This window comes from Corapipo altera, unplaced genomic scaffold (assembly GCF_003945725.1).
Source record: "Corapipo altera isolate COAL_440 unplaced genomic scaffold, ASM394572v1 57, whole genome shotgun sequence".
In the NCBI taxonomy this organism is placed as follows: Eukaryota; Metazoa; Chordata; class Aves; order Passeriformes; family Pipridae; genus Corapipo; species Corapipo altera.
Genome location: NW_020884905.1, coordinates 2,258,154 through 2,330,242, shown reverse-complemented (window position 1 = coordinate 2,330,242; position 72,089 = coordinate 2,258,154). Strand labels below are relative to the sequence as shown.

At 36.4% G+C, this 72,089-nt stretch overlaps 1 protein-coding gene and 1 long non-coding RNA gene across 10 annotated transcripts; one reads left to right on the top strand and one right to left on the bottom strand.

The window, feature by feature from the left end:
- Positions 1 to 17,166: 17,166 nt before the first annotated feature.
- Positions 17,167 to 18,946, bottom strand: LOC113950984. The gene is made up of 3 exons (XR_003528959.1): positions 18,899 to 18,946; positions 17,846 to 17,970; positions 17,167 to 17,234 (listed from the first exon to the last, which is right to left on the bottom strand). It is a non-coding gene; the product is annotated as an uncharacterized LOC113950984 (long non-coding RNA).
- A 33-nt stretch (positions 18,947 to 18,979) lies between these two features.
- PTBP2 (polypyrimidine tract binding protein 2) lies at positions 18,980 to 68,125 on the top strand. 9 transcript variants are annotated; one of them, XM_027651588.1, is made up of 15 exons: positions 18,980 to 19,132; positions 20,699 to 20,729; positions 32,981 to 33,056; positions 44,098 to 44,270; positions 44,702 to 44,845; positions 47,416 to 47,430; positions 48,400 to 48,564; positions 48,641 to 48,751; positions 57,483 to 57,678; positions 63,471 to 63,610; positions 65,063 to 65,096; positions 65,540 to 65,632; positions 66,006 to 66,222; positions 66,325 to 66,402; positions 66,539 to 68,125. In XM_027651588.1, the coding sequence occupies exons 1-15, from the start codon at positions 19,125 to 19,127 to the stop codon at positions 66,669 to 66,671; spliced, it is 1,614 nt and encodes a 537-aa protein (XP_027507389.1). In that variant the 5' UTR covers positions 18,980 to 19,124; the 3' UTR covers positions 66,672 to 68,125. The 9 variants fall into 9 exon arrangements, with proteins under 9 accessions (XP_027507389.1, XP_027507386.1, XP_027507385.1 ...); XM_027651585.1 differs by having other exon boundaries at positions 63,456 to 63,610; positions 66,542 to 68,125; XM_027651584.1 differs by having other exon boundaries at positions 63,456 to 63,610.
- The last annotated feature ends 3,964 nt before the right edge of the window (positions 68,126 to 72,089 follow it).

Below are 72,089 nucleotides of genomic sequence, written 5' to 3'. Positions count from 1 at the left end.
CCTAGCACAGAATTTTGTCCAAATACATGGAATACACTACGTGGACTGGATGGTAGGACTCTATGCTAAGATTTCTCTGTTTCAAAAAATATGATGTTCATGTATGCTACTCTGTGGAAATATGCTTGAAAATATTTTGAGATGTAACATCTGATTTTTCTGTTGACAGTGATCTGCTTGTGGTCACATAAAATACCTCCTAGCTTAGATCTGACAGCGAACACTGAGGATTTGTTTGCAAATGGTTTAGAAAAGAAGGTTTACTTTGCTTTGAGGGCAGCTGGGAAGACTCATTTTATTGGATTACAGAAAGTGAGAGTAGTAAATAAAACCTGATCCCCAATATTTAATAGATGAGCGTCATAAAAGAAGTAAAGATTAACTATCATATCAAGATGCAGTAACTGTAAGTCCACTGGTTGGCTATTTAACTGATAGAATTAAAGGAGGAGCAAACAGAACCCATCTGCTCACCCTTTGTTTTTCAGAAAACCCAGAAACGGAAGCTTTGAATTTTGACAGGCAAAATATTTTCTGATTATTTGTCAGTTCTTTCTCATTTCACTGATTTGAGAGATCCTGCCAAGTTACATGAAAACAGTACCCTTAAATTGTCTCCAGGTACTGCTCTAGATCATTGTAGCTCCATTATTTCAAGAGAGGTATGTAATTTTGCATCATCAGAGCACTCTTCCTCTTTATTTATGCTCACCATCAAACAAGGAAATCCTTATCTAACTTATTTGCTTGCATAGCACTCATGACATTATTAGAAGCAGGTGAAGCATCTCCAGCCTAACTCTCATCCCCTAAATTGAATCTGAGTTTTCTGGTTTGTACTTTGTACAGACTTTAATGCTAATGCTCTTTTTTCTAACTTCATTTGAGTCTCTGTCTATCAGTTGTGGAGTCCCTGTAGCAATGAATGAGGTAAATTAGGTACATGAACTCAAAATAACAGGGTGATACACTATGACCTGCCCCAGATTCTTTACACATTTATATGAACCAAAATACATTAGCAGTGAATAACATTCTGTTATGGAACTCTAAGAAGTGATATAAAACCAGTTTTTTTGGCACATCACAATAAGAACTGCAATCATGACAGCCTATTTAATAGCACAGCAGATACAGTGAAAAAGTTCAGCATTCTGCCTCAGAACCTGCTGTTGTTTTCCTGAGATAACCTAACATCTGTGGCTTGAAAAAAACCCCAACATTTCAATCTGCCTTTGGCTTATATTAGTAAGTCCTGGTAATGAATAAATATTTGTTATTTTGCTTAAATATCAGGCATTTACAAAAAGTATGGGAGCATGGTGATAGTTACATCATAACTACATTTTTTTGTCATCTTTTCTTGGACTCTGTGTCAAGAGTCTTAATAAAAAAAGAACTGTTAAAGGTGCTTTGGCTGTAGGCCTAGTGCTGCCACTTCAGATCTCTGGCTTTTGAGCTAAGATTTAACCACAAAGCCTTGGCTGAACTTTGTGGCTATGTACTTAAAAGATGATCTGGCACCTTTAAATCAGTTCAGCCCATGGGCCCAGAGGAGAGAAAAGTCAGCTCCGGAGTGCACACAGATGCATTGATGCTTTTTCATCCACATGTGGGCAAACTTTTATGCTGAAGCTATATTAAATTGCTAAAGGCAAACAAACCTACTTTGCTAGGTAGTCTTAAAGTTTATTTTTACCTGATGATGACATTTGCATTGGGAGTGAGGTACAGCAGCAGAAAGCCCACAAGGGCAGCATCAATGGAACGGATATTGAAAAGAACAAAAAAACCCCTGTTTCTTTTTAAGTCCTCCATATTTGTAAATGTGAGACCTATTGCTGTGATAAATGAACAATGCACTAGAGGATGATGAAATAGCACAGGTGTATGAAATACAATACTGAATTTCCAAAGTTTGTTTAAAATCAGGGCAGTCTGTCCGGCCCAGTCTGCCTTTGCCCAGGGTTTACCAAGGGAAAGGGTGCACATCTCACTGCCCTGGGCAGCTTTGCAGGTCTTGATGTCTGGGAGTGTATTTTCACAATCAGCTTTATACCCTACAGCCTGTCCTACCCTGAGGCCTGAAGCCCTGGGTCCCTACCTCTCCCCATCCTTTCCCACCCCATCCTGCTACCATGGAAGATGGAGCAGGTATTCCTGCCCTCTCTCAGGCCACATGGCCTGTTCACAATTCAGTGTAAAACACCAAGGTGATTCCTGCTCTCACAGGGGCACTGCTGGAGAGGAGTGCTTGAAAAAACAGGGAGCAGCAATGGAGGATTAGCTGCACCTACAGGTCTGCTGCCAAAGTATTTGAAAAGCTTGTTCTAAAAAACAGTCTGATTGCATGTAGGAGTAATTTCAGTGGCCTGCACTTCTTAGCTCTTATTTTGTGTATTGCAGTATGTGTCAGTGAGCAGAACTTAATAATACTTCACCCATATGAACCTTGGTGATTGCATGCAGCTTCAGCAGAATAACAAAATTAATTCTCTGATGACTTCACAGCAGATTTTGAGGATAATAAGCTGACCTTTTGCATTTATTTTGTACATAGAAAACACTAGAAATTCATTAAAACAGGAATCTGCAGATTAATGTTTTAAGTGTTATTGAACGCAACAAATTTAGTTATTTATAAAGATTTAAAATTCTACCTACTTGAACCTGTTAGTGCACATAATTTAAAACACAAGTATAAAAATGTCATATAAGATTCAAATATTATAGGCTTCTAAAATGTACATGCTATGAATAGCAACTACAAATAATGTTAGTGAATAATACAGGTGATGTAAACCTTTATTAGTTTCTATTCTGATGATAAATCATATATTAATCACTGTTACTCTATTGCCTCATTTAAAAATCAGTTATGTAGTTGAAACATGCTCACTTTTAGGTCATTCTTTTAATGAGTAATTTCACTGGTATATCACCACACAATGTCACAGTATGGTAATCAATTAAAATAATAAACCTCTAGATTATCTAGTAGCTAAACATAACAAATACTGTTCTACGTAGATGAAACCATCATTTTCACCAGAACTATAGTAGAGCCTTGTTTTAAGAGTCAATAGTTTCTCATTTTCAGTATTAAAAATTTTTATAGCTTGAGAGAGAAATTTATACAGATGTGAGTTCCCTCACTTGCTATAATCAACTACACGTGCTTGTGATTGCCTGCTCTGGGATGTTTTGGTCCTCGGAGGGGGCATTATGGCCAATGCTTGCACTATTATCTCAAGTGCTTGAATTCTCTGGCCCACTCTTTCTATTAGAAAAAGATCCAAGTACACAAAAACATAGTCAATTTATAATTCAGACAAATAAACTATTCGGGAGGTTTGCTGACAGCAAATTTCATTTAGCTAGTTTTACTACAAGCAATTTACTCTACAGGTGCATTTTGCATTCAAATTGTTCTTTACCAAGATCTTTTCCTAATAATATGAAAATATGTTTATAAAGCCTGTAAGTGGTTTCTATAATAAGATTTTTAATGAGTTGGAATATTAAATTAAGTTTTGTAGAAGTGCTTGAGGTGTTGATATAACTAACTTACACACCATACACCATTAACTTTATCATAAAGAGAAATTTTAGCTTCTCTTCATGCAACAATATACAGCTCTGCAGCACTAACTATCAGCTACTTTGCTCTGCAAATTGTGTTTTGTTGACTGTTTAGCAGTATTGTCTGTGGCTGTAATACCTGAGCCCTGGTGCCAGTCATCCAGCTGTCCAGTCAGCCCGGTGTGGTCACATTTTGCTTTACTTCATACACTCTTCATTTGCCTTCTCACATTTTCTTCTTCTGTCTGAGGTTTGTCATACCTCAAAGTGGCAGGCCACTGAAAAATCTCCCAGTGAATTGGAAGTATAACATGTTTTGTCTTGATTTTGATTTTGGCTCCAAGAAGCTTGAGATGGTATGAGAAAAGCTCTATTTCTTCAGATCCCTTTGCTGGGCCAGTCACAGTAGCTTACCCTGTCTTAACTCCTTGAGCTATCAAATGATGTTAATGATATGTACCTCTCACAAGTACTAGGAGAACAATAGCATTACAAATAAAAACAAAGCTTTGCAATGATCTGTAATGCACCTGGCATTAGTTGAAGGGAAGTTAGGAGCTGTTGGCTATGCAGGTTTGGAAGAGTAACACTATATCTACATTCTAACCAGAGAATACAATAGCTAGAAAGGATGCTTTGGGCCATAGGGATGGTAATGGCATTCTCACTCCAAATAAAAAAAGAAAATAAAAGAGTATTTTATTTACAACATTTGGTTAAGGTATATGGTTATCTCCACTAACTCTTAATTAGAAGATATTAAATGCTGTCAGTGAATTGATAGTGCTGAGAAACACAGAGCCGCTGCTCAATATTCAGCAAGGTTAACTGCTGCTATTGAGCCATGCACCATTGTAGCAAATGGGCTGCAATATCACATTTTAATATATAGGGGCAATGCTCTCAAACTGTGGTTTAGCTCAGCTGTACTGCTTCCCTTTGTGAGATTGATGGGGATTCTGCTGTGCTTGCCACACTCCACTGCAGAGCACTGGAGGGCATTCAGCATGTTGAGAAAGGTCAAAACAAGACTACATCATCTTCTGAACCTAAAAACTCTGAACTCTTTGCTACCTATTAGGATGAACGAACAAAAGCTGTGTTTTGATGTGTGACATCCCAAAGAATTGCTTGAGGCAGATGAGAAAGTTACTGCTACTTAAAGGAGGGAGCAGTTGTCTGCAAGCTCCATCTCCAAAAGCAAGCACCACAGCACAGCTCCAGCAAGGTGCTGTTTCAAACAAAACTATGTCCTCAATGTAGGCTGTAGGCTTGAAGTGCTCATCTCAACATTCATTAAAATTTTGCCATCCTTTAATTTGGTTAATGGGAAAAACCTCATTGTTTTTTATGTACTTAGGAAACTAGAATAAACAATGCTTAAAGAAATACACCATGGCCTGGCATATGCTATTAATAAAGCACACTTTCTGCACTTTCAAAGCTTGTAATATACACTGTTCCAGCCTGATGAGAGATATGAGAGTCTCTCTTGCCAGAACATCAAAATAAACCTAAAATAAAGATGGCTCAGTATACAAAACCTCGCTCGCACAGCAGGGGCAGCAGCCATAGGGAAGGCAGTGTCTCCCAGGCCTGGGTTGGGTCACACACCTGCTGCCTGGAGGTTCTCCACTGTTTGGGAGCATTCATTCAGATACTAATTAAGTAGCGTGTTTACCCCTAGCCAGGGAACCTCTCTTCTCCTCAGAGCTGAGTGTCACCACAGCTGGCTTCCAGTCTCATCTGTGTTACCACTTGCTGGATGAGTCACTTTAACTCTCCAACCCTGACTGGTTCTTTCACATGCCAAGGACTCTGGAAGGGACCCCTCCTTGACCAAGAGCCTGGACTGGCCAGTACTGACACTGCAGTTTCAATTTCTATCTCTATGCAAAGATGAGTAATATACACTCTTGACCTACACTTACTTGTAAATATTTTAATTTTTTTGCACGTCACTAAATGCCCTGTTTGACTTGGAAATAATATTTTTCTTTTATTTCTTCCTCGCATAAAAATGATATTCTAGACTTTGGTTTCTGATACTCTGGCTATTAGGTTATCAGCACTAGTCGGTTTAAAAAGACATTAAAAAACCAAAAAAAATGTCTATCTATTTGGTTATATCCTCATTCATGCACACTCATTCTCATAACTCTGATACAGTGTTTATACAAGCTATTTTCTTCTGTTTCTATCACATTAAATGAACGGTGCTCAGAAAAAAAGAAAGTCCTGTGCTGGTCTGGGAGGAATGTGATGCACAATGAGCAAGGGACTGACCCTCTTAATGTCATGCTGCTATTGATGATGTGCTTAAGTACTGCTTCTTTCTTTATAAGGATGTAGGCTGAGGCATGGCAGCCAGACTGCCATGGAGTGTGACTCAGGAAACAAGTATGTAACTAAAAGCTTGCTGCCTCACAGCTATGGTCAGCATTACACCCGCCAGGAATTTCTTCTGGCAGCTCTAGCAAGTTGTGAAAGAAATATTGTGGAAAGTTTCTGTTCCTCAGCTTTCGCTCTCATTGGATCAGAAATTCCATTGCATAAATAAATTCCATGCATAAATATAACAGAGGGGCTTATGTAGTCACTTTATTTCTTGGTCTTTTCAGGAGTGCAGTTTTCTAGTTTTTGTTAGAATTTTAGTGAAGGGTAAATTAATACAGTGTATAATGTTTTTCAGTTACAAGGCACGTTAGAGTTTCTCTTAATTCAATTACATTGACATTAAGTAAAAACTTGGATGCAGGAGCAGCTCTCCCCACCTTCAAACTACATTCACTCTTGTGACATTTAATAATGAATATATATCCAGAATTAAGAACAACTTAAATTCCGCAGCCAGATCTGTGGAGTCAGTGCTGCTTTACTGGAACTTCTACACCACTTTCATTTTAATTAAAATCTGCCTGCTTTTATTAATTGACAATTGCAAATGTAGAGACTAGACCAGAATGTAGTTATTTTCTGGCACTCTTCTCTCTTCTTTCTGCATGTTCTGCTGCCTGCATGGCTCGTGCAGGTCATCCAAGGAACTTCTCGCCTCACCATTGCCTAAATTGTGCATTAATACAATACCAGATGCTTAATGCTTTCAATACCTAGAGAAATGGAGACTGGGTGCTCCAAAAGGGTTCCAGTAAGCTCGATTTATGGATCATTACAGCTACAGAGATGGAATGGTGTGAATTTATCCATTAACCTTGAAATCTTATTCTTAATGGGAACTATGTTAAAGTGAAGTATCTCTTTTCAAAATCCAAAATAGACTAAGTTACGACAGCAAATACAGAAAGAGAAGTACACCTATCTGAAAATAAAATTTAATAGCTTGTCCTTCTTACCCTCTCTTCTCTGTATGCAGCTGACAGGCTGTGGGTGGCTAACAATTCCATGCGGAATTCATGCACATGCCTTCCCTCAGATCCTGAGCTGCAGAAAGCCACCAGCTGATGCCTGCCAGCCAGCTTCCTTTTCTTCCCTCTCCCCTGTCTTGTGGACTGCACAGTGGATCTTTCAAAATAACATCTTCTCTCCCTCTGCTTTGCTCCATGTGTTATTGATTCTTAGCTAATTTAGGAGGCAATTTCAAAGTTGTTCTGGGTGATTAAGGGCCCCCACTTTTCCGCAGATGCTTATTTCCCTTTGGAAGACTGGGCACCAAAATCTCCTGTACTTAATGAGACCACTTAAAAATCATTGGCCATTGAGAAGTGATATACCTTCTTGGTAAGACAATGTCCAGATCTGCACTGAATCTGTAGATGTGTCATACTTTATAAAAACCTATGGAGATTAATGCTCTTGGCTTATTACCGGATCTTTATAGACTCCATGCATGATATGTTCATTTTAGGATCATTTTAGGATGATATTAGATTTGAGGTGTTTGACTTAATGTCCTATGTTTTAGACATACTCTGATAGTCTCAAAACCAGTTAAAAATCTTGATACTCGTATTGCAAAGTTGAAGTTTCAGCTTAGTTTAGAAAGGCAGCTCACACACCTCAGATAGCTTAATATGTCAGGCTGGCTATACCTCCAGGAGTGAAATGGTTTTAAAATTATCTTTATAACTATGACCATTGGAATAATTCTATTTTTCACTGAAAGCTGAGCATATAGAGTGTAATACCACCACAGAGGGAGCCAGTAGCCGCTCAGAATCTTCTTGAATCCTTGGGCATTCTTGAATACTTGGGGAGTTCAAAATACAATTTTTGTATGTCACATAAAATGTACATTTTAATTTGTTTCTTGAATGAAGTATTTTATTGTTGCAGATATGAAATTCAAAGGCGTGACTGTCCTGTTACCAAAGAATCCGTCTGTATGTATTACAGTTTTGAAGGTACCACTACAATGAGAGTCTTGGACTAAACCCTAAAGCTCCTTTTCTTCTTCTACTACTATGCTGCTGCTCTTGTGACTTGAAATGAATCAGTTTGTCCAACAATGAAAATATATAATAATAATAATTATTATTATATGTCTTACAGAGGACTTGTGAGACTTAATTTATACTGGTATAGCATTTGTGATCTTTGGATGAAAGATGCTTATGTGTTATTAAAATTTAACATCTCATTGTAAACCTCTCCAGAACAGTGCTTCAGTCAAGTCTGCTTTGTTTTGCTTTTGTTGTTAAGGAAAAAAATAAAGCAAAGCCAACTGAAAATGAAGACAGAAGACTGTGAAAATTAGTCATGAAGTTTTGTTGGCTTTGCATTTTTGTTACTCTCAACCTACACAATGAATGCTTTGTCCAGATGAGTATGGTTTCAACAGGGCACTGGATAGGCCATCACATCTAATTCCAAAAGTGACAGACTGAGGAAGCATGCTGCAGGTAAGAAGCAAGCTGAGGAGCAGACATATCTTGGATACTATAATGATAGCCTGGTGTTTTACTATACTCTTTACTGCTAATAAAAATATGTGGTGTCTGAATAAGAACATATTCTTTACTAAAACTTTCTTTTTCAACGGAGCATGTAGGCCTGCTGTTTCTATACCATTAAGAACATACCTTTAGCACTGTTAGACAATCAAAATCCAGAGTTTTGAAGGTTTAGGCCCTTAAGCTTAAGGTGATCCTTAAGATGGTCCCTAAGCTTTAAGTGTGGGATGATCTCAGCAACATTTTGAAGGTAATGAAGAATGAAAATCAGTGCAGGGCAATTTCTGTCTGAACTAAAATAATAAGACTGAGCTGAAAAAAGGAGTCTAGAGATATGTAAACAGTCTCTACAGTTTTTAGGACAGTGTTTGTGCAGAGCCATATTTTGTTCAGCAGTGCATGCCTTTAATCGGAGCAAGTTGCCTCAGGTTTGGTTGGAGTCCTGAGATCTTTTGTGCCTCCAAATACCCCATTCACCCTGACAAGCACTTGTATGTGTCAGTGGCCTTGATCCCTTCTCACTTAGCCAGTGAGCTCCTGTGCCCCGAGGCCAAGGCTTAACTCTGCCTGCCCTTGTGCAGAAAACAGGAGGGATGTGACTACCCTGACTCCAATTTCTTTGAAAACCTGCACTAGGACTGCAGCAATACAGTATTTTGATTACTTATTACGGGATGATGACTTCTACTTTACATGCTCTGTGACTACAATGGTTGTGAATTCTCAATTTTGCCCTTTTAAAATCATATTTTTCTTCTGCTAAGTACCACATTAGACAACAAGCACAATATTGGACTCATAGCTGAACTAAGAAATTAGTAAAGAAATACAGATATGTAAATTTGACATAAAGATGATTGCTATGGTCTAAGCCTTGAGGAGTCAACATAGCACTGGACTGCATCTGATACTGCTGATGGTATTTCTTAAAAGTCGCTGCTGTTCATAGGAGGAGTTGAGATGATAGCTGCTACTTATTCTGAAAATGCAGATATCTTTGTTGGATTCAGATATTGCAAAAGGTTAATAAGATATTATATCACACATGGCCAGAAATTCTCTGAAGTTTGCAAACAGACAGTTAGTAATGCAGTGTGACAAGCTGCTCTTGTTCTCCAGCTACATCAGCACTGCTAAAGGACAGCAGACTACACAGAAGATTACTCTCAAAATTATAAAGTTAATTAATTTGGGGGATGGTAAACTGAAATTTAAAAAAGAATAACATCCATTCTAGATACATAATGAATTTAAGAACAGGATTATTTCTGACTTCCATATCTAATCTTTAACTCTTCTACTCGGCACCCATTTTCAGATTTCCAGTGAGTTGATGTACCTTTTACCACTTAATCCTTGTGAAACTGTTTATGCTACATAAGAATGGAAACTGTAACTGCTTTGTATGGTCGATAGAGCAAATTACATTTTTCAAATGGAAAATATCATTTAGTCTAGAGAGGAATATTTGCGACCTCAGAAACATTTGAATTGTATTCTATCATTTCCAAATTAAAAAGACAAGAAGAGTTAGGTTTGACAAGGAAGATTACTGAGGTGGCTCGATCTGTTGCCTGTACTTCGCCATAAGTGAGATTTTTGTTTGCTGCAGCAGGTCATCTTTAAATTACAGCTAACATACCACAAAATTCCTATGGAGCATGAAAAATAGAAAAAACCCACAAAACTTTAGTTTATGGATTGCTTTCTGATGCTTTTTTAGCCTTGTAACCTAAGGCACAGCAGAAGTCACTAATTCTACTTGTGACAGTGAAGTCTCATTTTATTCAGGCATTCATGCTGTGACACCACAGCTCCATGCTCACCAGAGCAACTGTGCCATACCACAGCTGCAGGGGTACACACCCCTCCAAAAATATTGTTTGGAGGGTGGGAGTAAATTTACCAGTCTGGGCTTGAGCAAGAGCCTGGGAAGGGGCTTTTTTATTTTCTCATGGATTGATATGAGGCACTGGCTACAATACTGAGAGAGTTTTAGATGCAGAAAAGCTCAATAGTGCCTGCAGTTAAGGTCCCAGCCTAAGGCAGCTCTGGGAGCTGCGTGTTAGCTGCAGAGAGGTGGAGAATGTGTCCAGTGTCCACAGCGTGGGCTGCTCTCTGCTTCAGTGGCCAGGAGGGCAGGGAAGGGAAGTCTGCAGCCAAGTTCGGGAGTTTTGGTGCTTTGAGAGGTAGCACTACAGAAAGGTTTTTATGTGCAGTTATTTGGGCAGATTGTCTTCGAACAGTCTCACAAGGTATTTGTAGCTTTTACTTTAATTCTCCAAGCACTGCCAGCTGCACTGACTGCCTGCATTCAGTAACTAAAAAGACTGTACTAGCAACTGAGCACTGAAATTGGTCCTTGCAGTCTGGATTATTTTTCTGCTATTAGCAAAACCAGTATTCACACTACCTTTTAGCATGCAAACAACTTCTACTTTTTGTAGTTGTCTTTTTTTTTTCTAAAACTCAAACCCACATCCCAGTTATAAGCTGTTATTAAAGAACTCTGTCATATAGGCTATGCCGATTGAGTCAAATTTGCCTCGTATGTGTACGTATTGAACCTCCCAGTACTGCACACTACAGAAATCACAGTTCTGTGAAATTGATATGCTAAAAAGTATTTCAGCTGAGTAGATCTGAAAGAATAATTTTATCTGGAATATTTAATATAGAAAGATGCCTAAGTGATCCCAGTTAAATTTGCTGCTACACAAAAAGACCAGTGGGAAAAGTATGTACAGTAAAGCAATTAAAAACCAGAATGCCACAATGTATCACCTTAGCTACATTTTCCTAAGGGTCTTTATGATACCCAAATCCTGAAGTGAGGAGTGTGTGAGGACAGCATGAAAAGATAACAAGGGAGAGTGGAGGAGACACTGTGTTGTTGAATATTTTTGAGTGTAGGAACTGTGAGAGGGTGGTTGGTACCATTGTAGGTCCACACAGCCAGGAGTAGAAGATAAATGGAATGTTGCTTCCACGAGTCTTGTCAGTAAGAGAGAAAGTGGCCGCTCAGGCAAGCAAAGATGTATTTTATTTGTTAATTTCTGAATTTCTTAATTCAAAAAAGATTGTGTCTCTCTGGGATGCTTTAAACTCCAGTATCTTATCCTGCAAATAATTCTGGCTTGCCCTTGGCTTTGGGTCAGATGCAGTTCACTCACAGTCCAATAGCTTGTCTAGTGCCACAGCAGTCAGCCTCTTTAAATGATACTATAGATCCATCTCCTTGCATTGCTCAAAGTAGTGCTTCAACTGCAGTCATTTTAAAGGCCATGATGTTTCAATATGGCAAAATGAACAAACTGCCTTTTCATTGTTTTCTTTCTAAGTTATATATATAGGATATTTGCTTCGTTGTCACATCCGTGCTCCTATATCACTTCCCTGTAAAGCTTTTGACCAGAAAGCACTCTGTGGACTGTGCCAGCTGGAAAACATTGGGAAATGGATTTCAATCCTGGAAAAATAGTCCAGATTTCAAAAATTATACTATTCTGGACTAGAAAATTATACTGCAAAGCTGCCATTTTCTGTCTTACTTGAAAAAAAAAAAAAAAGGTATTACTCCATGGCAATATAATTCACAGAAATATTTCCAACAAGCTCCACTCCATGGACTTTCTTACTTATACCTTTAAAAATGAAGAAGCTATTTTTAAGTCAGCAACTGCCTGCCCAGTGATGAGAGTATGCTGCCACCAATACTTTTTATTGTTAAAAATATTGTAAAAATTTATTTTAATAACTTTGTGATAATGTTAAGGATTTTAAATAATACTTATTCCTTCTTGTAAGAGAAGTAGACATTGATTACTTCTATAGTTAATGATGGTGCTGTTCTCTTTAAGAACACTCTGCCAAAGAAATATTGCTTTTGGTTTTAGGAATGGTTTATTGCTTTCAAAGTTTTCAGATCAGTTAAGAGATTTCATTTTCAAAGGTTCTCACTTTGGAGGAATGCCCCTTTGAGGATTTCCTCACAGAAAGAGGTGTCTGCTTTGAAGATTTTCATTTCCTAAAAAACAGTCACATTTCTGGGGTGTCCTCTTTGAAGACATTTTTCTGTAACACTTAAAAGGTTTCCATTTTAAATATCTTTTGCCACCATGGATAGCATCTGCTTGGAAATATTTTTTCCTCTATGATATTCTTTTTGATAATTTACACAGTCTTGTAGGAGCCCATAAAATAATCCCTATCAAAAAAGCCCAGGAACATAATGTGTTCTTACACAAGGTACAAAAGCATTTGGAAGAACTTCTGTAGGATGGGATGTTGCAAGAGTCCAGTTTTGGAAAATCTGTAGAAAAAAAATTCCATTTTATAACATCAAAGAGTAAAGTGGAAAGGTGAGCTCATCTGTCACTTATATGGCCTTTTAAAAATTACTGTGAGACACTTTTTACTCCTTTTAAATCATTTGAGTTCAGAGTTCAAGTTCTGGTATTCCTGAAATCAATAGCAAAAGTCCCATTTCAGTCCAGCTGTGCAAAGAACATTCTTTGAAATTGCTATAAGTTTTCTTTATTTGTTTGAGAATGTATTGCTTTAATTTACTACTATGTTATTGGGGATTTGGAATCTTTTCCTTGCTGGTGTTGAGTTTTTTCAAAAGAGTTGTGTTGTCCATTACTTTTTTTTGTCACCTTTTTAGTAATCATAATTATGTTTGTAAAACTAGACAACCTCAGATTTTGTTCAAGACTGGGCTCACTGTGTATGTTAAAAAGTATTCTGTCTGATGCTGGTCTGTGAGTTAGATAGAGGGCGAGTCAAAATACACCTTAGTACACCCTTCAGTTTGCATGTAAGCCCACTTTTGGGACATTGACTTGGGCTGTGGCTGAAACCTCTGGCCTGTGCTTGCTCCTGTCTGCAGGGCATAGAGCAGGAAAGGCTCTCAGACTCCAAATGAGCAGCCGGAGGCAGGAGGGCTGGGGACTTGGGATCTTTTGTCTGATAAAAATGACTGTCTAGATTGCTTCAGTGCAAAGTCAAACCAAAGGAGTTCAGATCACCTGTGGCAGTGGGTCTACATTGATTTTGCACTGGAACAGAAGAAAAGTACCCCCTGCAAAAGCAGGCGTATTAGATGAGGGGTTAATGTTTGCCACCTCTCAGCTACTAGTCACCACCTACTTGCTGAGACATCATACTGGGCACCAATTTGCTCAAACAGCTTGCCAGAGCATTGCTGGACTAAATGCTTGGCTCGGTTAAGTTAGCCATACCCTTATATCGGTATCATTAGCCAAAATTTAGGTAGCATCACTTCAGCTTAAAAATAAAAACCATCTTGAAGTCCCTGAATCTATGTCTTGTCTGATCCTCAAGTGGAGAACCTTTGTTACCTGCAATACTGGTTGGCAAAAGCTACTGTAGCAAGGAAGGAGTCTCTAAGAATTAAATCTTTTCTGATTGTGGGTCTTTCATGTAACCCGCACATGATTTTAAAAGTACAGTGCTTGGGTTTTTTTTTAGTGGGTTTTGTGACAGCCTGGTAGGCAGGAAAGCTATGCCGTCTGCAATGTAAAGATCCAGGGTGGTAAAAGCACCATCATTAGGGAGCAGCCCTCATCAGTACTGGTCAACCATACTGTGCCCAGAGGACAACTAGGTTCTCACTACCCATTAAATTACTTTACTAGGTACTTGGAGAGCAGTCATGGCTTTGGTGTTGGAATATTTCACCTGTGTCTTGTAGAGCGCCAGGCTAGCACTTAGACATCTGTTTGTGACAACAGAAAGATCTTTATATTTTTTTAGGTCAAGAAGAAGGGAACTTCCACCTTTTGTTTTATAACCTCAACAAACACCTTTACATTCAGAAAAAAACCCCAACAATTCATTTCACTTCTTTTCCCTAACAGAAAACAGCACTCTTCCCAGAGCTGCAGCCATGGCTGTGCACGACCCACAACATGATCTTCAATCCACCACCAATCAGCTAAGACAAAAAACAAGAAACCCCTATGGAATGAAAGATGTTTGCAATCACCAGTGGCATATAATGTTTGTAATAAAAAGTAAAACTGTTCTCCAGTCCTGAAGAAAGTAAATGTACATGTATTTAATCACAGTGATAGAAAAAGGTGAATTTGCTATGGAAAATAAATTTCCAGGTGGATATGGTACAAGCAAGAGAGGGAAAGTAGGCAGACAGATGATAATCTCAGAGTCAAATATAGGCCTCTGAACCCATACAAACATTCACTGATGTACAGTTTGAGCTATGTCACATGTTTCAGTGTTTGATACAGTAGAGAGCAGTTACACTCCCAGCCCGCCCAAGATAAGCTGTCTTTCTAGCAAGGACGCTAGAAATAAAATGCTGTAGAGCAGCCTGTGGGATTCAGACCAGCAAGATGAGTTCTGACTTGAACTTGAAAAAGAGACGTTTATTTAGGGCACTGTGCTTGTAAGAACTACACAATAGCTTCAAAACTTTGATAAAGAAAACAAAGTAAATCAATGTAGACTGCTGGGAAGAAATGTTGATTAAGGACATTGTTTACAGGACCACAAAAAGATGAATAGCTGCTAATAAATGTTGGGACTTTGCTCAAAGGCATCTGTGGAATTTATGAAGATGATAAGAACTGGCTTAAGATAGATTAACATGGTTTAATATAACAAAGACTGGTACACCGAATGATCAACCCTTCCCATAATATCCAGAGGATCTGTTGTTCTAAGCAACACCATTTAATGGCACTACTGTTAACAATATGGAGAAACTAAATAGACAGGGTTATTTAGTTTGGAGATAGGGAAAAATGGTTACTGTGTAAGTGCATCTAATAGTAAGAAGTATCATGTTCATTGATGGAGTCACTAAGTTCGAGTTTTCGCATAGTCTGATTGAAACAGTATGATATAATTAAAAAAAAAGAGTTTGTTGAAATTCTCTGTCCAAGGCTCTCGAGAGAAACTAAGATGATACAGTATTAACAGGTATATTATTTGATATATTAATAAATTTTTAATTATTAGTTATTAATACTACATTATTAAAAGATATTAAATGAAGGACAAGAAAATGGTCTGGTTTTTTCACAGTAGAGGAAGGTCAGTGGTAAAGTACCACAGGGACCTGTGCTGTTCAGCATATTCTTAAATGATCTGGAAAAAAGAGTGATTATTGAGGTGACCAAGTTTGCTGATGATGCTGAATTATTCATGGTAATAAAAACAAAAGCTGACCGTGAAGAATTGTGGAAAGCTCTCATGATACTGTGTGACTGAATGATGAAATGGCAAGTTGAATTCTGTGCTGAAAAATGGAAGTAATATTCAAGGGAGAAAAAAAGCCAAAATATATATGCAAAGTCCTGGAATCTAAATGAATGGCTTCCACACAGCAAAGAGTGTTTGAGTTGTGGGGGGTGTGAAAACAGCAGCTCATGGCTGTGTAGCATTCAAACATGCAAATGAGATTGGTATTATCAGAAAAGAAAAAGAATATAAACCCAGAAAGCACTCATTATGCACCTATATAAAGCCATTGTATTTGTAACTTGAATAATGATGACCATTATGGTCTTATAGAACAGAATTAGGAAAGGTGTATAAAAAGGCAAAACAAATTATTGAAAACATGGAATGACTTCTAATAGGGAAGACATTAAATTTACTAGGACTCTGGAAATAGAACTGAAGAAAATATGACGAAGCTAAATGCATTTGTGAATGGCATGTTTAGGTGAATGGGGAAACTTATCGACTTTTTAAAAGAAAAGAACTAGTGGACATCAAAGGAAATTATTAGGCAGTGGGCCTGACACAAAAGAAAATATTTTTCACACAGAGATTTCCAAAGTTGCATCATTTGTTGCCCTAGAATGCTGCAGGTGTCAAAAAGTACTCAGGCAAGTTCTTGGACAAGATATTCTCTGAGAATGTGGATACTGGGTTTTTTCCCCAGTATCTCCACAGATTGAATTTGAGACAACATACAGCAGAAAATATCCTTGTGTGCTTTCTAGTTTCTAAAATCTTTCACTAAGCATTAACTACTCATAATGCTACTGAACTACACAGCTATTAGCTGTTCTTGAAATAAAAGGGCAACAGCCAATCAAAGTGAAACATCTAAGTGTATCAGTCAAAGGAAACTATTTTAGAAAACAAAATATTATTACAGCAGTAAGATTTCAAATCCTACAGCAGTAGGATTTCAAAAGAAAACTCTTGGAACTTTTGTACAGCCTATAGAAGTATCTACACTTAAATTTTTGTTAGAATAAAATGGATTGAGGATTTAAGCCCTCATGTTTTGTAATGTAACGACTGAATGTGGAGTGTTTTGCTTGAGGTGTTTTACTGAATGATTGTCTCATTGGACATTTCAGCTGCCTTCTGAAATATCTGATGCAGGACTTCAGCAGAAAGTTGACAGGTCGTAAGGACAAGGGGGTGGTTTTTTGCAGCAATTTTTTTCTGACCTTCTAAAACATTAGAAAAACAAAGCAAAGACATACTCTAGCAACAGAGAAAACAGATGACCAAGTCATTATTTGTGCTATCACAATGTCCCAAATATGGCAGACATTTCATTAGGCACCCAAAAGCATACTAAAAATGATCTAATAGTATAAAAAAGCAAAGCTACTTGAAGAGGAAAGTGGAATACCACATTGCACAAACACCTGAGCAAAAGAGTGTCATGGTATTTTATTAGTAACACACTGAATGTTGGTATCTTTTTTTTCCCTTCTAAAATTAAATGCTCTAGATTAGGGTTATGGTTAAGGTAAAATTCTGATTGATTAATTATCACTTTATTGATGGTTGGTGGGGGGAAGGGGCAGAGGTTTTCCTCTAAAAAGTCACATCCATTATTTCAAACTCAAATTTGCAAACTCAGTTCCGGTGCCTTTTCTGCTATAAACACTCAACAGGAGCTCCTCAGTCTCCCTTATAGGGAAGAGCATCTAACTCAGAGGATAAACTGAATGAGAATTAGCTCACTTAATTAGATAGATTCTGCTAGGTGTCATGAAAGAAAAAGAAAACAGGAATGTTACAGAAGAGAATATAAGGTTTGAAGATGGCATTACTATAAAGGTAAGGGAGGTAAGCAAGTCAGGCAGTGAGACAGAGAAGTCAAATGGAAAGACACCTTTTCTATTAATTACTAAGAAGTAGAAGGATTAGTACTTTTACAAATATAAAACTGAGCTATTTTCCATCTAGTAAACTGGTTGCTGCAGAGAACCAGAGTGACTTTTCCAGAACAGAACAAGTCACAGAGTAGAATGAGAATTTGTATGTACTCCTACGTACAAATGTTAAGTCAGTTATTAAGCTATTCATGAGGTTGCTGTAGAGAAGAAGGATACAGGGGTACTAAAGCATACTGAAAATTTTCTAGTTATGGAGGTATGCATAGTTTTTCGGTTCCTAAATTCTTTATCAGTTTCATTGTAATAGTTTCAGTGACAGACTCTACGGCACTTACAGTAACCTGAAAAAAATAAAGTGCAATCAAGTAAGGGACTACTTTCTCAAAACATATTTTTGAAAATATAAAAATGACAGAAGACGTTTTGAATACTTTTTAGTAGTCTTCTGTGTTTGGGATCTTATAGGAACATTTGGATCACATTTTCAAATTTTCTTTCATAGGTATAAAACCTTTAGTTTGACTTTTTGTTTGAATGCAATCCAGGACTGTCTCACACACAGCTCTTTCTAGAAACCCTGCATCAAACATTTTGAGATTTGTGATGAAACATTGAGACCTGCCAAAAAATAAGGGGGAGAAATAGTGTATTTCCTAATGGCCAGGCAGAGCAAATAGTTTGTACCCTGACGTGATAGTTTATAGAAAACCACAGCGACACGGATTTCTGTGAGGAAACAACCCAGCTCACTGCAGTGGTTGATTTGTACGTTCATCTTAATTATTTTTAAATAGTATTAGTGATCAGCCATATAGTCAACGTTGTTTCCCTGTCAGTGACTGCGCAGCCGAGGGCACCGAGCGATGGGGACAGGACTCCCTGTAGGGGGACGGGGTGCACGGGGCTGTCCAGGCCATCTGAACAGTTTCCCTGAGGACACGGGACCAGCTCCCGGCGCTGGGAAACGCTGGCAACAAACGCGGGAACTCTCTCCACGCAACAAGTGGGGTCCGGCGGCTCAGCCGCGGCCCCGGGCGGGGCGGCCGGGAACGGCCACGGCCTGAGGAACGACCGGGGCGGGTCCGCCCCCGCCGCCCCCAGCGGCCTGGGCGCTGCCGTGTGTCCCCCCACCCCGCAGTCCCGAAGCGGGGCGCCGGGGCGGAAGGAGCGGGAGCCGTCCCTCGGCACGTGCCTGACGGACACGGGATGCGAGTACCACACCCGCCGTGTGTGAGGGACTCCCCCGCCCCGGGCGGGGCAGGCTCGCACCGCCTCACGAGCCGGCTCGGGCCGGGCAGCTGAGGGCAAAAGTTTCACCGGCGCGCAAGGCGCATGCGCGAGCGGCCGGCGCGTGCGCGGTAGCGGCGGCGGACGCGGAGCGGAGCCCGGCACTCGGCAACGCTCGGCGGTTCCCGTGCAGGCCAGGCCGCCATTTTCTCGCAGCCTTCCCGTGCGCGGCTCCTGTCCCGCTGCCCGCGCTCTGTCCTGCTCGGCAATGGACGGGTGAGTGGGGGCCGGGGCGTTGGGGGCGAGGGGCTGCCGCGCTGCTGCTGCCGGTCGGTGCTGGGACCTGTCCCGGTGCCTCGCTGGCTGACGGCGGGCGTCTCCGAGGGTGTGGGGAGCGGCGGGCTGCCCGCCGCGGGACGGCTGGAGCCTGAGATCTCCGTGCAGGCTGGGAGCGGGGCAAGACGGGGCTCAGCGTCTCCGTAACTCCCCGGTAGGATCCCCCGCTCGAGTCGCCGACGGATTTGGGCCGCCCTCTGCTCGGTGCGGTGCCCGATACGGCGCGTCTCGACGTGAAGAGGCAGCGCGATCTACCCCCATCGGCCCCCCCAGAGCCTCTCGCTCCCTCTTGCTCTCCCGCCTATGCCGTGTCTCCCCCCGGGCGGGGGGTGACGAGGGGCACGCTGCGGGGCTCGGGTTTGTTTTGGAGCTGGCTGGAGGGGAGGAGCGATACCAGCGGGAGCCAGATGTCGAACTCTTTTGTTTTCAGAAACTGCCTAATAAGCCCTTTGGCTTCCCCCCTCCCCAGGTAGAAAGATGTCTTTGTATATGCTGTGGACTGGCTGTAAGAGCCAAAGAAGGGAAGGTTGGAAAGGAGTCGACCATGCGGGACAGCGAGGGCTGGGGTGGGCAGGCACCACACACAAGGCCTGCTTTTTGTTGGATTTGGAAAATGGGGCTGCTGGTTGTAGCCCTCGTCAGTGTAAATACAACAGCTTCGAGCTCCTGCATTTCCTATTAAGTTGTTTACTCTACTTCAAACAGAGAAGCCATCTCTTTGGTATGCTTAAAGCATATAACCTTTCAACTGTGAGAGTTCTAAAGGCTTTTTATGGTTAGTTGTGGTCATAATGTTAGGTTTTACAAATCCTGTCTGAGCAGTCTTGTCACTAATGAGTACTACATGGTGGAATGCTCTCATATATTCGTCTTTTCTTTTTTTTTTCTTCGTGTGGACTTAACATTTCTGTTGAGATTGTGTTACACAGAGTGATGATGTCACAACCTCGAAGAAAAAGGTGGACCTTGACATACCCGTTGCAGAGATTTGTATAGGTGTACCTCATTAAATTTCATATAAGTGTAACTACCAATGCATTCCTTTTTTTTCCAACCTAATTTTAAAAAAAATGTTTTTGTTGCTTTCTGATTTAAGAAGATCTCTAGGGCAGGCTGTGTTGCTGAATTAGCTGTCTAGTTAGCAGAGATGTTTGAGAAAAGTTCTGTGCTTGCTTCTAAATTATTTTATTTCCACCCTGTGGTCCACGTGTAGTCCGGAGACCCAAGTTTCCTAAAGAAATTTCCTGACAGTGCTGCACTGGAGTGACGTTACTTGAAACTTTGTACTCTTTTGGAGAAGCCTGTAATCTGGGGGAGCGCAGTGGCTTTTGTAGGTTTCTTTTGTACTTCCCCTCAGTCCTGCTGTGTTCTTGGAACACAGTTTCTTGATCAGGAAAGTTGTTGGCTATTTGTTTCCTCATTATTTTGTCATTGCGATACATTGAAAAGTTGAATTTGAAGATAAATTGGTTAACTTGTGTTCTTGTTTGTTTTTTTTTTTTACAGCATTGTCACTGATGTTGCAGTTGGTGTGAAGGTAGGATGTACACTTAAATAAGGGGGCAAACATTTGATACAAAATTAACTACTTTGAGTATCAGTATTGCAAATTGGAAGATTTTAGCTAGTCATTGTGAGCTGATATCCAGTCAGCAGTATATGCTTTATTAACCAGAAATCCCCAGAGGTAAATCGGGGGCTCTACATAAAAGACCTTTCTAGGCACTGAACTGTAAACAGTGGTTCTAGATTAATGTAGTGGTGTCAGCTTCTTATTTTAAAGTTTAGTTTTGCGTATTTTTTCAAACAACACTTTCACATTGTTGCATGGTGCCTGTAAAAGTCTTATTTTCTTCTCTCCCTCCCCCTCCTTGTTTAAAAACAGTTACCGCTGAAGTTAAAAAAGAAGTGACTGCCTGTAATAGGACTCAGAAATATGGGAGGTAGAATTTGTTATGTAGACACAGAAGTGGGTGTTTGCTTTGCTTTACTTTTTATTTCTCAAGTTTTGTTATGAACTTATCTCTTTTTTAATAGCAAGGAAAAGGGTTGTTAATTTACTATTCAGTTTTTTGTTCAAATCTGTCTCAGGAATTAGATCTTTACTTCATAGTAGCAGACTAAGAAATAACAAGAAAGCAAAGATATATGGGACAAGGGAGCTTTAATGAATGCTTGTGAGCAATTCTTTCAGTGATAGGAACATAAAAGTTTACTAGTGCATACAGTTAACTCTTCACATGTGGTCAGGGACTTTTTAGCTTGTGTTACTTACCTACCTTTTCACCTGAAGCTGATCTGTGTTAACTGCTTGCTGAAGCAGGCTTTGTCTAGTAAGGCTCAGGTGCACAGATTCAGTATCAGTCCTGCTGGATTTGGACTAGTTCCTACATAATACAGCCAGCCTATGGATACAACAGCTGTTCTGTCAGATGTACCTGTATTATGTTCCTGAGCAGGCTTGCTTCTAGGAAGAGCTATAAGAAGTCAGTTATATGGATTCTGGACCCATCTGGCTCCATATGTTCATGCAGTGTTGGAGACAGGCTTAAAATCACTCTCTGAGTCGTGAGTCAAGTGTAGTTATTAAAGCACTTCTGTGGGAGCTAATCACAATAGAAATATGAACTGGCATGATTGTTTCTTTCTTGCCTGGGAGGACTGATTAAAGTTTAAGAATGTATTTAGTAGTTTGGAGGAATACCTAAGGAAGTTCCAAGAGTTCCAAGTTTTTCTGAAGTAAACTGATCGTTTGCTTTGAGGAAAAAAAAAAAAAAAAAAAATCCATAAATTGCCCTCAGTCCTATCTAGTGAAGAAGCAGTTTCAGGTAAACCATGTATTACTTGAACCTTGGATTCTGACGTTCTCACTTCAGGAGAAGTAAATGGATTCAGTATCCCTTTCATTCTTTACTATGAGCAACTTGAGTGTTTATGAGAATGAGTGTTATGCAATATGTTGCAATTTTGGAACCATACTTTCAGATACTAGCCAGACAGTGAAATGAAGACACTCCACAGGACGTAACTGCTTCTTTCTGTTGATTATAGAAATTATATTATGAGATTATGGAAGTTATATTATGAATATAAGAAAGAAAGCAAGCCAGGTGTATTGAAGGCAGTAATTAAAATAAATACAAGGAAAGGCACAGAAGTGTCAAAAAGTTGTGTTCTTTGCCTTGTAAAAATAGACTTGTTCAGATTTTAAAAGAAAACAGTCTGTGCATGGAAGTAGTGGGAATAAATAAAGGTGATGATTTTCTGAAAAAGCTGTTAAATATGGGAGGAGTAAACTGGATTGTATTCTGGAGCTTCTGTAATTATCTCAAGATACTAATAATGGAAAATGGAATTTCTTTTTAATTGATATATACAGTGTGGGTAGCAGTCTTAATGCCAACTTCATTCATATTTTGTGGAAGGCCATGTGAAACATTTTTCCTTTTTGTTCTCTTCACTGCCCTTGATGCACTGAAGTTTTAAAGTTGAGGAATGCTTTACTGTAGGTGTATATAAACAACTAGGATCATTCATCCAGCCTTTCCTTGGCTGTTATCTTTTCTTTGGGGTGCTATGGAAATGTGTAGACATTAAGTTTTGAATCTGAGGAATTGCATCAGCAGTTTTAATGCTATTCCAATGCTGCTTTTATTGTGACTGGATAGGCATTGGAGGTGAGCAGGGATTACCTGTGTGAAATCAACTTATCCAGGATATTAGTTTCAACCAATGTTTTCTTGAGATTTTTCACCTACAGTATATATGCTGGTCAGTTATACAGCATGTTGTGATATATTCAGTTACACTTAAAGAAATGAATTGTGATACAAGACTCTTCTGTTTTGAAAATTTACTTTATTTTATCATCAGTCATGTCAATACAAATTTGAAAATTTTATTAACTGTTGTCTGGCTGGTTTCTCTCTTAAACAGAAAAATGAGCATGTTACTTATATTTTTAAACCCATTCATAAAAGAGTTAACTATTGTAGTGTAGGTGTTGTTTTTCAATTAAAAGAGGGCTTTTGAGTTTTGAGGACTTCATATGGGCAGGGCAAGTATATAGTAGAAGGAATGCTTGCTTATAATGTTTTATTAAGAAATATATAGTCTGAGTTACCTGCAAGTGAAGCTGATAAATTTGAAGCTATTGCCATTTATTTGTGCTGTACACTTGATTTAAGACATTTTTCTTCATCTGATGTTCAGTCTTCATTTTATTTACATGTTGAGTCACCAGAAAATAACACCAAAAGTGGATGAAAACATAAAACTTGGAATGGAGGTGGAAAAAATGACAAATACTATTTGAAAACTTGGTTTGCATACAGTAAATATGGGGATTTGTGCAACTCAAAATATGTAATGGCAGCACACTTCCTAGCTAAAATCTGTCAGAGGAGCAGTGTGCTTTAATTTCTGAAAGCATTAGAACATGTTAAAACCCAGTCATCTTGTAAATACATATGAAATAACTCTGATTTGGTCTGTAATGTCTTGTTTTGCTTACCCAGAATTCATGGAGGCAAAGAAATGTCACTCTGCACACAGTTCACCCCTTACATTACTATTTACAAAGTAATGCAGAAAGAATGAACTTTAGTTCTGTGTGTTAGTTTGTGAACTCACATTGTATATAAGCAGTTTGTGTAAAGTGTACTTGAATAGAAGAGAGCTAAGAATTCCAGTAATGGTAGTATATTACATAGTTCATTTTTTTAAAAAGTTTCAGTATCTTGAAGAAGTTCTATACATGTTATGGATTTCTTCATGCACAGTTTTAAAAATTACCGTTATATAAAATGTTTGCTTTTTTGTTTAAAAAAGGTACATCACAGTTGCTCTGCTCTTATTACATGAGGTCCTTAGTTACTAAAAATAAAATGGCTTGCTAGTTAGCTAGTAGTCTCAATCTTCTCATTGCTCACTGGCTATATAGATTGGAGTATTTAATAATCAGCATCTAATAACTGTACTTTGAATTGCTCTCCTGTGTTCTCTTTGCAGTTACAATGCTTTAATCTTGTAAGTAAAGTGATTAGGTGCTTGGAGTGGTAGAGCCATGTATGAAGTATATAATGTATCTCTTCTCTGGAGTAATTAAAAGACTGGGGGGGTGTAAAACACGATGTAAAGAATATATGTCACGCAGGTACAGGGAATAACTTAAGTGAATTTTGGGTGCATGTTGAGGATGATCTCTTCTACTGTATTTCAGTGTGTACCACTTCAGTCTAATGTATCATCTTTCTCCTGGATGGTGTGTAACTGGGCAGTAAATGGGGCCTGAATGATTGAGCGACTCATTTTGTATATATGGAATGCACGTTTCAGAATGGCTGAGGTGTGCTTCTACCTGAGAGGAGAAAAGAAGCAGTCATTTCTTCATGGATGCATTGTTTGGCTTCAGCATTTGGGAATTTTTGACATTGTTGAGAGTATTTTGGGCTGTACTAGCCAAAACCAGAGAGCTTCAGCCACCAAGCATAGACAACCCCACTTATAGCTAGAATGGAAAACTTATATTCTAATAAACATTTCCTGGTTGCTGAAACTTAACATGGAGGAATATAGTAGTATGGGGGAAGGACAGTAGCTAAAACCAGGAGAGATAGGAACTGATGGAGAGAAGGGAGAGAGCACAAAGTAGCAATCTGTAAAGTATTCTTGAAGCATTGTCCACTTTGATTTTTTTAACTCAAGTTCTAAGGGGTAGTCTTCTCTTACAAAATTATAGAACACTGACCCTTTTTTGCTACTAATAACAGAATTTCTTCATGGTGGAAACAAATACTGTGGGTACTTTGTGACTTATTTCATCTGTACCCTGTATAATGAAAATCTGTGTTGAAAAGTCTGAAATTCTAGCAAGTTGTCAGAAGACTAAATTTAAGAAGTGGAAAAATTTGTTTCAGTAGCTTGTTCCTTTCAGTTTTTTTCTTTTTCTGAAATCTTTTGCCTTCACTGTTGTCATTTTGACTACTTAAAATGAAGGAAGTGGTAGGATAAAAAACTGATCCATTCTTACAGACAAATGCCATGTGATTGTCTGTTTTATTGTATTTAAAATATTAGAATTATAGTTTTGAGCTATATTTTCATGTCTAATATAATTACTAGTAGATTATACAAAGAGGCAGTGATTTGAGAAAAATGGACTGTTTATGAATTGGAGAAACTGTTTTAGTTTTGTGTTAGCTAGAATAATGTTTCTAAACAACTTTTGTGTTCAATGGTACTTAGTCGTGATAGTAGCAGTTGACAGCAAAAAACCATGTGGAACATTATAGCAGTGAAGTAAGAATGGTGTGACCATGTTCAGAAGTTTAGAACTGGCTTCTGGATTTGTCTCTTCAGCAGTGGCATGTCCTTGGTGACAAAAAATAGCTTCCTACAGTGAAAGACATTTGCTCTCTTTGTAGCAGTAACTTTTATAAATTGACCCTGTTTGAAGTGGCTTTTGTATTTATTCTCAGAACAGTTTACTCCAATTCTTTTTTCTTTGTACCTTTTTTTTTTTAATGCTCATTCTACCACTGTAATATATGTGAAAAATAAGGAGAGCTGAAAGTGGAAGGAAAGGAAGAATGTTGAAAATAAGTTTGTGCTCTGTAGTAAGTATGCATCAATGTAAGGAAGATTTACTGTATCTATTTGATGTGTTTTGATGTCTGTCACTAGTTGGAAATCACCTATTTTTTATTTGTAACAGAACACTTATGTTTGCATCTTAATGGGGGAGTTGTACAAAGAGAAATGCTTTGGAATGGTCCTGTGCAGGGCCAGGAGTTAGAATCCGTGATCTTTGTGGGTCCCTTCCAGCTTGGCATATTCTATGGTTCTATGATCTGAAAAATATGAGCTAATACCAACATGAAAATACCTTTCCCATTTCTTAAAGCTTTGAGCCATGTTTTCACAAGCAAATCAAGCTTCATTCCAGTTTTTTCTGTCGCTGTAATACTTGAGCAACAGCTGTTTAGGTAGCCAATTCACAGACCTCTCCTGGGAACTTAACCAGGATAAAGCTAAGCTGACACAATAGCCAGTTACATCTTTTTACTCAGATTGGTACCAAAGCGTGCGGTTGCATAAGTGCTTGTAGCAATATAGAATTGGGAAGGACGGAATGCAAACAAGTGCTGGGGCCAGGGAGAAGGTAGGATTGCTGCATTTGATGGTAGTTGGTTCAGATGAGGCTGTGGTTTCACAAGCTGTTAATGGGACTGTGATGTTTGATTTAGGGGTTTGGGTATTTTTTTATAGCTGCAAGTACATGCAGCTGTATTTAGCTTTTCATAAAATCAGTTCTATAAATGTTTAACATGAGTATTGAGTTACAGATAAACTAGCACTAGTGCTTTTAATTTATTATTGGAAATAGCAGATAATTTAGTAGGAAATACCTTCCATGTTGATCCCACCTTGAGGTGTAGAAACTGCTACTGAAGGACCAAATCTGTACATCTGGGTGCCATGATTCTCTATCTGGAAAGCAGAGAACACATCCAGATCATAGCTCTAGTAAGTTGTTCCCACCTATTCTAATTTACTACCAGTAACGTACAGCTGTTTGAGAGTAACACTTTCTTTCCTGGTAAAAGTGGAATAGAAAGTCTGAAACGCTGGAATAAATGATCTTGTTAGTGTACTTTCTCCTTGATCTTTGAAGTGTTGATTCATTTTAAACAAGGTTCTTGCCTGGTGTCTTTCCTTACAATTGAAAGTTTGGAGGTTTCCAGATGGGACTGTGTGACATGGTGCAACTGGAGATTTAATTCTTTATTCTTTGACTTTTTGGTTTAATAGTCCATCTTGATCTTTTGGTGCTTTGAGAAATTTGGCTCTTTTCAAGGGAGTTGAGAATTGTCTCCTTTTGATCTTAAAGACTTTTCAAATTCCATTGATTGCTCTCAATTCCTACAAACTTTTAGTGTTTTTATGAATGAGGTACATAGCATATACTATGTGAATAGTTGCAAGTATAAAAGCTTAATTTTCTCCTAGATCCTTTCTTACAGAAAAACTGAGAGTGTTAAAATGGCAAAGTTAGTTGTTTGGCTATGTGAACAATATATGCTTGGCTGAGAAGAGTATGGAAAAGAATTGAAGTAGGGTGAAAAAGTAAATATATGGAGAGTAGTAAGTATGGAAAGGTGGTCATATTGTATCTAGTTGACATTTGGATTTTCGTTCAGTATTAAGTTACAAGTGAGTTATTAAGCACCCGTGGAGTGCATGATCTTATTTGATAAGATTTCCTGCTAATATATTTAAATAGTGTAACCTTTAAAAAAAAATCAAGTAGGTGTACTCCTTTTGTGTAAGCTTGTGGTGAAGTGATAACAAGCTTATAGTTTAAACGGTGTGGTTTGTAAAGTATTTATGAACCTGCATGGAGTTTCTTTTGGATTGTACATTTGGACTTGGCTTGTCTTGTCCTGAACAGGTCTTCTGTGATCCTGTACATATGAGAGGTGCAACAAATTCATTAGGGTAATCTATATCAGTGCATGTAGTCAGAGCATAAGGCAGATCAGGTGTTTCTTCTTCACCAAAGAATATGTGAGGATATATTTATGCAGGGATTCATTAAAAATATATCATGTTAAAAATGAAGCATTCGTTGAATTCTAATTCATCCCACATGTAAACTCAACGAAGTTTATAAATGTTGTGTTGGGGGTTTAAATTATGTTGTTCTGTTGTTTCCAACGTCCAGTCCCTAAAGTTAATTCAGATACTGAAGTAGTGTGTTTGCAGGTGTGTATCTGTTAGAGGTGAATGCTTAATGTCTTGGTTGAAATTATCATGTCCTTTTATTCTTCTCCCATACTATCGGGTTTCTGGCTCGCTCTTAAATTGTTCCCAGATGTTAGAAATGAAGTGTTGTACAGTGCTGTTGGATTTCCTTAAATCATGAGATCTGTCTCCTGGCTTGTCATACCCCTTGGGAAATTCGTACCTGTAGGCTGAGAATGACTGTGGTAAATGTGCAGTGCAACTAAAGTTTTCCTATTTTTCTTTCAGCTGAGGCAGAAGGGGAGAGAGGGAAATGGGGAGGGCAGAAGCATTATGTTTTTTGAGAAAGGTTTTTAATATCAACAAATTTGAATACCACAAATGAGAGGATTTATCAGAAAATGTATTTTTCAATATCTTTGAGTGTCGTCTTTATATTTTCCAGTGCAAATTTAAGAACTTATTTTAGATGATACTGTTGACTTCTTAACAAAGTGCAGTTTTGTCACTTTTTTACTGTTTCTAATAGTATTGGTTTAGTGTTCTTGTAGTATTGTAGTGCTTCTACACACATTTGTAATATGCCTTCTGTAATACACTGCTGCGTTAGGTTCAGCCATAACTGCTGATCAGTCTCCATAGCCCTGGATTATTGAGAAAATAGCTCATGTTTCTTGGTCATAAACAGTTTTCAAAAAGTACATGCATGCATAAAAGACTAAATCGCTTTAGTAACTCGCAAGCCAAAGTTGTTACTCTCTGGTTGTACCTTGGATGTAATAAAATCTGGGCAATGTTTGAAATATTTAAAGCCCTATCTCGCATGTGAGGACAATAGTTGGCAAAGACTTCTATATAGTATAATTTTGATTAGCCTGGAAGGATAGCATGCCTGTAATGACTTCCTGAAATTACATAGCTACTTAATATAACCTGTGATAGCATGAAGCTTTATAGTGGTCTGTTCTGGGGGGGGGGCAGAATCTGAAATCCTTCTATGTAAATCCAGCTTGTGTAGTGAGGGATTTTGAGTTAGCTATGACTATTAAAGCAAGGAACTAGGAGAATAATTTGCTAAGCTAGGGGCTTCTTTTTCTTTGTATAGTTTTTTTTGTAAATTCTAGAAGTGACAGCATATACAATAACTATTCATCAACTAAAATACCAAAGTGGTATCTTCAATTTACAGTATATAAAATAATTTTTGTATATATAATTTTGAATTTTAATTATGTATTGAAAGTCTGAGCTGGTGTATTTTTTATCGTTTTTGAAAGTGAGTTTTACATAATTCCATTGATTGAAGCTATACATTAACATGATGTTTTCATACCATGGATGGAAATGCCCTCATGGGGGCAAGGGTGTGATAACATGAGCTTCGTTGAAAGGACAGTATTGACTGCAATAAATTCAAGGTTCACTCACTGCAAGATGTTAGTTTGGCTTTTTTTTTTTTTGTACTAGTATTTTTGCAGATGCTGGTTTCATAAAGAAATGTTCTAAATATCTCTGATAGGAGTAGTTAGTGGTTAGCTTTTATGGAAGATTAATGTAGATTAATCTTCTTAACATTCGTAGGAATAGAAACAAGGCAGTGAAAACTTGTACTGTTGAGGACTGCATGTCAGAAGATGACCTATTAATAGTATAATAGCTGTTTGTACTTCTTATTTTGTCCTTTATAATCTCCTTGCCTCATGCTAAAATGGATATTCAATTAGTCTCTATCACGTTGCTATTACAGTAACATTTCTTTGCAGTCTGTGATGAAATAAAATCATTATGGTGGTTTTTGTTTGTTATTTTAACTTGGATGTGAATGTTTCTGCCATCAATGTGTTTGTGATCTTCAGTATCGTTACACAATCTCAAGCTTGCTTTGATTCTTTAAACTCAACAGTTTGCACAGATCGGGGAAAAAATGAAGTGAACATTGCTCTTGGATCTTCCATTCTTCTTGAATCTGATTCACTATGCTCTTCGAAGATCTGACTTCAGTTTCCTTAACCTCTGAAACACTCAATACAATTACCTAATTTAGTTTAAAGGGTTCTTTGTTTTACATGATTTAACTAGCAGAACTGCTGTGCTTGAAAATAAGACTAATTAAATATTCAGGATGCTTGGAAAATTAGTTATAGTTCTTGAAACTTGTAGCAGAGTTATGTCTTTGACATAGCAGAGTTACGAAAAGCTTTGCTCTTGGAGCAAGATGCCAGTCCCTTGTGTCTTAGCACCCTCTGAGAGAAGGTGCACATAAAACCAAACCCAAGCACCCCAAAGAACAAATTGAATAAAATCTCATCTCTGCTGAATAAATGTAAGTAAAATAAGTATTTATGTCTATGTAATTCAGGAAATGCTTGTGTCACATAGTAGTGCCAGTCTAAGAGCACACATTGGCTTACTTGGGATGCTTATATTAAATTGCTTTATTAGAAAACCGGCATCTTCAGATAACCCTTTTGAAGTAAATCACAATTACCAGGCAGTTACTGCTTTTGGTTTTGTAATTTAATCATTCCGTGTCCAAGTACATCATGTGTCTTTTGCTGCATAGGTGGTTTTAAAGATACACATTGAATGAAGTATAGAGCTGACTAGGCTGCTTAAGAACCATTTAGGAAAAACAGGCAAGTATATCTAGTAAAGATGATTACTCACACGGTGAGAGAGATCTTTGACCAAAAGCTTGACAAGTATGTATGGGAGTGAGTTAGCAGAGGGTTGCTATACATTTGTGATTTCATGGGGGGCTGGAAGAACATTCCACATATGAACCTGTTCATTTGTGAATCAGACTTTTGAACACTAATTTATGCTGATAAGACAACTGTAGAATTATGATACAGGCCAATGTAAGAACTTCATATTTATTATTCTGAAGCAAAAATGTTAAAACTTTCAAGTGCAATGCTAAAATCTTGTGATTGACTATGAAGGTATTCATGAAATGTAAAATGATATGTTTCAAAATGAAGAGAGAACTGTTCATGAAACACAAATACAGTAACTGAATATCCACTCTATTGAGTAATTTGTGCTTTTTGAAAGCCTGATTTACTAGGAGCCAGAAGTTTATGCAGTCACACTTGCGTTCTTTCATTTAGCAGTTGCTCTTGTAAGTAACTTTCTGAAGCTGAAGACAACTCAAATTTGAGATATTTCAGAATTGTAAAGTTCCTGCATGTTCTGGGAAGAGCATTCATTTGGTACTGGGGTTGCTTCAGCTGTTTATGTAGTAACTGCTGTACCATTGCAAATTAATGTCTGTCATATTGAGGGGAAAAAAAATGCTGCTGAATTATGTTAATCAGATTGACTGTGAACGGATTCAACCTCTGCTGCTACTTCTGCCTCTTGAGTTGAGCTGTCCAGGCTGCAGACGGGGGCTTGCAGGCAAGGCTAGGTGGGTAGCTGCAAGCAGAAAAAACTGCTGTTATCACTGAGTAAGCTAATGCTGCTAGTAATCTTGAACATTGTGTTAGAAAATAGAACATTAAAGAGAAAGAAGGAATGTCTACGTTTCAGCTCACAGTGGGTGCCCCTGTTAGTGTATTGTATTTATAGTAGAAAGCAATGTGGTTTGAATAAGTTTCCATAACTTCTCTATCTTGTTTCTCAGCTTTGTGTAGCTAAATTTTTCCTTGGTTATATCTGATTAAAAATGCATCCTTATATTGAAAAGGACAAGACTTAGTCCTTCTCATGGTCCTACCTAATCTTGGTATTAGGCACGATGCAAAGGAACTCTGTTGCTGATCTGATAGGCACGGCTTTGTTACTTGCTATGTACCCTTAAGAGCTTAGAGCATTCAATAAATTGTATAAAGATTCTGATGTTGAAAACTACATAAACTTTAATGGCTCTATGTGTGCATATACCTATATAAACTTTAACATACTGTTCTGTGTGTGGACACACAGTGCAATATGATAAAATGGTAAAGGTTTGGTTTTTATACATCTTTCAGTTGTGCTGTCTAGAAAGGTGATAGCCTCAGATTAATTTATTATGCATTATTGAGGTGCTCTGTAAAACATATTCACTAACTAGTCATACTTCTGTTGTAGCATCCACAACAGAGATGAAAATATTTATTTTTATAAAGATGGGTAGTAACTTGTTGTCTTTCATCATTTCCATTTTAGCTGTGATCTGGATTGGTCTTAAGGGTGCTGTGGAAATACTTTTTAAGTGGGAATAGAACCTATAAGAAATTAAAGATAATATTCAAAGGATGCTTTAATTTTTTTTTTATTGAAAGATCACGTAAATATTTTGTAGGCTTTTTGGGAGGTTAAGTCTTGAGGGATGAAGGGGGCTGGGTGGTAAAAGAAAAGAAAAAGGAAAGAAAAAGATGTGAAAAGCATAAGTCTCTTCAGTTACATCAAATGCCCATCTTACAAATAATTTGAGAAGAAAGGATTATCTTGTGTGTTTTTAGCATAAACTCTCCTCTGATTTTTGCAACCCACTTTCAAGTCATTCATTAATTGATATTTGTCATGTTTTAAGAATTACAATGAAGATGTAATTCTCTGCCCTAAATTGTGTTTTGCAGAACAAATGGATGTCCCCAAAATGAAAATTGATCATTTCCTGTGAAGACAAGTCTTTTTTTTTTTTTTTTTAAATAGAGGTGTCAGAATTGAGCTAAACTCCATATTTCTATTTGTATAGATTTCCCTTGTAGTTTCAGCTAGATATAATAATTTAATATATATGTGTATTAAAGTATAAAACTATTAGTTAATTTAAATGTTATTGAAATAGACTATATTTAATCATAATAATATTTTAGTTTGAAATGCTGGACAAAATTATTGTTCAGCAGTTCTCATTGTGTCCAGAGATGGCTTCATTTCAGTGGTGGGTTAAACAACTGTGCTTAAGCTGCTCTCATTTCAGATTGCCATGTAAATATACCGTTTTACTTAGATTTCAAGTTGTTGCACTTATCTGAAAAGAGGAAGTATCATCTTTAAAAATCACAAAATAGAGGAAAAAAAAATCTCTTACTGTCTCTTTCTTTTTAGAGAGGATCTGACGAACTTCTTTCAGGCAGTGTACTCAATAGCCCGAACTCTAACATGAGCAGCATGGTAGTTACTGGTAAGTGATGCCCTTTCAAAGGAGAAATCTCTAATTTATACTTGGACTCATTTCCTTTTTACAAGGGGAGAACACTGAAACAAGAATCTGTCGTGCTATAGAGGGATAAACTGTTGCCGTGTATTAGACTATAGTGACCTTATATATATATTCACAAACCTTGGGTATCTGAGAAGAATAATCCCATAAAACAGTAGGCAACGTCGAGATGTCTGCGCAATAACTTGTTGGTGAGTGATGGGATGAAAAATTACACTTGTCTTGTACAGCTGCTTTTAAAGTAAGGAATCCCAAGTGCCAAGAAAAGGTAAACAGCTTAACTCCTCTGTGGCATCAACTTTTTCACACTTAGACACCTGCAAGTCTGGGCATTTCAGGGAAGAGCACTGTGCCAGTTTCGTAATACAGTATGGATTCAGGAGAACAGTTTTCCTCTGTTCTGATTGACTGCTAAAGCAGGAAGCTTCACTTTGCTCCTGCACTTTGAGATTGCAGTGGTGAATGTCAGTGCAAAGTGAGTGTGGTTATTCTTTAATCAAATTTCTGGTGATGCAGGATAGGTTTTTGGCACTTATTAAAATGTCTTCTTTTGCAGTTGATGCTTCTGTATGTTGAATGTGCATTGGATTCCCTTGGAAAGCTTATTTTAGAGGTCTTGCCTTTTTTTTTTTCCGTCTTGTCAGTTGTTTTTTGTGTTTGTTTTGTTTGTTTTTTTTTTTTTTTCCTTAGAGAGGCTGAATTGATTCATGGTATCAGAGGGTTACTGGGCTTTCCAATTACTTGCCTGGTTCACTACTTTACTGTACCTGATTTTCTGTATTTATGTGCTGAGCACTATAATCACTGATTTTAGTAGCAGACTCTTTCCATTTAATCTATTAGTAAGAGATTGGGATTCAGGATGCAATTTCCTGTTATATTTAGGGTGCTGTGGTAGCAGCTGTTGCCAGAATGGGTAACTCTATGCTTTCTCATCCTACATCCTTAGCACAAGCAGAAAAAAACCTCACCCAACTTCACATGTTTCTGCTGTACTCTCTTCTGTTGGAGTGCTAATAAACTTGCAGAATAAGCTAATCCAGCATTTAACTATACTAACAAAATGATGTTTTCCCTTGGAGCAGTCATGTGCTTGCACATGGATCAGTCATGTGATTGCACAGTTGCTAAACACAGTGCAGTGTTGGGAGGAGGAAGAGAACCACTTCCATTGGCAGTTCTGTAACCAGAGGTGAAAAGGTGGTGATACTTTGGAATAGATCAAAAGTGCTGTGTAGTGCATTCATAGCCATTTTGAACCACCAGAACATTTGTTTTTCTTACTTTCTTCTGATTCTGAAAGAGGTCCCTCTTGTTTTCATTTTCTTGATGTCCTCTGCAGTCCTGAATATTAATTAGTGCTTCAGCAATTTTCTTAACTTAAATGAGAAGCTAGAATGAAAAGGAGTTCAAGTTGTATGTGTAAGAGTTTGGATTTGGGCAGTGGGAGGGGGAGGGAGAGCACTGTTAAGAGGACAAAGTTCTAAATATTACATAATTTTCCACATATATTTTCAGAAAAACTTTTAGTTCAGGAAAACTAAACGCGACTTAATTTATCAAAGAAAAAAAGGCTAAAGGAAAATAATTGAAATAAAGAATTATTATAGTTTTGAGTTTTCAGAAGAAAAAGTGCAGAAGCTTGTCTAAGCAGCCTTTACATAGAAATTCTTCTCTTTGTGAAAAGTTCTTAAGATGGAAAAGGCTGTTTTGATCCCATGAGGTTAACTTGGGAGTTTGATGTATTTAACAAACAGAGATGTTCACTCCCATCTTGTTTTTATTTCCACTCATTTTAAGCTGATTTAGGGTTTGGATTTCATTCTTGGGAGTTTCTTTGTTGTATGATGTTTTGGTTTTTTGTGTGTGTGTTCCTTTTTTTGTGTGTGTGTTCTGTTTGTGTTTTTTGTTTGTTTGTTTTTGCATCCAGAACCATGAGTGACTTCTCAAGAAACGATCTCATTAGCAAGCAGCAGCGGCCAGAGCAGTGACCTGGCTCCTGTAGTAGCAGTTTTCTGTTGTAAAAGGTTTCATATAAGTTGTGTAATACATAAAGGAGATTGGTGGAAAAATAATCACAAACAAACAAAAACCCACACTCTGAATACAGTTCTGTAATTCAAATAATTCTCCACAGAGGTCAGTGGAAAGGGGGCTAGTTTGTTTGGAGATTTTTTTTTTTTAAAAACAGTTTCTTGTTATTGTATTCAAATTTAATTTCTGCCTGCCTTTTTTAAATAGCATAAAAACCCCTGTAGATTAGGATAAATCCACAGTTCAGTATTATTTCTGAATGTATCCTCCTGTAGCTGTCTGGCTTATTGTGGACCTGGAAGTACTTTTTCCAGACTTGCACAGTTTACAAGTTCAGATTGTAAACTCAGAAGTAATTAGATCTGAAATGGAAACTCGCATGTTAATTTTTCTGTCACCACCTCCTGAAACCCAATGAGTTCAAATGTTCTTTTATGTCTGAATTGATGTCCTCCTTTTGCTTCAGTTCTGCTATTACTGTTCTCTTTAGAAGAATTTAAAACTTCTGTGAATAGAGTTTATTTTGCTGTAACCAAGGCATAGTAGTGAGGAATCTTTCTCAGATTTTCTAGGGCTTAAGAGATCTGTGATCACTTATTAAGTTCTGTGTAAATGAGACACATTGTAGAAATCGGCCTATTCTGTAGCTCTTAAAACTGATATACCTTTTAGGGCTAATGCCCTTTCATTCTTAGAGTTGGGAAGTGTCATGATTTTATCCGACCTGGCCATTGTTTTCTGGCATATATAGAAACCTATTCTGGTTTTGACCTTGATATTTCCAGCATGTGATCCCATGATATTTTTTCAAGCAGATACAGAGATCAACAGAAGAAAGAGACAGTTTGTAATCCTCTGAGCCTCATTGGTAAAAGTATACACAATCAAAAAACCAGTTGTCACTAGTAGTGCCCTAGCAGGCCTGAACTTAGAGCAAAACCTTGTCAATCACAGCCTCATTTCTTTCTAAATCTGTGCTGTAGAAACATTAACCTAAATCAAAATGTACAAGTTTTAAAACAAATGTAACTTTTTATGGAAGTGTGTGTTTTTGGTGGAACTGAGGGCTGTGTCATTATGGGTGAGACTGAAGATGAGTTTTTAAAAACCAAGTTCCTACCCTTTTATCATGGTAGTGGTTTTTTGTATTCAGCTGCCATTCAGTCAGAATACTGTAGTACTTTAATGCTTTTATGAATACTCTTACTCTAATTTTTTCTTAGTGAAAGGCACGAGAGGAATGGTTTCTCTGCCCTATAGAGAGTATTACGTATGAATCCTGTCATATTTTTTTGTGAAAGAAATATGTGAAATTGGTGGGCAAACATTTCATTTGCATTCTTATTGATTATTTGAACCACTTGTAATTTTATAAACAATATGAAATTAAGGAAAAGCCTCCTGTGTCGGGCATGGCTCAAAATCCAAGGCCCGATCCTTGGGCATTTCCTAAGCAGTTGTGTCATCAGTATCCACCTTCAAGACTGTACAGGTAAGAGGAGATTGACAATGTGTTGTATTAACATTGACTACAAGTGAAGTTACTGTCTTAGGTACCTTCTGTGTCTTTTGCATAGAGCAACCTTAAAAGAAAGTTAGACTGCGATGAGCGTGACTCCTGTGTGAGTTCTTCTATCACTTAATTCAGAATCGTTGTATCTCCTGAACATAATTTGATTCCTGTCGTTGTGGAATTGTGGAATTTTAGATAAGCATTTGTATTTAAATATACAAGATTTATTTTTTTTCCTGAACTAGTTTGAATAGTATGGCAGAACAGCAATCTGTAAACACTGAGGGAAGGATCCTATCTACTAGATTAGAATTTGTAGCAAGGGAAGACAGCCTGTAAAGTTCCAGGTCAACAAATATCTAAGCTTTTCTAAGAAGTTCTTTTTTTATGTTAAATGTTTAAGTTTCTGACCTTTTTGACACTAGGTGACACTAATATGTTGAAGTTGTACTGTCGGAACTACAGGCCTTCTGCTACTGCTTGAACTACTACTAGTGTTTTCCTTTAGCTTTTCTGAAAAATATTTTTAAAGTTTATTTGCATTTTCCATCCTAATCTTGCTTGATTCTGACCTCTTTGTAGAGCATAACCTTGTCATAAAGATCTGTGAGTTAATTTTTTTCATGTTGGTGCACAATGACTGGAAAGGCTGTTTGGATAAACTAAAATGATTTGGTAACAGGATTCTGAGAAACCAGAGCTGAAACCAGGATATTTAAAAAATATTTTTGACTCTGGATGTTTTTGAAGACATTAGTAATGCACATTGTAAATGCTTGTACATAAATAACTTTTTTACCTTTCAGTGCTTATGTTTAGTAAATACATAAGTGCAGTTGTTTATTCTGCAGCTTTTAAATTGAAGAAAAAAGTCCCCTTCTCTTTAAGAACTAGGAAAGGTGTTTCCTCTGTAATGGGTTGCTTTTATGCTGAACTTGTGAGGCTTTTGCTGTTCAGATGGAGTAGTGCTTAATGGAAGTTCTAGGAATAGTTACCTGTATGAAGCTGCTCGTGCCATGAACTGTAAATGTAACATTTTTAAGGGATGTAGATAAAAAGTAAAAGATGTTAATGACAGTTCTGTGAAAATTGGCTTGTCAAAGACAAGGGATTGAAACAGAGAAATTGCCAGGTTTTCTTGTTACAGCTGCCACCAATTTCATTGTTCACGTTTGTGTGTTTAAGGTAAATCGGTAGAAACATTCCAAAAATCCTTTTGCAACTGGAGCTCACCAAACTGCTGGAGCTTTAAATGATACTATTAATCTTGATCTTGTTTTTACTTAATTAGCAGGAAATGTTAGCAGTGACTTCAGTAGGTAATTCATTGTATTAACAGAATACTTAACACTGAGGCATACAAGCTAATAATATTTCAAGCGCTGTGTTTAACTTGGGGAATAAACATAGATGTGCCATTTTTTGATAGCACATTAAGTAAAATTGGTTATTAGTTAACATTAATGATGCCTAAACATAGATAATTTACTTCTGAAGTTTGTAAATTGATTACAGTTAATAATAATTGGAAAGATTTGAAGAAGTACATCACATGTGATGGGAAAGTATAATAATTTAATAATATAGTATAATTCACATTTTTCTGCAGATATGCACGTGGATGAGCTACATTTTAATGCTCTGAATGTCTGAACAATATGATCTTTTTGTAAATTAAGAAACTTACAAAAATAAAAAAACCTCAGGATGAGAGAAATTAAATGTGGCTATTATTATTAATTTAGGTAATTTCTGTCTGCATCACTATGCCATGGTAATTCATTGTTGTTCCACTTCAATTGGATTTTACTCTAGCTGTAGTATCTTTATATATTTTTAAGGGCTAAATTGAAGTGTATTAATTTTAGGCTGTGCAACATTGAACAGCCACTATATCATATTGTAAATGTGTTATCATCGTTACTTAGAAAACAGTGCTCAGTGGATTTTGAAATAGGGGTGCAGCCTATGTTCAGATGTGCCAGATAAAAGCTGTGTAGTTACATTTCTTAATTGCTTCACCTTGTTTACTTCTTTAAGCTCATACTCCTGTTAAGCAATATTCTTTGTACTAAAGCTAGTTGATTGGTCACGATTTTCATTTGCACATGACCCACGTCCATGGTAAACAACAAAAAACCCCCACCAACCAAAGCATAATTAACAATGACCATGTAATCTCTAATTTTAAGATTAACAAATGCAGACTTCAGACAAGTTCATATTCTTGTTTTTGAGCGTGGTATCTCCTTTTTTGTTCTTTCAAGCATTTTAAATTCCAGATTTTATCTTTAATTTGAACTTTTGAAGATTTGTGTATTAAAACAAAGATCCTATTTTTTTTGGTTTGGGAACCTGTTGGCACTTGTGGAGAAGTTTGTTACTGGGTCAGACAACAGGTCTCCTTTTCCTACATTCTATCACTTACATCAGGGCCGGGTACATATATTTAAGGAAAGAACCTTCCAGAAATGAAACCACATGATCTCTGTTATACCCTCTCAATTTGTAATTATCTACAGTTTCCATAGCTGGTTGTTTCAGGCAGATGATTGTGTTCGGTAGCCAGTGCAACATTTAATATTTCTGTGTGGTCATAATCCACAACTGTAAACTAGATATCTTCATAATTCCACTGCCTTTCTGTTACTTACTTATTTCCTATCTTGATATGTGTCCTATGTTGTTCTACTTGCTGATAACATTAAATTTCATATATTTAACCAAGGTGAAACAAGAAGTACTTTCTACATTAGCATCAGTAATGAATACTGCTGTTAGTAAGCTTCTTGTCTTTACTACATACAAACTGATTGTACTGGACAACAAACTAAAGTGTTCCAAGAAGGCCTAAAATAAAGTACCTAAAATAAAGATCTCAGAACTTTTAGGTGTTATTTGTGTATTTCTCAACATATAAAAAAAAAGTGTGCAGAGAAACTCCTCTAGGATGAAATTTTATGAAAAATATTTTTTCAAAAATAGTTGTCATCGGGAAGTAAACTGTTCGGTCTTTGGTAGCAGCTATGCTGAACTTGAAGATCAGTTTTTCTGCAAAAACTGCTTGGGAGCATTGAATCTTCATAGCTTGAATGAATGACTTGGACTTAAAATATGCCTTGTGTATATTGCAGTTCATTCTGTTGCTTTTTTATATAGGTTTTTCTGTGTTTAATAAAATAGGAGTTTCTAACTGAAAATTAGGACCCAAGTTGCTCAGATTGTAGCCATTTATAGGCTTTGTCAGCTCGTAAGCATTCAATTTCAATGAGTTGATTTATGCTGAATTGAAAGAACTGTGTGCAGCAGGGATGTGGCTTATATATCAATTATATTTAAACTGTAGTATCCTATTTATATGGGAGAGTAATGCTTTGAATGCCATTAGTAGAGATAAGATTTTGTGTAGAAGTACACATCTGAAAACTAATTTTTCTTCTCCTTAGTGGGGAGCTGAAGAGGAATTGATCAGTACAAAGGTATAAAGATGCAGAACACAGGGGATTTTGGTAGTCTGAATTGAATATAACCATCCCTGAAGGTATTTAAAAGATATGTAGATATGGTGCTTGGGGATGTGGTTCAATGCAACTCGGCAGTGCAGGATTAGTGGTTGGACTTGATCTTAAAGGTCTTCTCTAACCAAAATGTTTCTATGATTCAGGGTTATGGTTCTGATTTTTTGATTATATTTTTTTAAACTATATATTTAAGGCTGTAACTTGATTAGTAAATGAACTAATACTAACACTGTGTTTTAGCCATTCCCACTGTGATTTTTTAAAACTTTTGTCCCCCAAATGTTGTAGCATGGTCCTTTTCAGTGCACCTTTATATTTGTTAAAATGTTAGCACAAGATGCTTGATTTGCATCAGGGTATTCAAGTCTGATGAAAGCCAAACTACATGATGAAATAACTACTTGCCAGTAAACTTCCAGTTTAATAGCAGTTTCTCAGCTGTAGTTATTAGTCAGCTTTTGAGGTTTCCCCTGACAATATCCCTTGACCTCCCCATAGTTTTTAGCAATTTTGTTTTAACTGCTGAGTAGGGAAGGATCTTTTGGGTTGCTTGCTTAGCCATAGACTCCATTTCTACCAAAAGACCATGTTATTCCTCAGGTACCTTGTTCCTCTTGACTTACTTTTTGACCTTTATGGATGCTGATTATGCCAATATAACTGCTAGAGAATGAAATTTTTGTTTCAACAGTATTTGAATTCACCTTTCAGCAGCTCTATACAAGTTGTGTTCCCATGTTGGAAACATGGTTTTCTGTTCCCAAGTGCAGTTTAATGATGTATCTTCAGCTGAGAATTACCATTTATAATGATAAATAAGAGACTACAGTTAAGGAGAAAGGTTTCATACAGTGCGAGAAGCTCTCAATAACTCTTCTAAAAACTAAATTAAATTTGTTCCACGAATGTTTTGAAAAAATCACTTGTGTATGTGCATGTGTATTTAGGATATGACACTTTATTACTGCCATTACTGAAACAGTAAATTAGTGTTAGGCTATGCTGAATGATCAAAAGTAGAAAAAGTACCCCTTCTCTTTGCTTTCAACAACTGATACGTTAATTTCTTCCAACTTCCAAAATCCACTGTTAAATTTGGCATAAATTTTACTTTAAGATGGTGGGCTTCATTTTTTCCCCACATGTTCAGCTTTCATTGTACAAGATATGCTCCTGCCAAAAAGTAATAACGATCTTTTGTCATGGTTACTTGCCCAACTGCTGAAAATTATCTTTGGGCAATTACATGGCACAGAGAATGCTTGTTGCCAGTCCCCCCATCCTTTCCCTTCCACACCCCATTTATCTCATTGCCACACATTCCTTAGTGCCTAATTCTGTATCTTTTTGTATATACTACTTTAATGTATTTATGTACTTTTTCATATAGACACTTTTGTGCAGGCATTTCTCTACATAGCTTTTTTTTTACAGTAAGTAAAAAAAGTTTAAAGAATAGTTTAGTAGATGTTTAAGGTAGTTTAAAAGATAAAATGGTGTGAGATTTGTATACATGAGTTAAATTAAAGCTGTTAACTGCTCTTTAGGAAAAGATATATATATATTTAGTACAACAAAATATTTATTTTAAACTTTAAACCTACTGGAACGAAAGTTGACTAACAGTGTAAAATGCCAATATTAGATAGGAATGCTAACAGATGGAAAATCAATCTATTTGGATAATACAATAATTATTAAATCATTGTGTTAAATAATTCTTAAAGGAACATTTCATATACATATATATGAGTCTTTATATACTGGCCAGTGATACTTCTACTAAAAATGGTGGGACTACCTAAAACCTAATTCAAATAAAAGCTTTCATTTAAAAAATAATTCTTGGAATTATTCTTGCTGTGGAAAAGTTAATATGTCAGTTGTATGTTTAAAACCACACAAAAGACAAAACAACTCTCTAAGCAGTGATCTGAGCTTTCATGGTGTATATTTTTCTGGTGGTGTAATAAAACCAGAGGTTTCTTAATCAGTTTCAGGAAATGCTTTCATTTAAAAAACTTTGTTTTCGTTTTCTCATTTCTCATTGTTAATGTTTCATATTTAATTTTTGAAACTTGTAATGAATTGAAATTATGAGAAAGCTTAAGTATGAAGGGCATTGGACATGCAGTTTTAGTATCACTGTAATTCTTCTACTTTTTGCAAGTTTGTTGGCAGTGCATTGTCCAGCCTATCCCACTTCACCTTGTTTCTTCCTTTTTTTTTTAATAGAAATTTAAATTGATGACTAGGGAGGACTGTTGCATGATGAGCCTCAGGTGAAAAACAGAAGTAATTTTCATAAACTTTGACTGCCTGTCCCTTTGAGACAAAGCATTGTATTGTATAATTTTGAAGAATTAAAATCTGGCTACTTGGAAGCTCAATCTCACCATTTTTTCCAAAATGATACAAGTTAGAGTGTTGTGCAGACTAAGGATAGACTTGAGATCCTAGTTCAGTGTGTGTTTTTGAGATTTTACTCTCCTGTGTTCCATCAAAATTTTTCTTTCTGTTCAGCAGACCAAAATAAAATACATACTATTGCATGGATTTGAGCCCTTCTAGCACTGTCAGTTGGAGATATCTATAGCTGAATTTCGACCAGTTCCAAATGTCACTGGGTTTTTGTTGTTTTTTACTGCTGTAGTAAGTTGGAAAATGCTTAGTGTTTAGTGCAAGAACTTTAGAAAGCTCAGTTGTGGAAATTTTTTTGAGGGGGGGATGGGGGTAGTGATACAGAGTTGGGGGTGTGGAATTAAAGCATGACCTTGCCTCTAAGGCATAATATTTTTAACTGAGAATATCTTGACTTTTATATATTTAGATAAATCTAAATATATTGCATTTTTTATGTCCAAAAGTAGAGAAAAGGAAGTCTTTGCATTTGCTTTGCTCATATCTAAATGTGGCTGATTTCCAGCATTGATTAATTCATTAAAATCTGTATATCTTATGACACTGATCTTTACCTCTTGACTCTCTGATGCTTGCTCCACTAGCATGTTTTTAACCAAAGCAAATAATTTTTTTCTGGCCTGCATTCAAAAGCAAGACTTCTTCCATCCATCTGGTTAGCTAGGTATTAGATATGTTCAAGAAAAAGGAACTGAAGGTGGAATTTTGCTGGAATTCTGTGCAAGAATTCTGGACAGTATTCCAAATAATGTCTGTCTGGTACTTTGTACACTGCTATTAATACTTCCCTGATTCTGGTAGGAAAATCTTGTCCGTCTCTTCTTCTGCCCCCACCTGTGTTGGCAGCATCAGGTTCATTGGTTTTTCTTTTTCTATGAGTAAGCTAGCAGTTCTTAATGGGCATTTTTCTAGTTTGTCCTTAAATTGTGGATTTCATCAGATTTTTGGGATGTCAGTCCTCTGAGTCATCACCTTTCTCCAGTGTGATCCTTCCCAGTGTTAATAATGGCTTACTGTCTTGCTTTGATACTTTTCTACTTTTTCTATCCAGTTCCTTAGTGAAAGCATTCTTAAAAAAACTTCACTTTAGCCTGTCTTCTGTCAGCTATTCACCACCATTTTTTGTCTTTCAAAAAAATTCTGGGTAACCACTAATTGTTTTTTTTTTATAGTGTACTTTAGAGTTCTTATGTGAGCCCTTTTGAGTTCATGATTAATATTCTTACATGGTATTATATGAGTTGCTTCAGTTAAAGTGAAGGTTTTGCTGTGGTTTTTGTCTTGTTTGGAAAATGAGTTTTTACAGAGGGCTACTAAGTTAGTCTCGCACAGTCCACCTTTCATGAAACTAGTGTTTATCTCTGCAGAATTTGTTCTGACCCCTTGAATTTTATTTAGACCAAATAAAGACCTGGCTTACTTATAACTTCATGTTTATGATTGAAAGCGTTTTTTAATAAATAACTAATAATATCAGTAAACTTTTCAAATACAGTCTGAATATGTCTTTCAGCTAATGGTAATGACAACAAGAAATTCAAAGGTGATGATAAAATGGATGGGGCTCCTTCTCGTGTTCTTCATATCAGGAAATTGCCTGGGGAAGTGACAGAAACAGAAGTTATTGCTTTAGGTTTACCCTTTGGTAAAGTAACCAACATCCTGATGCTGAAAGGGAAAAATCAGGTAATTTGTTGCTTTCCATTTTTTAATATGTCTGATTTCAAAATGTATTGTTAAAATGTTGTTGAAATAAGTCATATAACAGTAAGCAGTAAAGAAAAAAAAGAGCTTTTGTTCCTTTCAGTTTTTTAATGAACTTACACCGCCTTTTAGTAAATTTTGGGGTGAATCAGGAAATGATTGGCAGCTAACTAAAGCAGAAAGTTAACTGTAAGATAAGGACTTATTCCTGTGTCTTCACAGATGAATTTTTGGAGATCATGTAGCTTAGGAAATAAATAAATTCTCTGTATAAATTAGTATATAGAGAATAACATTTTCTGAAGACTGATATTTGTTAAAATGTGTTATCAAACCCTGTGTTTTTTTAATATACTGCTAATATGAATATTATCTGATTTGTAAATACTGAAAGTTAACTGTTTTCATTACAGGCATTTTTGGAACTTGCTACAGAAGAGGCAGCTATCACTATGGTTAATTACTACTCTGCTGTGACACCTCATCTTCGTAACCAACCTATTTATATCCAATATTCCAATCATAAAGAACTAAAGACTGATAACACACTTAACCAGGTACATTTACTGTTCAGTAGTATTAGAAAAAACGCACACAGTAGAGGATGAGGCATGGCATGTGTTCTTGGCTCATGTGACATATGTTTAAATTATTTGGTTTTGCTGACATTCTAACACTGCTGTAGTCTTTACTATGATCATTCCATTTTGTGACACTTGAAGGGGTTCTGCTTTCTCTGTAATCTTTCCATTATGATGAATTTTTTTAATTTTTCCTTGAAGTAAAAATATTCTGAGGGGTTGTTTTACCTTTAAATAACTTTAAAGTTATTGTCTTAGTTTAGAGACTGTAGGATAATAAAATTAACTTTTTAATTCTGACACGTGAGATTCCAATGCTGATTTGAATTTCCCCAGTGGTAATGGCTAATGCCAATGCCTACATTCCAGTGCTTTTAATGATCACTCCAGTAGCACTGGTAACCTCAGCTCATGTGATGTGCTGTTCCTGGAGAAGAGTACCATAATGATTGCTCTAGAGACATATGTACTTAATAACAAAAACCAGTTTGCTCTTACCTCTACAGGACCTATTTCACAATAAATATAGATACATATGTCTGTTTTTAGTAGAACATAAGAATTAGAAAAAGTAACATAGTGACCATTTCGTACAAACTATAGAGGGATAAAAGGCACTAAACTTACCACAAATCAGATAGTTATTTTAAGATTAATTTTTTGTGTTGCCTTTTTGATGATATAAAAACAGTGTAAGCGCCAAGTTACAGTTTCTGTTAATTGTGTCTTCTCTTAGGACACCTAAATAGTACAGTTATAGCTGTTGCCTTTGAAAACAATTTCAGGGTAATCTGTTGAAAGACCTTTTGTTTCACATCAAGTGTAGTGTTGATTTTCCTGTTGATCTTTCTAAACTTTCTTGTTCCTTAGAATCTTTTGATTATCTGCTAAAAGTGCTTTTTAAAAATTGAGACTCCCCAACCCAGCAGTTGTCAGTTACAAAGAAAAATAAATACTTTTATTTACTTTTGAAAAAGTGGAGTAGAGGATGAATTCTGTCTGCACATACAGTGGATGGACATATTCCCTAAGCAATGTTCTTACATTGTCCTCTGGTTTCTCTCCTGACATTGGTTTCGTACTTCACATATTCACCTTTCCAACCTATAGGATGTGCTGACTGTTCAACAGCTTTTATGCCACCATACATATTAATACCCAGTCTTAACATATATTCCAAGTCTTTGGGAACTTTAAGTTTAATTTAGAACTAAATGATATAAATAAGTACTTGGCAGTAAGTATTCTAGTATCTCATGAGGCATTCTATAAAGTATAAGATGGTTGGATATTCTTTTTTCTGTAAGAAAAAATAAAGATGGTGCAGGTATTATTTGTGTAATCTGGTATTCTTTTGGATACTCAAAACTTAAAATTTTTAATCTATATTTGAAGGCTTTCTCATCAACTCAGATTCATTTTGAAGTTGTCTTTTTCTGGTTGTTCAAGCCAGGAAGATGTGAAGAAGTCAGAATGTTAGTATGTGTAACTGGAAAGATAGGATAAAAAAACTGGAGAAAGGTGCAAGTATGTTGTTTATAAAGAAGATAGAAAAAAACCCCTGTTTAACCAAGGGGTACTTTAGACAGCCAAACCTTGGCTGGAGAGGTTCCATTGAACTGAGCTTTTCTGAACTTCTCAGTAATTGTAGCTTTGGAGATTATTTTTACTTATATGCTCAGAATGAGTTGGTTCTGAATAAACAGATTCAAAAGAGACCATTGAAGTTTTCATTTCAGTTTGTAATTCTATGAAAATGAGACATCAAAACACCAAGAAGAGCATTTAAACTCAGATATAAAACAAATATCTCTTACTTTATTTTGTGCAGTTTCTAGACTCAGGAGAATTGAGAGTAGAATGACCTCTGTACCTGTAGATCTCTTTAATCATCCTCCTGTCATAAATGCATGGGTTTAGTCCTTCTGCGTAGTCATTGCAACATTTAGAAATAAATGCTATACTTTCAGTGGTATATCCGATCTTTGAAAATTTAAGTTTTGCAAAAATTAAAAAAAAAAGCTTTGCATGTTACTTGTATGTCTTCAAATCGACTATTTATATATAATGTTATTTTTGTTGTTATTTTTAACTTGTTTGACAAAACACTCATCATTTACCACTGCTAAGTCCTCTATTCCTTCATGTATTCACATTGATTCTAGTGGAATGAAATGTAGTGTATAAGCATAGACAGTGCTAACAAGTTAGTCTTATGTTAAAATTGACTTCACAAGTTTTAGTTCCTTGGGTTATACAGTCTAAACTTTTCTAGTCATTTTATGACTGTATTTTATCTCATATGTGCTTCTGTGCTTATAGGAAGAATAGGAAGTAATTATGCAGCTCAGCCAAATATCTGACCAACTTGAAAGTTGAGTGTTTCATATGTTAGGGAAAAGAACTGTTGTTATCAAAAGATGTTTTCGCAGAGTTACAGTAATTAATGTTAAATGTAGAGGTAAAGTTTGTTTTCCCAACTGGTGTTCACTAGGTCTTCTTTTTTTCCTTCCCCCCCACTTTCCTTATTCATTGATTCGTTTCAGTATGAGGAGTATCATGTAAGTTGTGAGACATGAAAATGTGTAGTAGCTCTAATACCTTTAAAATATGCAGTATGCGTTAATATGGTGGTTATTATTTTTACCTGGCATGCTCACTTGTCTCTCTTGTTTTGTATTGTTTTGCTTCATAAGGCTACTGTAATGAAAGTATTAAATGGAACCTTTTTTTCTGCACTTTTTCTTTCTCAGAAAAAGACATCTAATCTTTCTGATACTGTCAGCTTTGGCAGTGGAAGTAGTTACATAGATGTGTGTTCATGTGATATCATCCTGTGGTTACCTTTGAATTTCTAAAATCCTGCTTGTGTTTAAAAACCAAAAAATCCCCACACATGGAGAGGATTTTGTTTTTCTTTTTACAAAAGAGGGTGGATAACAGACACCAGTTTGTTTACCTCTTGGATACTACTTTCTGACATTTGTCAATCTTGTGTATTATTTAATTGTCTTAAAACAGAAGTTTGGAAGTTTAGTTTAGCATTTTCCTTTTCTATCAGAACTTCTACATAATTAAAATGGCAGTAAAATGTTAACTGTGATACAGTCTTTTGAAAAATAAGATACTTCTGGTTTTTGTAGGGTTGGGGTTTTTTGTTTGTTGGTTTGTGGGTTTATTTGGTTTTATTTCCTTTAAAGGAAAGAGTCTTGAAACCTACAAAATCCTCACTTGCTTTATCCTTACTAGTAGAACAATAAGCTTGCTACTAGAAAGACTGATATTGGTGCCATTTGAAGCCCCTCCTTACTGTGACATAAGGATTAATTGATGTTTTCATTTTTGTTGTCTCTTCTCACAGAGTCAGACTGCATTGCACTTACGTTGTGTTATGTCTGTAGCTCTGAGTTTTAAATAAGTGGAGTATTTTATGTTTCTGGAGTTAACTATATTAATATTACGAATTAATTTCAAGCTATTATCTTGAAATATTAATCTCTCTTCTGTCTTTTTTTTTTTTTTTTTTAAAGCGGGCCCAAGCTGTTCTTCAGGCAGTGACGGCTGTGCAGGCAACAAATGCTCCCATTAGTGGGACCACTGTTAGTGAGAGTGCAGTGACTCCAGCGCAGAGTCCAGTACTTAGAATAATTATTGACAATATGTACTATCCGGTAACCCTGGATGTTCTTCATCAGGTAAGTCAAATTTCATTTTAACTTAAGCTGTGATTGATAGGAATGCATGTGTAAAACTCTGTGATGTTTTTGGCAGATATTCTCTAAATTTGGTGCTGTGTTGAAGATAATCACATTCACAAAGAATAACCAGTTTCAAGCTTTACTGCAGTTTGGTGATCCAGTAAACGCACAGCAAGCAAAACAAGTAAGTATAGTTCTCTTTAAGTCTGGAACTAGTCCTGTACTCTAAGCATTTGTAAAATGTTAATCTAACAGAATAACGTGTTATACACTATACACCTCCACCACTTGCATCAATTTTTTGAGATTAAAAAATAATTGGGAGTTATTATATAATGTTGTTACATTGTGTGAAATCAGTTTTCACACAGTAGTTTATTTACAGATACTGTGTCTGAAGTATTTTATACATCTACATGAACAAATATTATAATAAGACTGCACAGAGATGAAATAACTTGCAAGACTGCAATTGTGAAAACCGGAAGTAAAAATGTGGGATTTAATGGTGATGCATAATTAATTCACTCTAAGCAGGAAATTTTAGTAAGCCCATTGGGTTGTTATTAGATACCTTCTAAGCATCAAAACAAAGATGTGCTTTGTGGATTAGTTATAGGTTTGTGAAAGTATTTAGTTATAGTATCCTAAAAAAATAATCTAGACTCCGTTATAACCGTAAATACCCCGAAGAGTGAGTGCAGTTTTACCTGTGACCAGACTGTGAAGAAGCTTTGCGGCAGTGACGGATGAGCAGGATCTTGCTTTTGTTTTATAGGAAATTCTCCTATCCTGTAGGAGAGGTAAGAACAGGTAACTGGTTTTACTCATTATGGCAGGAGAGAGCCTATGGATTAATTATGACAAAGATCAACAGCGTGTCATCTAGACCAGATGTTTGAATTAATTCAATGTTCACATTTGTGGCAATAGGAAAGTCAAACCAAAGGTGAAGGCTAGATTTTTATTATTATGATAACTTTCAAGAGATAAGTGGAATGAATTTATATTTTCAAACCTTCACATGCAGTCTGTGTTTGAGGAAGGCTGATTAAAATTGATGTGCTGGTTAAATTTTGCTTGGCAGCATAGAAAGTGCTTATTGCCCATAGATGACAGGATAGCTGAGAATTTCACGAAAGCGAAAAGCTCACGCCTCAGGCTAAGTTAGCAATTAATATCTCTTAGTAGAGGAAAGACAAAAATGGACTTAATTTTCTGTTGTAAAGGGTAAGGACTATATTGAAATAAAGATTTCATTAAGTGGTGGAGGATGGTAATTTTTGTCCTTATCACCAAATGAAATACTGGACATTAAGTAAAAAACTGTGAGCTGGTCAGGACAGAGAATCCCAAAAAATGAGACATTTTCAAAAAACAGAGTGTAAGTTTTCATGCTATTGAGGAAAACAGAAGAAGAGAGAAGAGACAAGATGATTTGCAGCTTGATTATGGTGATCTGTTTTAGCATAATCTACTCCTGAAAAGCCGTCTGGAAATACTTGTAGATTTGGAGCACAATTTAAATTAGGGATGTCCTTTTCAGAATTGAAGTAATATCAAATAGTAGATTGTGCCTCAGAGTAGAGGGAGATGCAGATTTGTCTCTGTGCTACGTAAGAATTTGTATGGGTGGAATACATCTTGCAGGTTTTAAGTAGGTTTAGAATAGTAGTACAGAAGCTAAATGTAGTAGTACAGAACCTAACAAATGCTGTAGAAATCAATTCTAGACATTTAGATTCATATTTGAAATATTCAATAAACAGTTGGCTGCTAAATGTGTTTGTTGCAGAAGGTTGTAATTCAATTTTGGTTCATGTTTGGAAAGGTAATTTTCAGTCGTAGATGTTATTGCTGCTTTTAAAGTACATTTTTGATGCAAAATGTGACATCAAATGATAAGTCTTTTGACTTTGTTTTTTGAGTCTTACATATATTATCAGAAGACTTAATGGAAACATGACGTCTGTGGAATGGACTGCAGTGATTTGAAAATTATCAGTATAATTCTAGGAATATATTATTAAAAAGTGACAAATAACTAAAGAGTGAGGTATGTAAAAGTATGAAAGGAGCCTAAGAATCTCTTGCTGTTGTTGACTTCTGGCAAACTGATACTAGCTCGTGGGATACTGTATTGGTCATAATTAAAAAAGAAAAAGCATGTATTTGTTTCTCCAGTTTTGCATGTTTTGATTAGGGTACCTGTTGACTAGTGGTAGCTCACGTGTGAATGACTAAACTTCATTGAATAAGTAAATTCTGCATGTACAGTCCTTGTCAGAGTGATCTTAGAGCCTTAGTGACAAATTGAAATGGTCTTGCGTTTATAGGTTCATATTTTAACCATCTGTACATAAATAGACAAAATGCTAAGAGTGATACCAACTGCAGTTATTGAAGGATGCTAAATTTGAAGGAAGGTCTGATTTCCCCACTGCCCTCACCCTAGAGTAAAATAAATACAGTTCTTATGTTTGAGCTACTGTGATAAAATGTGAAGTGCCACCAGAAAAAAATACGTAAAGGAAAGAAGCAGTCAGAGGATAGGACTTCAGTTTAAATATGTCTGGAAATACAGTAAAAGTAAAAGCAAGAGGATATGGCAGCTACACCTAAGTTGCATGGAATTCAAAATTAAAAGCATGGTATAAGAGTAAAAAAGTTTTCAATTTGTTTTCCATCCATTTTGACTATAGAAGATAATGGGGAAATTTAATTTTCCGCTGGCACTCTTCACAGGAAATCAGAATGTGGCCTTAATAGAAATTGAAGACTTATTAAGGAAGTTAAAGAGCAATTTGAAAAACTCAAGTGATGTAAGTACCAAGGAGAGATGCTATGCATTTGAAGGTTCTGAGAAGATAGTGACACTTACAAGAATGTACAGTACGAAACCTCTAGCCCTGTAGGATGTCTTTTGCTATTTGAATGAGCAACTAGTGAAAAATTGCATTCCTGCTCCACTTGTTTTGTGAGAAACTCATTTCCTGTAAAAGTAGATAGTGCTTACACTGATACATTTTTCATCGTCACCCTCAGATTGGATCATTATGGGTTCATTATACTGGCAGGTAAGGGTGAAGACTGCGAACTTCAGGTGTAATGCAGCAGTTTAGCCAGGGTTGGAGAAGGAACTCATAATGTGCAACAGTAGAGCACACTGGACTGCTGTTTCTCCTAATGAAGAAGGTTTTGTCCTGGAGATGTCTGTATGTGTAAGGAGATATTGTAGCATTAAAAATAGCTGATGCCTTTGTGTAAGTGTACTGAAAGTCTTCTTGCCAAAGCATGGATATTAACAGTTATTAATGCCTCATCTGTAGATGATTAACTGAGACTCATACATAGTGCATGACAGTCATCTTAACCCAACACAGGTTAAAAATATCACTAGTCTAATTGAGAGTTTCTGTTATAGTTAGCCAGTTGAACCTTACTTGACCCATAGGTGATTGAGTACCTCTGCAGAGATTCCAGTGAGGTTTGACTGTACATTCAAGATGTCATCTTTCCAGTTGTTTTGACTTACAGCTTCAGAGTAGCTCTGCACTGATATGCAAAAGATCTCTGCTAGGCTACATTGCCCTAAAATCTATGCAGAATCGAAGAATGGACACCTCTAGATCAGGTACTTAACTTCAGGGCTATTATCTGCTATTATTGTATTAAGCATTTTTGGACATCTTTAATCCTAAGGAGCATAATTTGTGCTCAAAAATGATAAGTAGCATTCAGGTAATCAGAAGAGTGCTGGAGTGCTGTATCAGAAAGCCCAGGAAGTGCAGCAACAGGTCCTTCAGTCAAAGAACTGCACATAATTTTTGAGAATGGAATGATTTTACACAGACTTTTTAGCCACAGAAACTTGTTGTATTCAAGACACTTGTCTCAAAATAAATTAATTTCATTCAGATATGTATCGGTAGGATGCACTTGGGACACGTTTCTCCCAAGAAATATTTACCACATGACCTTCAGTTACTTGGAGATACTTATTTGAGCTGGAGTATATTTTGTAAGTATTACTTCCTGGTTTTTTTATGCCTTAAACTGTTACGTCCTTCTAAAGATCTTGTCTTTCGTTTTTTCTGCTTTGGGAAGAGAGAGAGTAGGGACTAAATTTTCTCTTTATTTCGTGATTATGGAGAGAAGGCAGTAGTTTTGTTGTGTTGCTCTTCTCTTCCATGTTTTTTTTTCCCACTCTAATTAGATTTTTCTTTATTGGACCTTGGTAAATGCTTTCCAGCTACCCTCATCCTGAAAGAGATCTATTTCTCGTCTTGAATGATACGTACAGTGCTTGACGAGTGAGGGGCAGATACAATATTTGTTGTGACTTGAAGTCTTGTGTTTCCAGAAATACCTGCTTAGTCTCTGGGCTCAGTTTCTGAACTGGGAAATGAGAATATTAAAATGTCAAATCATTTTCTGTTTTCCAGACTATGTTCTTGTCAGTCTTAGGGGTACCACGTATGAATTAGCTAAAGAGTATATCTTCCTGATTTTTAGAGGGCTGCTTTGACCATCTCCTGTGGGGGAGTTTCATTCCACAGATTGTTGGTCTATAAGGTGTTAGAAGCTCATCAAAGCATAGTTCCTATCAATATAGCACTTTTCAAGGGACTCTGCTTTCACAAGGATTTTCTGGCATCTTGAACCCTGAACATGTGAAGAGCAGCAGTGAATTCCATTAATTGCATCAGAAACCCCTTCATTTAGGTGAGGAAAACCGTGAGGAAAGTAACGATTCTAGGAACGTTCTTCAACTTTGAAGCCTACTGATAAATCTGAGTCTTACCTGCATAAAGCTGCATCACTCATTCAGGGTGTTACAACACCTGGTAATTTTGTAGAGTGCTTTTGCCCTCTGAGATCACCTTTGCTGCCATTACCACTTCTTTCAACATCCACAGTCATGTTGTGAAATGAGAGATCCTAGTGTCATGTGCCCAGGTTGGCTAGATAGAATTCATTACTGTCCTTTTGCAGAAAAGCTTTGTTGTGGTTGATTGTGTCATCAGCATCAGAAAATTCTGTAATATTAGTTATTGAACTCCTTAAACTTTTTTTTTCCCATTGGAACAGTCTCTTGTCTCACCTCTTAGTCTGCAGTTCTTTTCTCAGCAGTTTTCATCTCTTCATCCTTCTGATTGCTATGAGCAAAAAGAGAGGATGATTTGACATTATTTTCAAGAAATTGGGAGAGTATTGTGTTTTGTGGTGCAGACCTCCATCTAATTGACATTTCCTGTACAGTCTTTTTTACTGTCTGTGACAGACAGTCGTAGCACTCTATTGTGGATCCTTAAGACTTCCACAAGCTATTTCTACTATTTTCTGTATTAGGCCTTGTTTACCTTCAGTAAAAAGTGCTGCCTTGAGACGTGAGCAGATTATAGATTCTCTGTGAGTATAACCCCGATTGTTGAGACCCTTTCTGAATATTTTGAACGTTTCTATTATAGTAGTTGTCTAGGAATACTAGGAATATTCCACTATTTTGGAACTTTCACTAGTATTGGGTAACGTGAGTTTCGTTATTTCTGATTGGCTCATTTTTTTAATTTCTATGGCTGATGTAGAGCCATGGGGCATATTTGGTTATTAGGAGTTGTCTTTGGTGTGGGTTTTTTATTGTTTTTTTGGGGGATTGGTTTTTTTTGGGGGGGGGGGGGGGGTTGGGTTTTTGTATTGGTGGGTTTTTTTCCCTTTCCCCAAAATACAATCTAAGTGGCCATAGAGAAACTTGTATGGATGATTGTGTTTGCACTATGGAGTTGAGGTCATTGTATCAGTTCAGGCCTGTGCCTTTCTCTTTGGATTATGTGTCAGTCTGATTGAGAAAGGGATTTTTGTTTTTTCTTAAATTGCTGTTTTCTGTTTGTTTTCTGCATGTGCTTACTAGCTTTCTGGATTGTGTGCTCCTAAGTACTACAGCTCCTAAATGAATCTGTCCATTGTCTGCTGACAAGCTGTTGGCAATTCTCGATTGATTCTTGATGAGCAACTCATCAAAATCATTTTCCCCTTTGTGAAAGTCCAAGAGGAGGGAACTTTTTAATAAAAACAGAGAGGGAGGAACGGCAGGGGCCTAGAAATTATTTGGTATCATTACACTCCTAGTATTACATGATTACGGAAATTTTGATGCTTCCGTTGTTCAGGCTTTGGTTTTGGGTTTGCTGGCACAGGCAAGATAAAGAATGATACTCAGATTTGTAGAAGGGTCCCATGATACTTGATCTCCTTGATTTGGCATGTGTGTGGTATGGCATGGTGTCCCATGTGAATGTATGTATAAATACTGAAAGAAAGAATTTTCTTAGCATAAATAGAGATCTTTGAGATAATGTCTGTATGTACATTCACTAACAGTATGGCTGGCCTTCTCATGTTTGTCAGGATGTCTGCCTGAGAGGAACAGGGTTTGAGAGTTGGTTGCACATTGTTTTATTGTTATACAAGAAGGAGCTCAGGTTACACATTCATAGTTGTAGAATTTACATGTGAACAGTTAATCTTGAAAAAAATGCTGGATGGTAGCAATGTTGTTAGAGGTTTGTGATGCTGTTGGTAGAGGTGGGTGGTGTGAGGATTTTTTGGTTTTGATCTGGTGCTTGGAGCCTTTCCTGGAGTATGAGTACAGTGCTCATTAAGAGTGCATCTCCTTCCTTTCTGGTTCAGGATGTTCTTTCAAACTATATGTGTCTCAACTACAAGGCATTTCTCTTCTGCAGTACCTTTTGTATGTACTTAGGTCTCTTTGTATTTATCAGAAAGAGGAGTTTGTGCTGTTTCAGTAGAAGTTTTAGCTACTTATGGAGCTCCTTTTAAACAGTGACTACTCTGGAAACTACTAACACGGGATATCTTGGTTGGCTACTTTTTAAGTCTAAAATATTTTCATCAATTTAATAGTCTTCTGCCAACTGTAAGTCAGCAGACTCCACTCAGAGGTGTAGTATGAATCTTGATTGTGTTTTAAAGACTTGCAGCTTTCTGTCATAGTCCTGTTATTTGGAGAAAGCTAAAGGATACTCCCTTTCAGTCTCATATGTACCTGTTTTCTTCATTATGTGAAATGGGTATTTCCTTGATGGCAATGGCATTGTCTTTGACAGTATATAAATTGTGGCTGTGTAAACTGAACCTACCTCTAATCCATATCTTAGTGGATTTTAGAAGATAAGAAGTCTTCTAATAGTGATGATTGATTCTCAGTTTATACTTTTTTAGATGTAAGTGTTAAGGTGAGATTCTTTTCCGAAATACCAGCATTTGGAGGCTTGGATTCTGTATAAAGGAGCTAGCAAATTCTCTATGCTGTAATGGTGGTACCCACCACACCCCCAACAATGCAGCTTGAATTCTGTAAAAAGGACAGTAGATTTTCCTTTTCCAATACTGTATAAAGCATTTTTTAAGCTGAGTTTCAAGCGTAGGAGTTTCTCTTAAATTGCTAAGTATTTGTTGAAATGAAGTGTACATTGTCCAGTTTCTATACTTCTTTCTGTATGATTTTATTTTCCCATAAGTTGGAAGTTCTTATTATGTGGACTTACATATTTTTTTCCATTGACTGCTAATGGAGGTAATTCTTTTAAGTGATTTCATGAGCCCTGGAGATGTCGGCTGTGATAATACATTTTGTAGGGACAGCCTTGCTGGGCCAGACATAGCAGAGGGTTGTTTTCAAGACGTTCAGTTTCCAGATGTATCACTGTATGAAAACAACTCTGTTGCTTCCATAGCCAGCAGGCACACTGGGTTTGTGCAGTGCTTAGCTCAAAATAGTAAGTGTTACCGTAACTTGAACGTGTTGGAAAGTACATTGCAGGTGTAACCAAGCTTAGGTCCAGAAGGGATATATTTTAGTCCATCATTAATGTAGAGAAATAAAGGATCTGATTTTTGTATTTGAAAATGTGGTTTATTTGGTTTTTTCACCATGTGTGTATATATATAATGTTGTCTTATAGCTAACATAATGACTTGATTGAATGCTAGTTCTTAAGGTGATTTGTATCTTCACGTTCTAGCATTTTTTAAGAATTAAACTGACTTTGTTACAAAAGTTTCCATTTTTTTAAATCTCCCAATATTTAATGTTAGTGCTTCAACTGAAAGGAAGGTATGCCCAAAATGTAAATGGACTAAAATCCAAGTATATCAATTTGCATGATATATAGTGAAGATGGAGAAAGCGTTTGTATTGGCATTTTTAGAGACTGTTTTCATAGAGTTCTAAGTGGTGGTGTGTTCAGAGTTCATGTGAATTTCACTGTTCATAGGCATTTCAGAAGTACTCATTAATTGTGAAAATGGGATTTTTTATAAAAAGTGTTAGTAACATCAGGTTAGCAGTTAAAGTTGCTTGTCATTCCATTTTGGCACTAATTACCTTTAGCAGGAGAAGGAAAGCATGCAAGAACAGTGTATATATTCTGTTTTAACAGATAGTTAAAACTACCATTTTAACATGGTAGTTAAGTCTAGATTTTATTTTTTTTTTTCCTCAGGTCAGCTTTCCATATTATTGAGTACTTATGAGATTCTTGATTTTTTTTTTTTTTTTTTTTTATCCTCCCCCCCCTTTGAAAAATCTATTTGGCATTTTGTCTGAATTTAAGCTGCACTGGTTAATTAGCTGTATTCAACAAACAAAATTTAAGTTCGACAGCATTAAAATGTTTGGTTTTTTGGTGCATAATCAGTTTCTAGGTAAAAGAGGTAAACATCGACCTTCCTGGAATCATTTTGAGAGGTTAATGCATTTTAATCTTAATCGGTCTTAAACTAGACAGCAAGATGGATAAACATCTATACACTGACCCTGTTTAAAAAAAAAAAATGTTGTGCAACCAACCTGTATTGTGTGTCTTTTAAATAAATTGTGATCCTTTTTACAGGCCTTAGATGGTCAAAATATTTATAATGCTTGCTGTACCCTACGGATTGATTTTTCCAAATTGGTGAATTTGAATGTCAAGTACAACAACGACAAAAGCAGGGACTACACTCGTCCTGACCTTCCATCTGGTGATGGACAACCAACACTGGACCCAGCTATTGCTGCAGCATTTGCAAAGGAGACCTCTCTTCTAGGTACGATGCTGACATTCATTGTTCTTCTGTATTGCAAAGCCACTTAATGAAAATGTTTATTAATCCTTCTAACAACTAAAGATCTTAAATTGCAATAGTATCCAAAGGTCCACTCAGGGTTCAGTGTATATTGCAGTCTGAATTATAGTAACAAATTATATTGTCTTAGAAATACTGCAAAAATGAATGGGAGAATGCATGACAAAATGAGAAATGCAAAAAGTATTAGGAAAAGTCAAAGTAGTACAACTTCAGTCCCAAATCTGTCCTTCCTGCTTTCATATGTTCCTGTCAGTTGCTACTGGCCACCTTGCTCACTCTCCCACCAACTTTGTTAGAGAGACTTAACATGATTTGTGTGATTCCTTCATGCAAATGTTTGTAATATCAGATTATGAAAATAAGATTTTGTTGGTTACCTTCAATAAGGAAAGATTATGCTCTTTGGTTAAAAAACCCAAACACTATGGTGCTAAATCTGCGGATTTTGTGAATAAAAGGAAAAAAATCTGTAGTTGCATTTCTAGAGCTATGGTACTTGAGTTCTAATATTCTGTCAGCCTTTGAGTTCATCATAAATTGGTGAAATGATCTGGGAAAGATACAGATGTATCTTATCTTCTGACTATTACCAAAATAATCAATGCATACTCCTACTTCTGTCAAATTGCTGTTTTTTGGTGAGAACACCTTTCACTTTTTTAAAATGTAATAGTACTCAGATATAAGAATCATTACTTCCATAAAAGCTGATTGAGTATGTTGTGATCATTGTTCTTCCCACTTAGTCTTTTTTTTTTTCTTTTGTAATTTCCCATTTTTATTCTGAAGAAAACATCAGAATAACATAGATTTCATAGTTTTTTGTACAGGCTGGGCCAAATTAAAGTAAGTCTGAGTTAATGTAGAAAAGAGGGACCTGTGTTCTCGGTATGTTGTAAAAGGCTCTTGGTGAATGATGTAAGCCCAGGAAGAGGATGAATATTATAGTTAGGGCTACTGAATGCTGTGCTGTATTTTCCCCTTTTCTGAAATCAGATTACTTGAAGGATACTTTTCATATCTAGTTGTAAAGTATGTACAAACCCACTTCCCACGAATTTCAAAGTGCTTGAGTTCACATCTCCTGTATGACTTGCAAAATGTATCACTTGCAGCTACAGCAAAAGTTCTGGAAAGTAAAAAAAATATCATAGGAATCCAAAATCTCAGAAAAACCTGTAACTAAAGTTTATTTTCTTTTTTTTCTCTTTTAACTTTCCATAGTTTAAATATTAAAATCTCTCATTTCATGGTTCAGTAGGGAAAGCGGATGAGTGTTTGTGAGGAAGCTTGACACTATAGAGATGAGTGCTGTAGAAAAACCCTTGAGGCAGTTAGTAATTCTTCTGTCAGCGCATAATGACTAGAACGTAGGCATGGGGCTGCAGTATGAGTAGTAAGAAGACAAAAGCAAAATAAAGATGCTTATTAAATGAGACCTGTAATATTAGGTGTTGTAAGGCAGGGATTTAGGAGAGGAGAGAGTAAAGATTCATGAGTTATAAAACAGTGCCAAATGCAGCACTGCTTATGTAACTCTAATTCTGACATTTTCCTGAATCCCAAGAAGTTGCTTTCTAGCCTCAGGCTTACTTACATGTTTCTTTGTATATAATACAGTATGCATCAAATTAACAGGTTTAATTTGCTTGGCATAGTGAAATCACGCTCGGAGGATGCTTGGATCATTGCATTACTCTAGATATGTTTAACTGGGCTTATTGTACTTTCTCCAGTTATCCAAGTGACTTTAGCAGATTTTATTTTTTAGTGGTTTAGGCCTGAAAGTCACCTAGATGCTTTTGTGATTGTCTGCAAAACTACACAAGTTCTCTAACCTTTTGATTTTAATCACTCATTCTTTTGTGTATATTAAAGGTAGCTCCTAGTAAAATCATGAAGATGACAGTCATAATAACTAATTAAATATTTTATTTCTTACTCTCTGGATGCACCTCCTTAAACGTACTGTTTTTCCAAGCAGCAGGAAAATAAAAGGTACATGACATGAGTAACTTTCATTGCAGCTGTGAAACATTTTCAGATCATCATTGAAGTCAGTCATGTTTATTTTGATGGGTAGTGGAGATTATATATCATGGTTGACTTTTTCTTCTGTAAAAGCATTCATTGTTTTGAAAGAGACTTAAGGGAGCTGGGTACATTTTCTAACTGCTCATTACCAGTTGGCTGAGCTTGGTGTATTAACTCTTCGTCCTCTGTCAAATGGGGATAGCTATTAGAGGGATTTTTTTAGATGGCACTTTTTGCTGTTTTTACAGAATTTGAGCTCTGCAGCTGAAAAACTTAACAAAAAGACTCCACAATACTGTTGGTTCCTTAGTCATTTAGGATAGGTGTTAGAATGGGAACGGCCTAGTTTGAATATGGAAGAACAGGGTTCTCATTCTGGGCTGCTCACTGTGTAAAAAGCCACAAAATGTAAGTGATGTAAATAAGAGGACAAAGGATAGGAAAAACTCAAAACCTGAAAATATATGCTTGTGCGTAGAAATTATAGCTGTGTTTTTATTCAGATCTCAAAAGGAGAAGGGTGGAAAGACTTAGAGTCATAAGATGGAGATTGGCGAACTATGATATGTGAAATGTGGCAGAAAGATAGCAGCGACCTTCCTCCTCATCTTTATGTTGAATTTCTTTCTATAATGCTGATAAAGATGTCTTCAGTGTATACTCAGTGTCTGCCATGCCCTATTCATATGTGATTCCCAGAGGGCGTGTTCCCCCATGAAAGAGCGGAGCTCTGTTTTGAGCTTAATGTGATGCTCTTCAGGTTCTTTTGCGTGCTCAAAACGAATACCATGAGTTGAACCTGTGGCATTCTTGTAAAAATGATTGCTATAGCTGTTCTATGTATATAATGAGATCACTAACAGAAAATGTGGTAAGGACTCACTTCTGCCTTTTGCTTGTAATAAGGTAATGTACGCTGGAGACTTGTACAAAACTTGGGTGCCTTTTTGGTTTTGACTTTTTAACAGTATACTGTAATTCACGTGTCAAAAGTGAGATTTAGGTTTAACATAATTTTGTGAGTTGAGTTTTAGTGACAGGATGTGAATCTTGTTACTCTTGATGTTTAAGTCTGCATTAATACTAAACCATTACATATCTCAATTTCCTTCTGGATGGAATTAACTCTCCTCTACAGTAAATGTAACTTTAGGATGTAGTGTAGTAACACTTGCACCTTCGTAAGCTGTTATGCAGAGATTTTAAAAGAACCTGTTGTCTTCCTCAAAGCCATTCAGGCTAAGTATGAGAATCAGATCAATGTCTGTTCCAAAAAGATGGTAGTTACTTGACATAGAGCCACAAAAAGGGTTCATAACAGGACCAGGGACTAAATCCAGTTCTCAGTCACAGTTGTGCTTACCTGCATTGATTGGACTACCACTTCTTGTGGTTTTCACATAAGTTCATACTATATCTTTATTTTAGCTTTAATTTGCCTACTATTAAAATGCCATTACTAATTTGCATTTCAGAAGTAATGCAAAAGGGTAAACTGAGGGGGGATAAATAATGTGACATGTTGTATTTCAACTTCATTGAGGAAAAAGACCTCAAAAGTCTAGGAAAAAGGTGTATAATATTTGTATGTTTTCATTAATAGCTTGAAAAAACAAAAACCTGGAACCTATAGTTGTTGGAAGCTAAAATAAAGCTAGGGACAAAGATGTCTAATACTGGTTGATCATGTTGACAAAGTAGCTAACATTTCTAAGTAGTTTCAGATAAGTCCTCAAATCTTAAATAGTGTGTTACATTGTGACTAATAATCATAATAGAAACTGTCCTTATTTATTAAAAATTTTTGACTTGCTTAAATCAGAAAGGCAAATCAGAGTGCACTGGAGTCTACAGAACAAGAATTGTTTGCTGTGGCTTTGTAATTTGTCTGACCTTTCCGAGAAATGAGATCTATGTGTGCTATGTAATCAGTTAGAAACATATCAATCAAATAGATGATCCTAAGCCACACGCATCATTACTCATTCATCTACTACATCCTTGGCTGTGATGAAATAAGGTGTCAGAAATCTTTGAGACTGTAAATTGGACATCTTTTCAATGAGTCTTATTATCTTTTGAAAGAAGGAGAGAATAACTAGTGGACAAAATGAGCTGGTTGCAAGTGAATTATCAGAAGCAATGTTTTTTTCATTTTCTGTTTTTGTACCTCACATATGAAAATGTATCTATACTCTCCTTCTTCATTCCCTCCAAAAAAGTTACAGATGTTACATAAAAAAACCTTTGGGTAAACAACAACAGTATTATACTGAACCACGACAAAGAAAATATTTTATGTAAGAACTACTTATTGCAAATACTGATAAGAAATAATACTTTACCCCCAGTTTATATATGTTTAATATTACAGCTGGAAATATGTTGTTGTGCTTAGGGTTCATCTTTATCCCTTGCTGTCATTGCTGGCTTTCCTTGTTAACACTTTCTGCTAATGCCCTTTTTAAGATTCTTACTAATCATTTTGAAGGATAATAATTCAAAATATTTTTGTAGGAGTAGTGTTAAATTAATCTTTGGTTTTCACTGAAAATTAAGAATTTGAATTCCATGAAGAATTTTGCCTTTTAAAGTATGAATTACTCAACTATGCTGTGCCCAGCTAGGGAAAGCACCATAAAAACTTCACTAGTCGTCTCTAGATTCCTTTATTTCTATAAATGCTGGACTGACTTAAAGCTTCCTAAGGCTAGGGAGAGGTGCCTAGACGTACTAGAAGATTTGATATGCTCTAGTAAGACATAGTAGCTTGAGGTTTTCTGAAAGTTATGTGGCTGCTATTGACCTAGTATAAAATCAGTTGTTTTCCTTCAGGTGGACATGTCGTGCTTTACTGTCCTGGAAACATATTTTGCTAAATTAGTACCCCTTTACTGGACTGTATATTATGTGCAAATACAGTGTTGATCAAATATGATAAAGCTGTTCCTATATAACTATGTGTAGTGCATATTTATCACAAGAACCTTTCATGAATCCTGGGAGTGACACACTTGTCTGGTACTCCAGGGACTTGACCAGACAAAACCAACATGTGTCTACAGGGTCTGAGTTTCCTTGGAAGAATAAAAAATGAAAGCACAACTGAAGGTTTAGCTAATAGTTATGTGCTTCTTCAGAGAATTGGATTACAAAAGCCATGGAGCATCTTGAATCTTGAATTTAGAAGGTTTCTTCCTCACCTTTATGCTGAGGCTGTGAGAGATACATACACCTTTTTATGTGACCACCTGTGGTGCTGCATATTTAGTCAAGCATCAATTGGAAGTGAGGAATGTCTCTCAAAGGGTGATGGAAAAGAAAGATGCCATGATGCAGAGAGCACAATTAGTGTTTATTCTCACTGATTTAATCAACATTTACTTTAGACCACTTTGATAAACTAGACTCTTGAAGCATTTTGGAGTTCAGTGGAAACTGTTTTGGTACACAATAATGTTGATTTGAAAAGAAAGTATTTTTACATCTCATAACTTTGTGGACTTGATCTAAATTAAAAAACCTGCCACATTTCTCTTTCTTATGTTAATTTAGCAACCCATTTTACAACCATTTGAATTACTTTAAGAGTGGAGTCATCTGCTGTGTAGAGTGTTGTATGCAACACTTGTGTTGATATAGGAACTTCTTTTTAAACGACTTGTGTGTGTTTCGTAAAATACGCTTTATTTTAAAATTAGGGCTTCCTGTTGCAGCTGTTCCAGGGGCTCTGAGTCCTTTGGCTATTCCAAATGCTGCTGCTGCAGCTGCAGCTGCTGCTGCTGGTCGTGTAGGAATGCCTGGAGTTGCAGCTGGTGGCAATACAGTCCTCCTGGTTAGCAATTTAAATGAAGAGGTCAGTAAAACAATTTTACTTTTCTTTTCCACTCTTCAGTCACACTTCATTTGTCAGTATTTTATAATTTCTTTGCATTTGTCCTCTTACATTTGGATTTTAAGCTCGAAGTATTTTTTTCTTTTTTTTTTTTAATAATCCCCAAAGTTACTTTTAAAGCCATTATTGTTAAATACATTTGTTTTCCCAGGTAGCTAACAACTTAAAATATCCTTTCATAGTCAGCTACCTATTTTTTCCTAAGAAAAATGTGGTAACTCCACTGCATGTTTGACATTTGAATTGAAAGCTTTATTTTTACAAAATAGCAACTGTGATTTCTTTTGCAATTATAATCATGTAAACTAGAATTTCTGTTTTGTTTCTAATTGTTTGCTGTTTCATTTCATGCTTTTATCTCACATTTTGAGGTCTTAATTTATGTAAACTACTCTAACACATTTTTCTTTGAAGGTTCTCCCAAAGATCTTGACGAGGCACTCTTCCAGTCTCTCTTAGTAATTTTTTTTTCTTTGCAGTTACTCATTTGTCTTTAAAAAAAAAAATGTGGTGGCAAAGCATTTTCACCTTAACTATATCTTTCTTGCTAACTCTGAAATCTAAAGCGATTAATTTAGTTTTGCATTTTTACTGTCCTTTACATTTATTTTGATGACTGTGAAAGCTGGTATGAAATGTGGGAAGTTTGTATCAGTCTAACTGTTCCATTTTTAACTGGCCTCTGTCACTGTAAATCATGAAGCTTTATTTATCATCTGATACTATTTTGTCATCCACAGTCTTGCATGTTAAAATGTTTTAGATCAGAGTGCCATTTTGAAAGATTTTTTGCCTGCATTTCATAGCCAGCCATGCTTACGCAGTTAAAGTTTAAATTTTAAAATTTCTATTGCATGCTTTTTTTAATTTATTTTCATGTTGAGATGAAATGCTGTAGTTTACTCTTAATATGAATGTACTTTACCCATATTTGTCTTGGGTGACTACATTTTACTCAGTTTTTCTTGTACAGTACATAAACCAACCATTTTCTGACCAAATTCCTGCATTTCCTATGTACTGACCTATATTTTATTTTTTTTTTGTTCCCCACTTCCTTATTTTTTTTTCTTCTGCATTGCTGTATTCCCTCCCCCATTTCATCCTTTTCCCTTTGTGTTCAACTTCCCGTTCCTTGTCTTTACCCAAATCCCCATGCCCTTCCCTGTCTTGCCCTTCTCCTCGTCTTTGTCTACATTCCCTGTCTTCATTCCCTATGTTCATGCTTCTGTGCTTGAACAAAATGTTCCTCGGACCAACTTGCCCCAATTAACCGCCTTGAAACCATGATCCATGACCACCTCACCATTCTGCGGGAACCACCCTTCGTTATGGATGATCTGTTCATCTCCGCTCTTCCTCGACTCTTCTCTCTTCTTGTCTTACGCTGCTTGCTCTTCTCTCCTTCTAAAGATGGTTACGCCCCAAAGTCTGTTTACCCTCTTCGGTATGTTATTGTTAGCACTATACTTTTATTATTGATTTGATTTTGGTTTTTATGGTTTTTGTTTGGTTGGTTTTTTGTTTCACCTTAATTCTTATTTGTAGCTAGCACTTTGGCTTAAAGTTGAATAGTAAATCTTTTGCTATTTTTCTTTTGCTGTTTAAAACTCTCCATAGACACAGTTTTTCTTTTAATGCATGCTAATATATTTTGCATGATCTTTAATTTAATATCATTCACATAGCTTTGAGGGTTTTTCAGAAATTATTCTTTTCAAAATTCACTATTCAAAATCTTTATCTCCTTTATTCATTTGTGAGTGTGTTGAGTTTGAGTGAGTGATCTTGTTGCTGTCTGAATGTTCCATTGATATGTCAAAATATATTATTTAGGTGACTGGCTTTAAAATCAACTTTTTCTTTTGGGTTACTTTTGACTTTGAAAAGGTGTTTATGGTGATGTGCAGCGCGTGAAGATTTTATACAATAAGAAAGATAGTGCTCTTATACAGATGGCTGATGGGAACCAGTCACAACTGGGTAAGATTAGTTTTCTGTTTATTTTCTCTTTAGTCTAAGTGTTTGGAAACTAGGCTGTTTAAGATCAGGTGAACTAAGTGTGTTTATATTTGTCAGTTTGTCTTTTATCCTGGTTACCTACCAGATCCAAAATCTTATTGAATACACTTGTGTTCCAGAAGGTCTGCATGATATCCTAAATGAATTCAACAGCTGAATCACGTTATTATCTTTAAATAAAATTGAATATTCTTAAAGCGTTTGCAGACCTAATTCTTGATTTCAGCTTTTAGCATAATAGACCTTTTGATTTGCTTGGGTGTTTTTCTTGCTTGTGTGATGTACCACAAGCTATCGGAAGTAACACTCAATTGAGTAAACTTGTCTTTTTCAGCCATGAGCCATCTTAATGGACAAAAAATGTATGGAAAGATTATTCGGGTTACCCTTTCTAAACATCAAACAGTACAACTACCTCGAGAGGGACTTGATGACCAAGGACTGACTAAAGATTTTGGTAATTCACCTTTGCATCGCTTCAAGAAACCCGGTTCAAAGAACTTTCAAAATATATTCCCTCCTTCTGCCACACTTCATCTGTCCAATATTCCGTAAGTGTCCACTGTCAGTAAGCCAGTAATATTAGTGTGCATCACAACACACTGAATTGACTAATGATTCCCTGCTTATGCTTATTTTCTTTCTGTCTGTAGACCATCAGTAGCAGAAGAGGATCTACGCACATTGTTTGCTAACACTGGAGGCACTGTGAAAGCATTTAAATTTTTTCAGTAAGTAGCTTTTCTGCACATAGCTCTAACAGAAGAGTTTTTGCAGCACATCTTAAGAAAAAGCACATATCAGATAGCAAACATTAGAAGCAACCGCTGTGGTGTTCAAGTTCCTAATTCCGTTATTTTGTTTCAGAAGAGATCACAAGATGGCACTTCTTCAGATGTCAACAGTAGAAGAAGCTATTCAGGCTTTGATTGATCTTCACAATTACAATTTGGGAGAAAGTCACCATCTGAGAGTTTCTTTCTCTAAGTCAACTATTTAAAAAAGGCAGATTGAGAATGAAGGTGTATTGCATTGTTTGGTGTTTTCACCTATTGACTGTTCAGGAAAGTCGGGACCAGAGTTTGTCTTCTGTTTTTTTATTTTTTTTTCATGCTGTTATCATTCCTTGATTGTTTTCAAAAATAAAAAATTTAAAAAAATAAAAAGCAGTGATATTAACTGCTGTAGTCAACTGTTGTTTAGATAAACCATTGTTTTGTTTAAAAGATTTCAAGGTAATACCACATTTTTTCAACTTAGTTGACGTACGTGCCTTAAAAAGGAAAACTAGTACTGCTGGAATTGCATAACTAGTAAAAAGCAAATTTGGTTGTCTGGGGCACATTGTTACATGATAATTTAAATATGTTTAGGCAGGGGTGTGTAAAAAGGTTAAGTTTTTGTTTCTCCTGCTTGATTTCTTTATCTGCTGGCTTGTCACTTATTTTTCTTTTTAATTGGATTAGATGCATTATGCTGACAGAGTAAAATTACATTATTTGATTTTTTGCTACTTTTTGCTTTGTGGTTTTTTTTTTTAAAAGGCCTTTTGTATTACATTGTTCTGGTCTAGATTCAGTTATGAATGTAGGCATTAGTTAAAATTAACAAGGTACAGAATATTAATTTCTCAAAGGACAAAAAGTGACTTCTGTGACTTTGAGCCCTACGTGAAAAGCATTGTGGAATCTTAACCTTTTTGTACACACTCTTGTGGGATGTATCATATAAATGTCAGCACTAAGTAATGTCTTGTTTGTGGCTGAATATTTTTCGTAGATGTTTTTGAAGTTGACATGACTTATGTGCATTTCAATATATATTACCACCTTTAGTTTGTAATTAAGATATGGAATATGGTTGTGGATTTCTGAGCATGTACAGAGTGGTCAAGCTAGTTCAGGAAATGGTGCATGTATTTTTCAATGATGAAGAAAGTTTGCTGCAAATGCTTGCAGGAAATTTTGTGGCAGTTTCCTAAAACTGACAACCAGGTGGGACCAAAGTTTATGTGCCTTTAGTCTTAATTTACCTTGCATTGTAATATTCAGTTTTAATAAATCTCTTCAAAATATTTTGTATTTAGAAATTGATCTGACTTTACTATAAACATGGCTCAGAATCTGCAGATCCACTTAATTTGAAAGCAGTTCTCTGTCAGTCTGAACTGTTATCTTGATTCTGTTTAAATGACCAATACTTTTTGAAATTGATGTACTTAGTTTCAAGATTCATAGATTCTGTTACCTATGTAGAGAAAAAAGGTCATGTATATTTTCTATTAGTTGAGTTTTTACATCTTTAGAATTGTAAAATTCAGTATAGTTTGAAAGTGGCACAATTAAAAATTAATTTTCTAACAAAGTTGGGAGGTTTGATGGTTGTTTAATTTCATTTTGTGTGTACTCTGCTTACCTCTGTAGCATGCTCAATAAACACTTCTGTAGCTCTGTATTCACCTTTTCTGTCTTTCTCTGCTGCTTTCTATCTCTCCTCTTCTTTGTTTTTCACTTCTACTGTGCTTCTAAATTCATGTTTATTCTCTGCCAGGGTGGGAAAAGCATAATATTAAAAACTACTCTTTATGGCTTTTTACCATAAATCTGATGCTGTGAAAAATATCAGCTCTTTGTTTTCAGAAAGATAGTGACCCCTTTGCAGGTATATGTGCATATTAAACATTTCCCACCCTGTTATAACCTACTGCTTTAAAGACATAACTTTTATTGTAGTTTGTTAGCTCTCTCTTTCTATCTTTTTAGTTTTTAAGCAGATTTATGCACTAATAGATCTCTCAGGTTTGCCATGCTCTCTTGCTGCAAGTTTCATCTTTCATTTTTTTTGTGTCTGCTAAAGATTTCCTACTAATCATATGGTATATTCATGGGTGAAAGTAACAAAATTTAACATGAGATTAGTGGACCATACATATTTGAGACCAAGGTATTTCACCTTTTCAGAGCCACGGGTTCAAATTAATGTGAAAACAGTTTGGACACTTGAGTAGTGTTTCTTTATATTACTTTGAACCGACTGTTGCACTTCTCCAGTGCAACCACTGTAGATATACTGATGTTGGAATATCTTGTGAACTGATGTCTGTTCTCTGGGTTGACTTTCACATCAGTAAATAGCTATCAGCTTTTTAAAGGTCATGGTATAATGTAGGGCTTGCAGTAGCCTTAATATGTTAAATAAAATGCAATGGATTCTTCCTATTTTATCAGAATTACACCCAATATATGAGTTAAGTTCTACTCCAGGTATTGCAGTGATGACCTAGTCTGAAATGCTGTTAGAATCGGATTCATCCATACACAAAGACTACGAATCAGCATCCTTTTACAACTCAAGCACTCAAATCCATAGATGTGACTAGATCCCAGTCGATTTAAGCAGTAGTTAAGGGTCTGACTGAGCTGATCTTGTAGATTTTTTGTCTATGCAATATGATGGCCCGTAGTTTTTTAAAGTGTGAGAGATTTCCTTTTGCGGCTCAGAATGTGCTTGCGTGTTTCAAATAGAAGTATGAATTGAAATTTGCCATTCCATGGGTTCAGCTTGTTCTGAACCATTTCCACTCTAAAACATCTGTGTCAGCATACAGTGATTGCCATATGTATAATTTTGAAATAACTGTAAACATCTGCACTGAGTGTGTACAGATACAGAGGTTTTGTAAAACTGTAACTTACTAATTTCTTGCCAAGCTTATTTCCTTAAAAAGAAGTTTCTGTACTTTTCTTGTGAAAATTTCTGTGGCAAAAGCCTCAAGGGAAAGAATATATATCGGCTTTGACTTGTTATAAATTCAGCAGCTTTTATTATGAGTTATATTTGTATCAGCCAAAATTAAAAGTACTGATAGTCATAATTGTCATGAAAGCATTTTTTTATTAACCTGAAGAAAATTACTGTTCAGTTATTGATACTTAGTCTTTTCTCTTCAGAAAATACAGGCTTAATAATCTCCTTACTGCTAGAACTTTCAAAAACTTGTTTTTAATGAGATGGTACTGCATTTTGTATAGTAATTTGTACATTTTTGTTGTTATAAAATGTAAATAAGTTTCTGTATTTTTAGCTCGTCAGAATGTGAAAATGGAAAGCATCATTTTTATTAAAATTTTACTAAAAATAAGGTTCATGAATAACTTCTTACACTCAATGGAATGTGAGTTTTCAGATTATGTTAGCAGAACTTTACTGTAGACATGGTCATTTTCCTCAGTTTCAGATTTTTAAAATAATTTGGGTAGTTGAGAGAAGATAGTTGCTGATTTCTTTTTCTTTGTGAGCTGTTTAATGGAGCAATTAAATTGGTTGGAGAAGTCCAGAAATGGTTCTTTAATCAGGTAATGTCCACTGACAAATACAGCACGTAAATGAAGTAAAACCAAAACCTGATAGCATTCTGATTAAAAATTGTAGCAAAACTTAGAAGTTAAATGAATTCACTTAGAAGTATTTCTGTATATTGTGATTTAACATGTTATATGAAAGGCACCTTTTCCCCTGCAGAAATAACAGCTCTTATGATTATTTGTAGATTGCCGTTTTTAAGGTTTTACATTAATAATCAGCTTTATAAGCCATTTTACAAAAAGAATTCCTTTGATTCATTATAAGTTTCCTTATGTTTTATAGTATGTTACAGCGTGGCAGGAATAATCAGATAGCTGTTTGCAGGATTTAAGGCACTGCAATTTCAAACTTTAGTCTACTTCAGATAATTTGTCCAATTCTCTGCTTTGTGAATATGTACTTCTGTTGAAACATTAGAAAAAAAATTGTTTTTCTCTGCAAACAGGCATATAAATCCACTAGTGCATCTCAAGAAATGGTTGTCCTGGTATTAAATGTTTTACAGTAAGCAAGGCTTCTGCAAAAGGTTTGTGTAAGGTGGGGACGAGGCTGAAGTCCTTATTCTGTTCCAGACACTGAGGCAACTTGAACTTAAGAGTTTTGCTTAGGTGAACAACAAATTTTCTGTTAAATAATTAGGTAGAATGTCCCATCTCTTTTAGTCCTGGTGTATGTAAAAATGCTAATATGTATGGCAACATCTGCAATATTTCTTACCTTCCTGGTCTCTTGGGGAGCTGAGCCTGCTAGTGTGGCTCTTGTCCACACAGAGGATAAGGACAAAGAACGATTTTTCCGAAATGATGGGATTTGGCATGCTGTTTTCTACTTAATGGGCCTTGGTAAAGTTAATCAGTAGACTGCAGTAATCTAAATGTAGAGAATGATAATCGATTATGAATTATTCTGTTGGTCCACCAGTGGCTTGCTAGAACCAGTGTCTTGCTGAGGAATTATATGCCACAGTAGTGAAGCTTTAGAGAATTTCTTTAACTTGTTTTTTTCCTTTAATGTAAGAATTTATTTAGAATACTCTAATTCTGAGTATTTTGAGCTTTGAAATTCTCTCCAGTGCTTCTGTGCATATGTGTGCATGTGTTTGGTCTCTTCCGGATGGTTAACAAAATGAGATTGGTGAGTTCCTGCTTCACCTTAAAATTTTTACAGCTGGCTGTACCTTTGTTACTTTCTGAATTTACTGAATTTTCCTCCGATCAAGAAACTAAATTTGGAAGAGAATTATGTTGCTTTGTTTTTTCCCTTTCAAATTTTACAGCATATAATGTTTAAAATCTATATTTTTCTTCATTAGTTCTGCATACAGGCAGCAAAGGAAAAGCAAAGAACTTTTCTTCCTTGGGAAAATGTGAATTAAATGTAGATTGACTTAAATGTCTCAAAAAAATTAGCTCAAAATAGCACTCCTATTATTGAAGAGTTCTGCATGTTTTATGAGTTTTTTCCCAGTTTCATAAGGAAATGAGGCATGCGTAATTGTACTGTCTCTGTGTGAATGTACTGTTCCTGAGATAACCCTTGTCTCCTCCTTGTCACTCCTGCTGCCTTTGGCTGGTTTTCTGTCAGAGGGGATGAAGGTCTCCCTTACTAAGGTGTTACTGTTTCTGTCCTTATGATTAGTTGTCTGGCTAGGTCAAAGTCCTGACCTCCAGGGTAAGGGAAGGAAAAAATCCGCTGCCTTGTCTTTTGCCAGGAATTATCAAGCAGGCATGGACATAGTTCTCTCCCTCTCCAACAAGCGGCAGCTTGTGCGGTAGCAAACATGGCAGGGCCTGAGAATACTGGGTACAGGACATGGGAAATTGAAGGGAAGGGATGTTCTGCAGCAGGATCAGTAGGGGACAGAGGAGCACTGAGGAAGTTTCAAGAGCTTTCTTTCAGTTGTTTTCATGCATACATAGACATAAATATGTTGACAAGGTGAGAGGTATTGGTTGAATTATTTTGTAGGATTATTTTACAAGCAAGTCTGGTCAAAATTGGTCCAAGTTGTGAGGTAAATGTAATGTATTTTCACTTCAGTTCAACAGGTACA

Coding starts and splice junctions, on each gene's coding strand:
- PTBP2 (XM_027651584.1), top strand. Junction 48,565..48,640: donor CCCTGGATGTTCTTCATCAG/GTAAGTCAAATT, acceptor TGTTTTTGGCAG/ATATTCTCTAAATTTGGTGC. Junction 48,752..57,482: donor ACGCACAGCAAGCAAAACAA/GTAAGTATAGTT, acceptor TCCTTTTTACAG/GCCTTAGATGGTCAAAATAT.